Genomic DNA, 72089 nt, shown 5'->3' on the forward strand with positions numbered 1-72089 from the left:
GTGCTGAGCGAGCGAGGTGCTGAACTGAAGTAAAGTGCTGAATTTAAGATAAGTGCATAGTTTCAACACAATTACATAGTGGTGATAACGTAATTGTTGAATTTCATTAGGGAATTGTGTGTCTGTTTGTGATTCTGTGAAAAGGGGGAAAAAAAAAAAAGTTAGTCTTGTGATCTAATTAGTAGGATTAGTCACACCTGTTTCTAGAAGCTTCTAGCAGCTTCTGATAGTCATTGTACATCTATATAAACCACCCAGCACAAGCGAGGTGCTGAGCGAGCGAGGTGCTGAACTGAAGTAAAGTGCTGAATTTAAGATAAGTGCATAGTTTCAACACAATTACATAGTGGTGATAACTGTAATTGTTGAATTTCATTAGGGAATTGTGTGTCTGTTTGTGATTCTGTGAAAAGGGAAAAAAAAAAAAGTTAGTGTTGTGATTTAATTAGTAGGATTAGTCACACCTGTTTCTAGAAGCTTCTAGCAGCTTCTGATAGTCATTTTACATCTATATAAACCAGCCAGCACAAGCGAGGTGCTGAGCGAGGGAGGTGCTGAACTGAAGTAAAGTGCTGAATTTAAGATAGGTGCATAGTTTCAACACAATTACATAGTGGTGATAACTGTAATTGTTGAATTTCATTAGGGAATTGTGTGTCTGTTTGTGATTCTGTGAAAAGGGAAAAAAAAAAGTTAGTCTTGTGATTTAATTAGTAGGATTAGTCACACCTGTTTCTAGAAGCTTCTAGCAGCTTCTGATAGTCATTGTACATCTATATAAACCACCCAGCACAAGGGAGGTGCTGAGCGAGCGAGGTGCTGAACTGAAGTAAAGTGCTGAATTTAAGATAAGTGCATTAGTTTCAACACAATTACATAGTGGTGATAACTGTAATTGTTGAATTTCATTAGGGAATTGTGTGTCTGTTTGTGATTCTGTGAAAAGGGAAAAAAAAAAAAAAAAGTTAGTCTTGTGATTTAATTAGTAGGATTAGTCACACCTGTTTCTAGAAGCTTCTAGCAGCTTCTGATAGTCATTGTACATCTATATAAACCACCCAGCACAAGCGAGGTGCTGAGCGAGCGAGGTGCTGAACTGAAGTAAAGTGCTGAATTTAAGATAAGTGCATTAGTTTCAACACAATTACATAGTGGTGATAACTGTAATTGTTGAATTTCAATAGGGAATTGTGTGTCTGTTTGTGATTCTGTGAAAAGGGAAAAAAAAAAAAGTTAGTCTTGTGATTTAATTAGTAGGATTAGTCACACCTGTTTCTAGAAGCTTCTAGCAGCTTCTGATAGTCATTGTACATCTATATAAACCACCCAGCACAAGCGAGGTGCTGAGCGAGCGAGGTGCTGAACTGAAGAAAAGTGCTGAGTTTAAGATAAGTGCATAGTTTCAACACAATTACATAGTGGTGATAACTGTAATTGTTGAATTTCATTAGGGAATTGTGTGTCTGTGATTCTGTGAAAAGGGAAAAAAAAAAAAAATTAGTCTTGTGATTTAATTAGTAGGATTAGTCACACCTGTTTCTAGAAGCTTCTAGCAGCTTCTGATAGTCATTGTACATCTATATAAACCACCCAGCACAAGCGAGGTGCTGAGCGAGCGAGGTGCTGAACTGAAGTAAAGTGCTGAATTTAAGATAGGTACATAGTTTCAACACAATTACATAGTGGTGATAACTGTAATTGTTGAATTTCATTAGGGAATTGTGTGTCTGTTTGTGATTCTGTGAAAAGGGGAAAAAAAAGTTAGTCTTGTGATTTAATTAGTAGGATTAGTCACACCTGTTTCTAGAAGCTTCTAGCAGCTTCTGATAGTCATTGTACATCTATATAAACCACCCAGCACAAGCGAGGTGCTGAGCGAGCGAGGTGCTGAACTGAAGTAAAGTGCTGAATTTAAGATAAGTGCATAGTTTCAACACAATTACATAGTGGTGATAACTGTAATTGTTGAATTTCATTAGGGAATTGTGTGTCTGTTTGTGATTCTGTGAAAAGGGAAAAAAAAAAAAAAGTTAGTCTTGTGATTTAATTAGTAGGATTAGTCACACCTGTTTCTAGAAGCTTCTAGCAGCTTCTGATAGTCATTGTACATCTATATAAACCACCCAGCACAAGCGAGGTGCTGAGCGAGCGAGGTGCTGAACTGAAGTAAAGTGCTGAATTTAAGATAAGTGCATAGTTTCAACACAATTACATAGTGGTGATAACTGTAATTGTTGAATTTTATTAGGGAATTGTGTATCTGTTTGTGATTCTGTGAAAAGGGGAAGAAAAAAAAAAGTTAGTCTTGTGGTCTAATTAGTAGGATTAGTCACACCTGTTTCTAGAAGCTTCTAGCAGCTTCTGATAGTCATTGTACATCTATATAAACCACCCAGCACAAGCGAGGTGCTGAGCGAGCGAGGTGCTGAACTGAAGTAAAGTGCTGAATTTAAGATAAGTGCATAGTTTCAACACAATTACATAGTGGTGATAACGTAATTGTTGAATTTCATTAGGGAATTGTGTGTCTGTTTGTGATTCTGTGAAAAGGGAAAAAAAAAAAGTTAGTCTTGTGATTTAATTAGTAGGATTAGTCACACCTGTTTCTAGAAGCTTCTAGCAGCTTCTGATAGTCATTGTACATCTATATAAACCACCCAGCACAAGCGAGGTGCTGAGCGAGTGAGGTGCTGAACTTAAGTAAAGTGCTGAATTTAAGATAAGTGCATAGTTTCAACACAATTACATAGTGGTGATAACTGTAATTGTTGAATTTCATTAGGGAATTGTGTGTCTGTTTGTGATTCTGTGAAAAGGGAAAAAAAAAAAAAAAAAAGTTAGTCTTGTGATTTAATTAGTAGGATTAGTCACACCTGTTTCTAGAAGCTTCTAGCAGCTTCTGATAGTCATTGTACATCTATATAAACCACCCAGCACAAGCGAGGTGCTGAGCGAGCGAGGTGCTGAACTTAAGTAAAGTGCTGAATTTAAGATAAGTGCATAGTTTCAACACAATTACATAGTGGTGATAACTGTAATTGTTGAATTTCATTAGGGAATTGTGTGTCTGTTTGTGATTCTGTGAAAAGGGAAAAAAAAAAAAGTTAGTCTTGTGATTTAATTAGTAGGATTAGTCACACCTGTTTCTAGAAGCTTCTAGCAGCTTCTGATAGTCATTGTACATCTATATAAACCAGCCAGCACAAGCGAGGTGCTGAGCGAGCGAGGTGCTGAACTGAAGTAAAGTGCTGAATTTAAGATAAGTGCATAGTTTCAACACAATTACATAGTGGTGATAACTGTAATTGTTGAATTTCATTAGGGAATTGTGTGTCTGTTTGTGATTCTGTGAAAAGGGAAAAAAAAAAAAAAGTTAGTCTTGTGATTTAATTAGTAGGATTAGTCACACCTGTTTCTAGAAGCTTCTAGCAGCTTCTGATAGTCATTGTACATCTATATAAACCACCCAGCACAAGCGAGGTGCTGAGCGAGCGAGGTGCTGAACTGAAGTAGAGTGCTGAATTTAAGATAAGTGCATAGTTTCAACACAATTACATAGTGGTGATAACTGTAATTGTTGAATTTCATTAGGGAATTGTGTGTCTGTTTGTGATTCTGTGAAAAGGGAAAAAAAAAAAAAGTTAGTCTTGTGATTTAATTAGTAGGATTAGTCACACCTGTTTCTAGAAGCTTCTAGCAGCTTCTGATAGTCATTGTACATCTATATAAACCACCCAGCACAAGCGAGGTGCTGAGCGAGCGAGGTGCTGAACTGAAGTAAAGTGCTAAATTTAAGATAGGTGCATAGTTTCAACACAATTACATAGTGGTGATAACTGTAATTGTTGAATTTCATTAGGGAATTGTGTGTCTGTTTGTGATTCTGTGAAAAGAGAAAAAAAAAAAAAAGTTAGTCTTGTGATTTAATTAGTAGGATTAGTCACACCTGTTTCTAGAAGCTTCTAGCAGCTTCTGATAGTCATTGTACATCTATATAAACCACCCAGCACAAGCGAGGTGCTGAGCGAGCGAGGTGCTGAACTGAAGTAAAGTGCTGAATTTAAGATAGGTACATAGTTTCAACACAATTACATAGTGGTGATAACTGTAATTGTTGAATTTCATTAGGGAATTGTGTGTCTGTTTGTGATTCTGTGAAAAGGGGAAAAAAAAAGTTAGTCTTGTGATTTAATTAGTAGGATTAGTCACACCTGTTTCTAGAAGCTTCTAGCAGCTTCTGATAGTCATTGTACATCTATATAAACCACCCAGCACAAGCGAGGTGCTGAGCGAGCGAGGTGCTGAACTGAAGTAAAGTGCTGAATTTAAGATAAGTGCATAGTTTCAACACAATTACATAGTGGTGATAACTGTAATTGTTGAATTTCATTAGGGAATTGTGTGTCTGTTTGTGATTCTGTGAAAAGGGAAAAAAAAAAAAAGTTAGTCTTGTGATTTAATTAGTAGGATTAGTCACACCTGTTTCTAGAAGCTTCTAGCAGCTTCTGATAGTCATTGTACATCTATATAAACCACCCAGCACAAGCGAGGTGCTGAGCGAGCGAGGTGCTGAACTGAAGTAAAGTGCTGAATTTAAGATAAGTGCATAGTTTCAACACAATTACATAGTGGTGATAACTGTAATTGTTGAATTTTATTAGGGAATTGTGTATCTGTTTGTGATTCTGTGAAAAGGGGAAGAAAAAAAAAAGTTAGTCTTGTGGTCTAATTAGTAGGATTAGTCACACCTGTTTCTAGAAGCTTCTAGCAGCTTCTGATAGTCATTGTACATCTATATAAACCACCCAGCACAAGCGAGGTGCTGAGCGAGCGAGGTGCTGAACTGAAGTAAAGTGCTGAATTTAAGATAAGTGCATAGTTTCAACACAATTACATAGTGGTGATAACGTAATTGTTGAATTTCATTAGGGAATTGTGTGTCTGTTTGTGATTCTGTGAAAAGGGAAAAAAAAAAAAAGTTAGTCTTGTGATTTAATTAGTAGGATTAGTCACACCTGTTTCTAGAAGCTTCTAGCAGCTTCTGATAGTCATTGTACATCTATATAAACCACCCAGCACAAGCGAGGTGCTGAGCGAGTGAGGTGCTGAACTTAAGTAAAGTGCTGAATTTAAGATAAGTGCATAGTTTCAACACAATTACATAGTGGTGATAACTGTAATTGTTGAATTTCATTAGGGAATTGTGTGTCTGTTTGTGATTCTGTGAAAAGGGAAAAAAAAAAAAAAAAGTTAGTCTTGTGATTTAATTAGTAGGATTAGTCACACCTGTTTCTAGAAGCTTCTAGCAGCTTCTGATAGTCATTGTACATCTATATAAACCACCCAGCACAAGCGAGGTGCTGAGCGAGCGAGGTGCTGAACTTAAGTAAAGTGCTGAATTTAAGATAAGTGCATAGTTTCAACACAATTACATAGTGGTGATAACTGTAATTGTTGAATTTCATTAGGGAATTGTGTGTCTGTTTGTGATTCTGTGAAAAGGGAAAAAAAAAAAAGTTAGTCTTGTGATTTAATTAGTAGGATTAGTCACACCTGTTTCTAGAAGCTTCTAGCAGCTTCTGATAGTCATTGTACATCTATATAAACCAGCCAGCACAAGCGAGGTGCTGAGCGAGCGAGGTGCTGAACTGAAGTAAAGTGCTGAATTTAAGATAAGTGCATAGTTTCAACACAATTACATAGTGGTGATAACTGTAATTGTTGAATTTCATTAGGGAATTGTGTGTCTGTTTGTGATTCTGTGAAAAGGGAAAAAAAAAAAAAAAGTTAGTCTTGTGATTTAATTAGTAGGATTAGTCACACCTGTTTCTAGAAGCTTCTAGCAGCTTCTGATAGTCATTGTACATCTATATAAACCACCCAGCACAAGCGAGGTGCTGAGCGAGCGAGGTGCTGAACTGAAGTAGAGTGCTGAATTTAAGATAAGTGCATAGTTTCAACACAATTACATAGTGGTGATAACTGTAATTGTTGAATTTCATTAGGGAATTGTGTGTCTGTTTGTGATTCTGTGAAAAGGGAAAAAAAAAAAAGTTAGTCTTGTGATTTAATTAGTAGGATTAGTCACACCTGTTTCTAGAAGCTTCTAGCAGCTTCTGATAGTCATTGTACATCTATATAAACCACCCAGCACAAGCGAGGTGCTGAGCGAGCGAGGTGCTGAACTGAAGTAAAGTGCTGAATTTAAGATAGGTGCATAGTTTCAACACAATTACATAGTGGTGATAACTGTAATTGTTGAATTTCATTAGGGAATTGTGTGTCTGTTTGTGATTCTGTGAAAAGAGAAAAAAAAAAAAAGTTAGTCTTGTGATTTAATTAGTAGGATTAGTCACACCTGTTTCTAGAAGCTTCTAGCAGCTTCTGATAGTCATTGTACATCTATATAAACCACCCAGCACAAGCGAGGTGCTGAGCGAGCGAGGTGCTGAACTTAAGTAAAGTGCTGAATTTAAGATAAGTGCATAGTTTCAACACAATTACATAGTGGTGATAACTGTAATTGTTGAATTTCATTAGGGAATTGTGTGTCTGTTTGTGATTCTGTGAAAAGGGAAAAAAAAAAAAAGTTAGTCTTGTGATTTAATTAGTAGGATTAGTCACACCTGTTTCTAGAAGCTTCTAGCAGCTTCTGATAGTCATTGTACATCTATATAAACCACCCAGCACAAGCGAGGTGCTGAGCGAGCGAGGTGCTGAACTGAAGTAAAGTGCTGAATTTAAGATAGGTGCATAGTTTCAACACAATTACATAGTGGTGATAACTGTAATTGTTGAATTTCATTAGGGAATTGTGTGTCTGTTTGTGATTCTGTGAAAAGAGAAAAAAAAAAAAAGTTAGTCTTGTAATTTAATTAGTAGGATTAGTCACACCTGTTTCTAGAAGCTTCTAGCAGCTTCTGATAGTCATTGTACATCTATATAAACCACCCAGCACAAGCGAGGTGCTGAGCGAGCGAGGTGCTGAACTGAAGTAAAGTGCTGAATTTAAGATAAGTGCATTAGTTTCAACACAATTACATAGTGGTGATAACTGTAATTGTTGAATTTCATTAGGGAATTGTGTGTCTGTTTGTGATTCTGTGAAAAGGGAAAAAAAAAAAAAGTTAGTCTTGTGATTTAATTAGTAGGATTAGTCACACCTGTTTCTAGAAGCTTCTAGCAGCTTCTGATAGTCATTGTACATCTATATAAACCACCCAGCACAAGCGAGGTGCTGAGCGAGCGAGGTGCTGAACTGAAGTAAAGTGCTGAATTTAAGATAAGTGCATAGTTTCAACACAATTACATAGCGGTGATAACTGTAATTGTTGAATTTCATTAGGTAATTGTGTATCTGTTTGTGATTCTGTGAAAAGGGGAAAAAAAAAAGTTAGTCTTGTGATCTAATTAGTAGGATTAGTCACACCTGTTTCTAGAAGCTTCTAGCAGCTTCTGATAGTCATTGTACATCTATATAAACCACCCAGCACAAGCGAGGTGCTGAGCGAGCGAGGTGCTGAACTGAAGTAAAGTGCTGAATTTAAGATAAGTGCATAGTTTCAACACAATTACATAGTGGTGATAACGTAATTGTTGAATTTCATTAGGGAATTGTGTGTCTGTTTGTGATTCTGTGAAAAGGGAAAAAAAAAAAAGTTAGTCTTGTGATTTAATTAGTAGGATTAGTCACACCTGTTTCTAGAAGCTCCTAGCAGCTTCTGATAGTCATTGTACATCTATATAAGCCAGCCAGCACAAGCGAGGTGCTGAGCGAGCGAGGTGTTGAACTGAAGTAAAGTGCTGAATTTAAGATAGGTGCATAGTTTCAACACAATTACATAGTGGTGATAACTGTAATTGTTGAATTTCATTAGGGAATTGTGTGTCTGTTTGTGATTCTGTGAAAAGGGAAAAAAAAAGTTAGTCTTGTGATTTAATTAGTAGGATTAGTCACACCTGTTTCTAGAAGCTTCTAGCAGCTTCTGATAGTCATTGTACATCTATATAAACCACCCAGCACAAGCGAGGTGCTGAGCGAGCGAGGTGCTGAACTGAAGTAAAGTGCTGAATTTAAGATAAGTGCATTAGTTTCAACACAATTACATAGTGGTGATAACTGTAATTGTTGAATTTCATTAGGGAATTGTGTGTCTGTTTGTGATTCTGTGAAAAGGGAAAAAAAAAAAAAAAGTTAGTCTTGTGATTTAATTAGTAGGATTATTCACACCTTTTTCTAGAAGCTTCTAGCAGCTTCTGATAGTCATTGTACATCGATATAAACCACCCAGCACAAGCGAGGTGCTGAGCGAGCGAGGTGCTGAACTGAAGTAAAGTGCTGAATTTAAGATAAGTGCATAGTTTCAACACAATTACATAGTGGTGATAACTGTAATTGTTGAATTTCATTAGGGAATTGTGTGTCTGTTTGTGATTCTGTGAAAAGGGAAAAAAAAAAGTTAGTCTTGTGATTTAATTAGTAGGATTAGTCACACCTGTTTCTAGAAGCTTCTAGCAGCTTCTGATAGTCATTGTACATCTATATAAACCACCCAGCACAAGCGAGGTGCTGAGCGAGCGAGGTGCTGAACTGAAGTAAAGTGCTGAATTTAAGATAAGTGCATTAGTTTCAACACAATTACATAGTGGTGATAACTGTAATTGTTGAATTTCATTAGGGAATTGTGTGTCTGTTTGTGATTCTGTGAAAAGGGAAAAAAAAAAAAAAGTTAGTCTTGTGATTTAATTAGTAGGATTATTCACACCTTTTTCTAGAAGCTTCTAGCAGCTTCTGATAGTCATTGTACATCGATATAAACCACCCAGCACAAGCGAGGTGCTGAGCGAGCGAGGTGCTGAACTGAAGTAAAGTGCTGAATTTAAGATAAGTGCATAGTTTCAACACAATTACATAGTGGTGATAACTGTAATTGTTGAATTTCATTAGGGAATTGTGTGTCTGTTTGTGATTCTGTGAAAAGGGAAAAAAAAAAAAAAGTTAGTCTTGTGATTTAATTAGTAGGATTAGTCACACCTGTTTCTAGAAGCTTCTAGCAGCTTCTTATAGTCATTGTACATCTATATAAACCACCCAGCACAAGCGAGGTGCTGAGCGAGCGAGGTGCTGAACTGAAGTAAAGTGCTGAATTTAAGATAAGTGCATTAGTTTCAATACAATTACATAGTGGTGATAACTGTAATTGTTGAATTTCATTAGGGAATTGTGTGTCTGTTTGTGATTCTGTGAAAAGGGAAAAAAAAAAAAAAGTTAGTCTTGTGATTTAATTAGTAGGATTAGTCACACCTGTTTCTAGAAGCTCCTAGCAGCTTCTGATAGTCATTGTACATCTATATAAGCCAGCCAGCACAAGCGAGGTGCTGAGCGAGCGAGGTGTTGAACTGAAGTAAAGTGCTGAATTTAAGATAGGTGCATAGTTTCAACACAATTACATAGTGGTGATAACTGTAATTGTTGAATTTCATTAGGGAATTGTGTGTCTGTTTGTGATTCTGTGAAAAGGGAAAAAAAAAAGTTAGTCTTGTGATTTAATTAGTAGGATTAGTCACACCTGTTTCTAGAAGCTTCTAGCAGCTTCTGATAGTCATTGTACATCTATATAAACCACCCAGCACAAGCGAGGTGCTGAGCGAGCGAGGTGCTGAACTGAAGTAAAGTGCTGAATTTAAGATAAGTGCATTAGTTTCAACACAATTACATAGTGGTGATAACTGTAATTGTTGAATTTCATTAGGGAATTGTGTGTCTGTTTGTGATTCTGTGAAAAGGGAAAAAAAAAAAAAAAAAAAGTTAGTCTTGTGATTTAATTAGTAGGATTATTCACACCTTTTTCTAGAAGCTTCTAGCAGCTTCTGATAGTCATTGTACATCTATATAAACCACCCAGCACAAGCGAGGTGCTGAGCGAGCGAGGTGCTGAACTGAAGTAAAGTGCTGAATTTAAGATAGGTGCATAGTTTCAACACAATTACATAGTGGTGATAACTGTAATTGTTGAATTTCATTAGGGAATTGTGTGTCTGTTTGTGATTCTGTGAAAAGGGAAAAAAAAAAAAGTTAGTCTTGTGATTTAATTAGTAGGATTAGTCACACCTGTTTCTAGAAGCTTCTAGCAGCTTCTGATAGTCATTGTACATCTATATAAACCACCCAGCACAAGCGAGGTGCTGAGCGAGCGAGGTGCTGAACTGAAGTAAAGTGCTGAATTTAAGATAAGTGCATAGTTTCAACACAATTACATAGTGGTGATAACTGTAATTGTTGAATTTCATTAGGGAATTGTGTGTCTGTTTGTGATTCTGTGAAAAGGGAAAAAAAAAAAAAAGTTAGTCTTGTGATTTAATTAGTAGGATTAGTCACACCTGTTTCTAGAAGCTTCTAGCAGCTTCTGATAGTCATTGTACATCTATATAAACCACCCAGCACAAGCGAGGTGCTGAGCGAGAGAGGTGCTGAACTGAAGTAAAGTGCTGAATTTAAGATAAGTGCATAGTTTCAACACAATTACATAGTTTGACACAAGAACATAGTTTGAATTTATCCTTATACGTTTCCCATTGGATTTTTTTCGTTTTTTTTCTCTTTGTTTTTCTACTTTACTGTTTATCCCAATTTGATAGGTGCTCCATGGACAATGCTACCAGGTGTGCATCTTGTCAGATGTATGCATGCCTTGAGCAGCCGTTCGAGGGTGACTATGTCTGCACTCGATGCAAGCATGTTGCGTATTTGGAAGCCAAGGTAACTGATCTAAATAAGCAGCTTGCAACACTAAGGGGCATTGCAAACCTGGAGAGGAGTTTAGAGCTCACTGAGCTTTCTCTGGCTGGGGCCAGTGATATGGAGGAGGGTGGAAGTGGGGAAGATCAGGACCCAGAGGTAGGTAGCTGGGTAACAGTTAGAAGAAGAGGTAGGGGGAAAAGTGTCAGGGAGCCTAGTCCTGACCTGGCACAACCTAGTAAATATGCCTGTTTGGCTTATATTAGGAATGAAGGGCCTGGACTAGGGTCACTACAGCAGGATGTTGCTCCTAGCAACCAGGAAAACAACTGCTGTAGGAAGGAGGGAAATAGGAGTGCAGCAAAGCCCATACAGATGTTGGTGGTAGGGGACTCTATAATTAGGCGGACAGACAGGGTCATCTGTCGCCGAGACCGTGAATGCCGAACAGTGTATTGTCTGCCGGGTGCTCGGGTTCGGCATATTGTGGATCGGATAGACAGATTGCTGGGTGGGGCTGGGGAAAACCCAGCGGTCATGGTGCACATTGGTACTAATGACAAAGTTAGAGGCAAGTGGAAGGTCCTTAAAAATGTTTACAGGGAACTAGGAGAGAAGCTGAAGTCCAGGACCTCCAAGGTGGTGTTTTCAGAAATACTACCGGTGCCACGAGCGTCACTAGAAAGACAGTGGGAGCTTAGGGAGATAAATATGTGGCTTAGAAATTGGTGCAGGAAGAAAGGGTTCGGGTTCATGGAGAACTGGGCCGACTTCTCAGTCGGCTACAGGCTCTACGGTAGGGACGGGCTGCACCTCAATTGGGAAGGTGCAGCTGTGCTGGGGGAGAAAATGGTCAGACGGATGGAGGAGCTTTTAAACTAGGATCGGGGGGGGGAGGGAGGGTAGTGGAGCAAATAAGGGGATAGATAGAGCAGATAGAGACAGGGAGATGGTAGGGGTCAATGAAGGATTAGGGGGGATGGGACATACAAGGAACGTAGGGAGGCTAGGAGTAATAAAGGTGATAATAGGATTAAATGTCTACTGGCAAATGCAAGAAGTCTTGCAAACAAAATGAATGAATTGGAGACTCTTATGTCAACCATGGATTATGATGTGGTGGGCATTACGGAAACCTGGCTGGATGAAAGCCATGACTGGGTGACAAACATACAGGGTTATAGTACATTTAGGAAGGACAGGAAAGGCCAAAAAGGTGGTGGGGTGTGTATATTTATTAAATCTAACCTAAAACCTGTTTTGTATGATGACATTGAGGGGAACAGCAACAATGTAGAGTGAGTATGGGTAAATGTACATGGGGAGGGGAATAATGGAAAAATGCTAATTGGAGTTTGCTATAAGCCTCCTAACATACCTGAACAAATAGAGGGTGAAATGCTGGAACAAATTGAAAAGGCAGCTAATAATAATAATCGGGTTCTTATTATGGGGGATTTCAACTATCCAGACATTCAGTGGGACATAGAATCTTCTGGTTCTGCTAAAAGCTGTAAGTTCTTATCTACCATTCAAGACCATTTCCTCTCTCAGATGGTAGGTGAACCGACCAGGGGAGATAATTTGCTAGATCTGGTCCTGTCAAATAGACCGGATACAATTTCAGATCTACAGGTCCGGGAGCACTTGGGCACCAGCGATCATAATATGGTAAGCTTCAACATAATATTCAATAGAACATTTCAAAGGGGGAATGCTAAAACCTGGAATTTTAGGAAAGCTGATTTCAACAAATTAAGGGAAGAGCTTAAATGTGTAGATTGGGACAAAGTCATGGTAACTGGGGATACCGAACATAAATGGGGTAAGTTTAAAGATATACTACTAGAGTCCTATAAAAAACGTATACCCTCTGGTAATAAAATGTCCAGGAATAAAAAGAAACCACTATGGATAAATAAGACTGTACAAAGTATAATAAAACAAAAACAAAGGGCGTTTAAAATCTTAAAGGCTGAGAATACAGAAATAGCATTGCAGGAGTATAAAGATATCAATAGGAAATGTAAAAAAGAAATCAAACAAGCAAAATTAGCTACTGAAACAAAAATCGCCAATGACATTAAAATAAATCCCAAAATCTTTTATAAATACATTAATGCCAAAAGGAAAACAAAGGATAGTATCGGCCCCTTAAAATATAATAACAAGTTAGTTATAGAGGACAAACAAAAGACTGAGATATTAAATAGGCATTTCTCATCTGTATTCACCAAGGAACTGACTGTACCAGGGATCATTCAACAAGTGAAAAATCAAAGTCCACCACCCGATATAATTAATTTAACACAAGATGAAGTACGCCTACGTCTGAGTAAATTAAACATAGACCATACCCCAGGGCCAGATGGCATTCATCCACGAATATTGAGGGAATTGAGCTCCGTAATCGACAGACCGCTGTATCTCATCTTTTTAGACTCACTTGTAACAGGGTTGGTGCCTCAGGATTGGAGGATTGCTGATGTGGTACCGATATTTAAGAAAGGTAAGAGGGTAGATCCAGGCAACTACCGTCCAGTAAGCCTGACATCAGTAGTATGCAAAGTTTTTGAGGGCATTTTAAGGGATGACATGCAAAAATATATTGCAGAAAATAATATGATAACTGACAAACAGCATGGATTCATGAAAGATAAGTCGTGTCTAACCAACCTGTTGGGGTTCTATGAGGGGGTAAGTTCAAACCTGGATATTGGTAATGCAGCTGATGTGATTTATTTGGACTTTGCAAAGGCATTTGATACTGTACCACATAATAGCCTTATACTAAAGCTCCAGAAGCAAGGACTAGGGGACACAATATGCAACTGGGTAAGGAATTGGCTAAAAGATAGGAAACAAAGAGTAGTCATAAATGGTACATTCTCTAAATGGGCTATAGTCAGCAGTGGGGTGCCGCAGGGATCTGTGCTTGGACCGATTCTTTTTACTCTCTTTATTAATGACCTTGTGGATGGGATTGATAGTACAGTGTCAGTCTTTGCCGATGACACCAAACTATGTAGGATATTAAAAACTGACCTGGATAGTACAATATTACAAAAAGATCTGGATGAGATGTCAGAATGGGCAGATACTTGGCAAATGAGATTTAATGTTGATAAATGTAAAGTAATGCACCTAGGACGGAGTAATCCTATAGCTGCGTATACATTAAATGGAAGTAAACTCAGGACTACAGAACAGGAGAAGGACTTGGGTATTCTCATTACAAATAAGCTAAGCAGCAGCACTCAATGTCAAGCAGCAGCTGCTAAAGCAAACAAGATTTTAGGGTGTATAAAAAGAGAGATTAGATCCCGTGATCCCAACGTATTGTTACCCCTCTATAAATCACTTGTAAGGCCACATCTGGAATACGGGATCCAGTTTTGGGCTCCACATTTAAAAAAGGACATTCAGAAGTTAGAGTCAGTTCAAAGGCGGGCAACTAGACTATTACAAGGAATGGAAGGCCTCCCATATGATGACAGGTTGAAAAAGTTAGATATGTTTAGCTTAGAAAAAAGACGTCTCAGAGGAGATCTCATTTATATGTATAAATACATGTGTGGTCAATATAAAGGACTGGCACATGACTTATTTCTTCCAAAGACAGTACTAAGGACCAGGGGGCACTCACTGTGAGTGGAAGAAAAGCGATTCCGACACCTAAATAGGAAAGGGTTCTTTACAGTTAGAGCGGTCAGACTGTGGAATACACTACCACAAGAGGTAGTAATGGCAGATACTATAACAGCTTTTAAAAAAGGGCTGGATGATTTCCTCAGTACACAAAACATTGTTGGTTATAAATGACTTAGTGACTAAATGTAGAACTGGTGGAGGAAGGTTGAACTCGATGGACCTAGGTCTTTTTTCAACCTAAGTAACTATGTAACTATGTAACTTATGCTTCATTTTAAGTCTTGTATTTGGTGTGATCCCCAGTATGCAGCAAAACTACGCAACATGAAAAGCACTGTATGCAGTTGGGTTCATAAATGATTGTTTCACTTTCTGAAAACAAACAATAAGAACCATGCATTAAATTGAAATAATAGAACAATCTATTCAGTTGCCTACTGCTTGGTAAGCCCTCTGCGTAGCAGCAGTATTTGTGTGTTTGTGTGTGTGTGTGTGTGTGTATGTGTGTGCGCGCGAAGACAACTTACTAGTGGCGCATCACAAGATCTTCACAGTTATCTACCTAAACATAGACAAAACACATCACCCACCCTGAATACCCTTGTTAGCTGAAGCCTCACAGATAAGGCAGATGATAACAGTGTGAATGCAAACCACACAGCTCTGCAACACAGTCATGCAAATCTTGTAAAGCAACATTCAATGCAAACATGTGTCGCTGTCCCTCTATAATTTAAACTGTACGTGACAATTTGACAGTGCAGAGGCAGCAAGTGTGATTGTCTATATAGTCGTCCTACCCAGAATAGATATGTGTTTTCATAATAAAACAAAGTGTTGCGTGCACGCATTACTGTCTGGGCACAGCCTACCGTACCCGGTTAATGTGATGTCCAGTTGCCATAAATACAGACTTTACACTCCTATCATGGTTAACAGTATAGACAGCACCGGAAGAATGTTGGTCTGTGGCACAGTATGCTGCTCACTGGCGTTACGGTACTCCTCACCAAACTCCACAATGACTCCCCTCACAATTGAACGAAGTGTTTCCGCAGTTGCTCCTTCCTGTGTGCCGATTTACCCCAGCCGCAGCCTAACTCCAGTGTTTCGCCTACTGAGCATGCTCTGCCTGACTGTGTCATTCCTGAGGCAAAGTCTTAATTTTGGGCTACAGCGCATGCTTGTTTGGACTGTGCCTGAGTCATTCTGCGACCTGCGGCTCAGCACACTTACACAGGGCCCTTGGGTTTGACTCACTCTCGGGAGGCCACTAAAACTAACTGCACCCAACATCAGCCCCAGGTGTCCCCTTACACTGCAGTGGCGGTGTTACGGTTGCTGCGAGCACTGGAGACTATGTCCAGATTTCTTGCTACTGCACATGTGCGAGCGCTGGAGACTAAGTCCAGATTTCTTGCTACTGCACATGTGCGAGCGCTGGAGACTAAGTCCAGATTTCTTGCTACTGCACATGTGCGAGCGCCGGAGACTAAGTCCAATCTTGGAGCCATTGCACATGTGCGGGTGACATCATCGCTGACACGAGGTCACATGTAACTGACACCTTCTATGCCGATTGGTCGCTGGTCATGTGCTTGTGACGTCTTGCTCGGTGATAGGCCAGCATGACGTCACTCCTGTCGTTCTGGCAGCGGATTGGCTCTGGTGTCCTCCATCTTGGATGAGGCACAGAGTCTATATAAGACCCTGACACACGCCGCATGGTGCTCAGTCCTCTTGGTTCATGCATATGAGTAGACGCTCTGTGCGCGTTCCTCTAGGCATTCCTCTGTCTATGCTAGGTGAGCGCTACCGGCAGGGTAGCGTTCTTATACCTTACAGCTTCGGCTGCTGTCCGTATCCTTACCTCTTAGGGGAGCGGACATAGGCAGGTGCCTGAGGCACATGGTCTGGCTGGGCCTTGTGATTCTACTCGTAGGTGGACGTTGCCGCTAGGGTAACGTTCCTTATACTGCGTCTGGCAGTTGTTCGTATCCTCGCACACTAGGGGAGCGAACAGAGGTAGGAGCTTTGTGCGGCTTACGCTGCTGTTCGTCTCTTTTGCACCACTAGAAGAGCGGACCTAGGCAGGTGCCATATCTAGTGGTTCGTGTCCTCGCACACTAGTGGAGCGAACGCAGGTAGGAGCTTTGTGCGGCTTATGCTGCTGTTCGTCTCTTTTGCACCACTAGAAGAGCGGACCTAGGTAGGTGCCATTTCGCACACATTGCCTTTGTCTCTGTGATTATTAACAGAGATCATTCCACACACCCTCCAAGTAAGGGAGGAATTGCTTTACTTACTTATTATATCCTTCTGTGAGTTAACAGAGGTATTGCACTCTGCCATAGTCTGCAGCAAAGTCTTTGCACGGTGGACCCTGACTGTCTGATACTCCTTTCGGTTATTATCAGACAGCCCCCCGTAACATTAGGACTGAGCCAAGGGTCTGGCAGTTATGGCAGAATATCAGCAGTTACACCGTTACATACAAGTACTTGAGTCACGGCTCAAGAGTATAGAGGATAAACCTCAGACCATGGTGACATCTGCACATGATCCTCGACTTGCTCTGCCAAACAGATATTCTGGCGATGCCAGATCATGTCGTGGTTTCATTAGTCAGTGTCAGATACACCTAGAGGTCAACTCTTCTCGCTTCTCTACGGAGAGGTCCAGAGTAGGCTTTATCATCTCCTTACTTCAGGACAAAGCCTTAGAATGGGCGACTCCCCTATGGGAGCGCTCTGATGTGGTTACTCTGAGACATCAAGACTTTCTTGATGCTCTTAAGGCGGTATTCATGGGTCCGCAGGTTACCCATGATGCGGCCCTGAGACTGTTAGATCTATCTCAGGCTTCGTTATCCACTAGTTCTTATGCCATTGCTTTTAGAACTCTGGTGGCAGAACTAGATTGGCCAGAGAAGGTGTTGATTCCTATCTTCTGGAGAGGGTTGGCAGGCTATGTCAAGGATGCCCTTGCTACTCGTGAGGTCCCTGCTTCTCTGGAGGACTTGATCACAGTAGCAACGAGGATCGATGTACGCCATAAGGAACGTAGACTCGAGGTCTCTTCCTCACGCCCTAAGCATCGGGCTATTCCAGTTGTTGAGGGTCCACTACCATCTTCCTCAGCATCTGAAACATCTCCCACTCCTATGGAGTTAGGTCATACGTTCTCCAGACTACGCAAGTCTGGTCCTCCTATATGTTACGTATATCGTCAGGCTGGGCACTATGCCAACAAGTGTCCTAGTCGTCAGGGAAACTCCCTGGCCTAGTAACCATTAGAGGGGGGTTACTAGAGACGTCTTCTGCACCCTCTAAGTGTTGTATCCCAGGTCAGCTCTCGTTATCTGAGAATACATGGCCTATTATGGCTTTTGTGGATTCCGGAGCTGACGGGATTTTTGTGTCCTCAGGATTTGTAAAGGGACACAATATTCCCTCTATCATGTTAGAGGCGCCTATTCCTGTCCGTGTTGTTAATGGAACTATGTTGTTTGACTCCATTACATTGAGGACAGTTCCCTTGCGCCTTTCCCTGTCTCAGGGTCACATAGAGGAGATTTCTTTTCTTGTTTTGCCTGAGGGTATAGACGACGTCCTTCTGGGTCTTCCATGGCTTCGGACTCATGCTCCTCACATTGACTGGGAGTCTGACAGCATTATTAGTTGGGGTTCGAAATGTCAGTCCCGATGTCTTCCCTTACCACCTAAGGTCGTTGCGGTTGCATCAACTGATCTCTCTCCCATACCTACACCCTATTTGGATTTCGCTGACGTGTTCTCCAAACAGGGTGCTGAGGTTCTTCCACCCCATAGGCCGTATGACTGTGCCATAGACCTTATCCCAGGTTCGGTTCCACCTAAAGGCAGGGTTTACCCCCTGTCGATACCTGAGTCGGAGGCCATGTCGACCTATATAAGAGAGAGTTTAGAGAAGGGGTTCATTCGTAAGTCTGTCTCTCCCGCGGGAGCTGGGTTTTTCTTTGTTCGGAAGAAAGAGGGTGATTTGCGTCCCTGCATAGATTACAGGGGTCTCAACGCAATCACAATAAAGAACAAATACCCATTACCTTTAATTTCGGAGCTCTTTGACAGACTGAGAGGAGCTCAAGTTTTTACGAAGTTGGATCTGCGGGGTGCGTATAACTTGGTACGAATTCGAAAGGGTGACGAATGGAAGACCGCTTTTAACACCCGAGACGGTCACTATGAATACCTCGTCATGCCTTTTGGGTTATGTAATGCACCCGCAGTATTTCAGGACTTCGTAAACGATGTGTTCAGGGATTTACTGTTATCCTCAGTAGTGGTGTATCTGGACGACATCCTGATTTTTTCTCCTGATCTGGAGACTCATCGTCAGGATGTCGTTCGTGTCCTTTCCCGTTTAAGGGAGCACTCATTGTTTGCTAAACTCGAGAAATGTGTATTCGAGCAGTCCTCATTGCCTTTTTTGGGTTACATTATCTCACAAGAGGGTCTGGCTATGGATCCTGCGAAGCTCTCTGCTGTCCTGCAATGGTCCGAACCTCATTCCTTGAAGGCGGTGCAACGCTTCTTAGGATTCATAAATTATTACAGGCAGTTCATACCCCATTTTTCTACTTTGGTGGCCCCTTTGGTGGCCTTGACTAAGAAAGGTGCTAATCCCAAAGCCTGGTCTACTGAGACATCTCAGGCTTTTGAGGCAGTAAAAAGACACTTTTCAACTGCTCCCGTTCTTCAAAGACCCGATGAGAATAAGCCCTTCCTCTTAGAGGTTGATGCCTCTTCAGCGGGTGCTGGTGCGGTCTTGTATCAAAAGAACAGTGCAGGTAGAAAAAGGCCGTGTTTCTTCTTTGCTAAAACCTTTTCACCGGCAGAGAGAAACTATACCATTGGGGATAGGGAACTGCTCGCCTTGAGATTAGCCTTGGAGGAGTGGCGTCACTTGCTGGAAGGAGCGAAACATCCTTTCCAGGTCTATACAGACCATAAGAATCTGACGTACTTACAAACCGCTCAGCGTCTGAATCCTCGCCAAGCCCGCTGGTCCTTGTTTTTCTCCCGCTTTCACTTCTCCATCAACTATCTGTCTGGGAGTAAGAATAACAAGGCAGACGCCCTGTCTCGCTCTATGCTTTCTACCCAGGAAGAGATTGACGAACCTCGTCTTATCCTTCCCTCCAGGGTTTTTCATACGCTCTCCCCTGTGACGTTAGACCAAATCCCACCGGGCAAGACCTTTGTTCCGCCTGATCGACAGAATGATATACTGTCATGGGCCCACACCTCAAAGGTGGGTGGGCATTTTGGTATTAGGCGGACACGAGAGTTACTGGAGAGGTGGTATTGGTGGCCACACTTAGCCAGCCACGTCAAGAGATATGTCGGTTCCTGCTACTCGTGTGCTCGCAACCGTCCATTACGGCAGAGACCGGCTGGGCTCTTGCATCCTTTACCAGTGCCAGATAGACCATGGGAGGTGGTAGGCATGGACTTTGTGGGTGATCTTCCATGTTCACAGGGACATAGATTTGTGTGGGTCATTACGGACCATTTCTCCCGGATGGTTCATCTCGTACCGTTATCGAGAATCCCATCTTCCAGGGTACTAGCCAAACTATTCCTCAAGCATGTCTTTAGGCTTCACGGGATGCCAGATCGTATCATTTGTGATAGAGGCCCGCAATTTACTTCCCGTTTCTGGCGATATCTTTGTAGCCTTCTGCAAATTGAGTTGAATCTCTCTTCGGCATACCATCCGGAGACTAATGGTTTGGTTGAACGTACCAATCAATCTATGATTATATACCTTCGACACTTTGTTGCTGAGAACCACGATAACTGGTCCTCCCTCCTACCCTGGGCAGAATTTGCCCTTAACAATTCGCTGGCTGAGGCCACTGGGCAGACACCGTTCGTACTCAATAATGGGCAACACCCTAGGGTACCGGTACCGTTTCCCGCTGCTGCACCTCCTCCTCTTGTGGCCGACTGGGCAACTAATGCCAGAGAGGTTTGGGATCGGACTCAAGAGTCGATCCAAGCAGCTAAGGACCGTATGAAGACGGTGTCCGATCGGTTTCGTCGCCCGGCTCCTGTCTTTTCTCCAGGGGACTTTGTGTGGCTCTCTGCAAAACACGTGAGACTTAGAGTGAGCTCTGTCAAATTTGCTCCTCGCTTCCTGGGTCCTTATGAGGTTCTTCGACAGGTAAATCCTGTAGTCTATCAATTGAAGTTACCTGTCCATCTTAGGATTCATGACAAATTCCATGTCTCACTGCTAAAGCCGGCTATTTTACCTCACGCTCGTGAAGTGCACTCTCCTGCCTCTGATTCCTCTCGCTCTAGCTATGAGGTACGAGCCATAGTTGGTTCTAAGTTGGTTAGAGGGCGCAGGTTCTTCTTGATAGATTGGGAGGGCTATGGCCCGGAACATCGCTCTTGGGAGCCTGAGGAGGCTGTCCATGCTCCCGACTTAGTTGCTGATTACCTGCGTCGCCGGGAGGGGGGCCCTTGAGGGGGAGGTACTGTTACGGTTGCTGCGAGCACTGGAGACTATGTCCAGATTTCTTGCTACTGCACATGTGCGAGCGCTGGAGACTAAGTCCAGATTTCTTGCTACTGCACATGTGCGAGCGCTGGAGACTAAGTCCAGATTTCTTGCTACTGCACATGTGCGAGCGCCGGAGACTAAGTCCAATCTTGGAGCCATTGCACATGTGCGGGTGACATCATCGCTGACACGAGGTCACATGTCTCTGACACCTTCTATGCCGATTGGTCGCTGGTCATGTGCTTGTGACGTCTTGCTCGGTGATAGGCCAGCATGACGTCACTCCTGTCCTTCTGGCAGCGGATTGGCTCTGGTGTCCTCCATCTTGGATGAGGCACAGAGTCTATATAAGACCCTGACACACGCCGCATGGTGCTCAGTCCTCTTGGTTCATGCATATGAGTAGACGCTCTGTGCGCGTTCCTCTAGGCATTCCTCTGTCTATGCTAGGTGAGCGCTACCGGCAGGGTAGCGTTCTTATACCTTACAGCTTCGGCTGCTGTCCGTATCCTTACCTCTTAGGGGAGCGGACATAGGCAGGTGCCTGAGGCACATGGTCTGGCTGGGCCTTGTGATTCTACTCGTAGGTGGACGTTGCCGCTAGGGTAACGTTCCTTATACTGCGTCTGGCAGTTGTTCGTATCCTCGCACACTAGGGGAGCGAACAGAGGTAGGAGCTTTGTGCGGCTTACGCTGCTGTTCGTCTCTTTTGCACCACTAGAAGAGCGGACCTAGGCAGGTGCCATATCTAGTGGTTCGTGTCCTCGCACACTAGTGGAGCGAACGCAGGTAGGAGCTTTGTGCGGCTTATGCTGCTGTTCGTCTCTTTTGCACCACTAGAAGAGCGGACCTAGGTAGGTGCCATTTCGCAGACATTGCCTTTGTCTCTGTGATTATTAACAGAGATCATTCCACACACCCTCCAAGTAAGGGAGGAATTGCTTTACTTACTTATTATATCCTTCTGTGAGTTAACAGAGGTATTGCACTCTGCCATAGTCTGCAGCAAAGTCTTTGCACGGTGGACCCTGACTGTCTGATACTCCTTTCGGTTATTATCAGGCGGTCCCCACTGACCGCAATACTGAGAGTGGCATCACGAAAATACATATAAAGAAGCAACCTAAGTGTGACCAGACTCTTCCTCCACGTGGAGTCCCTGAAGGTAATGCACCAACACAACACCTGTGAGGCTTCACACTGACTGAGAAAAGCCTCTTTGCACAGGTACTTGCACTCCGTGCCGGGTCTAAGTCCTGTGTTGTGCCTAGACAGCATGCTGAAGCAGATATTCTTTTTTTCAGAAACTGTATTTCATGCTACTGAGCATGCTCAGGCACTTACTGAATCAGAGGCTAGGTCGGGTAATGAACTCTTTGGCCCTGCCCCTGATGTGGGGAGCCCATATAGACCACAGGGAATCAGGTGTCCTGACAATTTGGCCAGGCTACTCCCAACAGGCTTGCAGAGGGCCGCCCCTATGACTTGTCACCTCATTGTTGTTGGAAAGACGATGACTGTTGAGGTGTTTTGGTTGTGGCAGCCATGAGGTCATCATTCAAGTGGCGGTTCAAAAGAGGATGCTAGTTATGCCACTCATGACGTGTCACTCTGCTTTTGTCTCCAGGAGGTGCATTGTGGTCCACCCTGGTTTGGGACGGACCCAGGTTATAAAAGGGGCTGGAGCCAAGAAGAAGGTGCCCAGTCTTCTATTATGCTCCGAAAGAGCACACCTCCATGTGTTGAACCCATTGCGGCTTTAGGCCAGAGGTAGGCAGGGATAGGTCATCGATGCAGGCCGCCACCACAGTTGGTAACGCAGAACGTTTAAGAACAGCTCCTGTCCTACCAGTCCTGCTAGTGCAGCCCAGTGGAATAAACAGGCCTGCTGCTGCTGATGCGCCTGCTGTCCACAGGTGTGTCCCCTACGCACACGGACTGCCTAACCAATGGCCCCTGTGTTGTTAACAGGGAGTTCCGGGGCTGGGTGGTCGTGTGGACCCTGTCACGCTAACAGGGCTCCAAGTCTCCAGATCCGAGTTGCGTCTAACTCGGTTCAGGCTACTATTTGTTTGAGAGTCAACCTGCTCTGTATCCTCCACCTAACCTTCAAGTTGCCAACCTCTCCTTTTCCATCTATGAGCACGGTGGACACCGAATGGCGATTGGGATATCTACCTTTCTCTTTCTTTTCTTCTTAATATTTTTGATATAGCGGTAACATAGTATGTACCACCTTATCCAAATCTGCCAGTCCCACCATACCAGATGTTGTTTCTTCAGCAAGTGTTAATGTTGCTTAACCACCAAACTCACGGACACTAACTTTTTTACCCTTTTCGAACAGACCTGTTCCCCTTTCTACCAGCATCTGTCCTTTTTCAACTCAGTTTGTATATGACCAAAAATGCAACTCTGCAGAGACACCGTACTCAACGCCATCTCAGCACAGCAGCCAGCCCTCGGTCCCTCAGATGTGGACAAGTAAGACCATTTCCTCCTATCGATGAAAAAGCGTTGAGATTCACTCTGTGCACCACTGGTGTTTAGTTGAAAAGCAGATGTAAGATTGCATACCACCTTCTGCTGATACTCCTGCATACGTGCGTCCCTTTCTATATCAGGAGTTATTTTGCAAAATTTTGTGTTGTACCGGGAATCTAACAGTGTGGCAACCCAGTAGTCAGCATGACTTGTAATTCTTACAATCCGAGCGTCTTGTTGTAGGTAGTGCAGCAAGAAGGCGCTCATGTGTCTTGAGCATCCAGGAGGACAAAGTCCTTGGTGTCTTGGTGGCGAAGAGGTGAGAATCGTGCCTCTTTCCTCTGCCCTCTCCCCACAACCTCGCACAACCAAAATGTGAGCAAGCTCTCACTAATCTGCTGAGTCTTCCATGCCCATCGCCAGTTCGTCCTCCATTTTCTTCCTGGGCTCCTGCACCTTCCTCAACTGTTTTGTTGATACTATGCTCCCTTGATAATCCCTCTCCCCCACCGTACTATGACTGCTCACAAGGTGCCGCTGAACGTCTGGACCTTGTAGATCTTGTTATCCCTTCTGCATATGACTCCTCCAGTACTTCCTCCCTTCCTCTTGGACCAACACCTGACTCCGAATAATACTTTCAGTGTGTTCCATCATGTAGATGACCAAAATTGTCATGCTGAGAATGTCATCGCCAGTGTTAAACATCTGCGTCGACATTTGTAAACTGTGTAGAACGGTGCATATGTCCTTGATCTGACACCACTCCAGCAGCGTGATCTGCATCACCTCTGGATCAAGTTAGCCCGGGGTATACGTCATAATAACGTATTTCAGCTGGGCTCTGCGGTGCTGCCACAGACGCTGCAACATGTGCAAATTAAAATTCCTGCATGTCGGAACATCGCATTTCTGACGTTTAACCGCCAGACCTTAAGACTTCAGGAGTGATGAAAGTTGTTGAGCTACTGGGTGCGAACGATGGAAGTGAGCACATAGCGAGCGTGCCCGCTGTACAAGGCCATGTAGGCCGGAATGTTGTTTTAAAAATTGCTGGAGAATCAGATTAAACACGTGAGCCATACAAGTCACGTGTGTCACATGGGCCTGACGAAGGCACGCTGCCATGTTTGCATCATTGCCGCACACAACTGTTAAGTCACCACCATAGTCCGCTACATCAATTTGTACTCCTGTCGCAAGGTGACATAGTGCTGATGATGGGAGAGGAGTCGACGCCAGCGGTGCAGGTGGACACAGGTTATGCTCACCCACTGGGATGCGTTACCTTGACAGATGCAGAACCACAGGCTGAATGCAGGTGGTGGGTATCTCCACAGATGAAGTACCATCATTCAGCTACAACCAATGGGAAGACACACCACCCTTTTTTAGACCCCTCCTGTCTGAAGACCACTGCCAGACATAGCTATGAACCTCTGGTTACTGTTACCCCCAGTTTAGTTTTATGAGTTTGTGTGCTTGTTACTAGTGTTGAGCGAGTATGCTTGTCACTACTCGGTACTCACACGAGTATCACTGTACTTGGGCTACTCGGCGGGGACCGAGTAATCTCGCGATACTCGTGCTGTACTCGTGGTCTTCAACCCAGCATGTTGGCGCTCTTTTGAGAGCCAGCCCTCATGCAGGGATTGGCTGGCAGACCACTGCAATGCCACAGCCCTGTTAGTTGTGGAATTGCAGTGATTGGCTGGCCTGCACAGCGTGACCGAGCCTTTATACCGGCGGGCGCGCTGTGCTCTGCACACAGCCATCCAGACAGTCAGTGCAGGGAGAGTGTTGCTGCTTCAGGGAAAGGTTTGCGGCCCTAGTTATTTCCGTAGCAGGGCTGCAAACAGTGTGACCAGAAGTCCTTCTCAGGACTATTGTAGTTGTATACAGGCAGGCAGGGTATAGCCAGGTCGGAGTACAGGAGCAGAGTCCTTCTCAGGACTATTGTTGCTGTATACAGGCAGGGCAGGCAGGGTATAGCCAGGTCGGAATACAGGCTAGCGACCAGAAGAGTCCTTCTCAGGACTATTGTAGCTGTATACAGGCAGGCAGGCAGGGTATATAGCCATTCCTAGTGGTGACCATATACCAGACTTCATCATATCTGGGGCTGGTGTACACAGTCTAAAACAGTCCTGATAGTGTCAGACTTCTCAGTAATTGTCGCTCCTAAAAACCTGTTAGGTTCTTATTGCGTCCGTGCTTGCATTTAAAAACCGCACGTGTGTGGCAGTCGGTGGCAGCGTCAGGCTCCACATTGTCCCTGGATAGAGACGTGCATGATGGCCTGTAAACCTGAAGTGCCCATTGTAAGGAAGTGGGTCTATTGTAGTATAGCCCTTAGGCAGGGCAGCCACAAATTTGGAGGCTCCACATTGTCTCTGGATAGAGACATGCATGAGGGCCTGTAAACCTGAAGTGCCCATTGTAAGGAAGTGGGTCTATTGTAGTATAGCCCTTTGGCAGGGCAGCCAAAAATTGGGAGGCTCCACATTGTCCCTGGATAGAGACGTGCATGAGGGCCTCAAAACATTGTTCCCATTGCAAAGGAGCAGGTCTCCTGTCGTTGTAATGCCCATTCTGAAAGAATGGGCGAAAAAATTTGCCACTGGGGGTATACCTGAAACAACGGCCTAACTATTGTAACGGTCATCATGGTGGCGCATGAGGAGAAGGAGGAGCAGTCCAGCGATTAGCCAAAGTCCAGAAGTGTGTACCCATGAGTGAGTGGAGGTACATGGCAAATTCCCGTTACAAACTTTAAATTCCGCTGTCATTTGCTGGTGAAGTCTGGCTCAATCCAACCCTTGTTCATCTTGATCAGAGTCAGCCTGTCAGCATTTTCAGTTGACAGGCGGGTGCGTTTATCTGTAATGATTCCACCTGCGGCACTAAAAACTTGCTCTGACAAAACGCTAGCAGCAGGGCAGGCCAGTACTTCCAAGGCGTAGAGAGCCAATTCATGCCACGTGTCCAGCTTGGATACCCAATAATTGTAAGGCACAGAGGAATGTCGGAGTACAGTTGTTCGATCTGCAAGGTACTCCTTGAGCATCTGGGCAAACTTAGAATTTCTTGTGGCACTACCCTGCACCTCAGGGGCTGTGGTATGTGAGGGGCTGAGAAAACTGTCCCACATCTTAAAGACTGTTCCCCTACCTCTGGCGGATTGGACTTGTGCCCCTCTTGGCTGTACGCCTTGGTTGTCCACTGATTCCTGACCTATGCCGCTAGCGTTTTGTGAGGGGAATGCTTTGCCTACTTCCGTGACTATGGCCTTCTGGAACTGCTGCATTTTGCCTGACCTCTCCGCTTCGGGAATAAGAGACATAAAGTTCTCCTTTTAGCATGGGTCTAACAGTGTTACCAACCACTAATGATTGTCAGCCAAGATGTTCTTAACGCGAGGGTCACGAGACAGGCAGCTTACCATAAAGTCAGCCATGTGCGCCAGACTCTTAACAGCCATCACTTCAGTATCCTGACCAACACGATGACTGAACATGCTGTCCTCCTCCTCCTCCTCCTCCTCATCATCTACCCTGTCCTCTGGCCAGCCACGCTGAACCGAGGATATGACTGCATGTCATATCCTCAATTTGGCCGGAGAGTTGCTCCATGTCTTCATCCTCCTCCTCGTCATAGTCCTCCACTGCATGTTGTGATGAGACGAGGCTGGGCTGTGTGTTAACACCCACACCCACTACTGTTTCTTGCTCCAACTCATCGCGCTCCGCCTGCAATGCATCATGTTTGTTTTTGAGCAGAGACCATTTTAGAAGGCAGAGAAGCAGTATGGTGACGCTAATAATGTCGTCATCACCGCTCACCATCTTGGTGGAGTCCTCAAAGTTTTGGCGGATGGTACATAGGTCGGACATCCATCTCCACTCCTCAGGTGTTATGTGTGGAGTTTGACCCATTTCCCGACGGCTTAGGTGATGCAGGTACTCAACAACTGCCCTCTTCTGCTCACATATCCTGACCAACATGTGCAGAATTGAATTCCAACGCGTGGGGACATCACACACCAGTCTGTGAGCCGGAAGATGCAAACAGCGCTGAAAGCCAGCAAGGCCGGCTGAAGCAGTAGGTGACTTTCGAAAATGTGAAGACAGGTGGCGAACTTTTACCAGCAGATCAGACAGCTCTGGGTATGACTTTAGAAACCGCTGAACCACGAGGTTGAGCACATGGGCCACGCATGGAACATGTGTCAGCTGGCCTCGCCTCAAAGCCGCCACCAGGTTCCGGCCATTGTCACACACGACCTTTCCTGGCTTTAGGTTCAGAGGTGTGAGCCAGTGATCTGCCTGCTGTTTCAGAGCTGTCCACACCTCTTCTGCATTGTGGGGTTTGTCACCTATGCAGATTAGCTTCAGCACAGCCTGTTGCCGCTTCGCCGAGGCAGTGCTGCAGTTCTTCCAGCTTGGGACTGGTGTGGAGGCTAAAGTGGATGAGGATGCGCAGGAGGAGGGGGAGGCTGAGGAGCATGACATTCCGGAGCTGTAGAGTGTAGGTGAAACCCTGACTGAGGTAGGGCCTGCAAACCTTGGTGTGGGAAGGACGTGTTCCGTCCCTTGCTCAGACTGGGTCCCAGCTTCCACAATATTAACCCAGTGTGCCGTCAACGAGATGTAGCGGCCTTGCCCACAAGCACTTGTCCACGTGTCTGTGGTTAGGTGGACTTTGGCTGAAACAGCATTGTTCAGGGCACGTGTGATGTTTTGTGACACGCGGTTATGCAATGCGGGGACGGCACACCGGGAGAAATAGTGGCGGCTGGGGACCGAGTAACGTGGGACAGCTGCCGCCATCAGGTCGCGGAATGCTTCTGTCTCCACCAGCCTAAAAGGCAACATTTCCAGTGCAAGCAGTCGCGAAATGTTAGCATTTAGAAGTGTGGCATGTGGGGCGTTGGCAGTGTATTTGCGCCTGCGTTCAAAGGTTTGCTGAATGGATAACTGAACGCTGCGCTGGGACAAGGACGTGCTTGATGATGGTGTTATATCTGTGTGGGCAACTGCAGGTGCAGGGCCGGAGGAGGCTTGTTCGCGGGCAGCATGGACGGGGGATTAGCTTGCATGCACAACAAGCGAAGACACAGCAGTGACATCACCAAGCACTGCTCCTCGACTCTGTTGTACATCCCACAAAGTCGGGTGCTTGGCTGACATGTGCCTGATCATGCTGGTGGTGGTCAGGCTGCTAGTTTTGGTACCCCTGCTGATGCTGGCACGGCAGGTGTTGCAAATGGCCTTTTTAGAATCAACTGGAGCCAACTTAAAAAACTGCCAGACTCGGGAAGACCTAACATTTGTACAGGCACCTTGTGTCGTGTTGTTGTTCCGGGGAACGGTTGCCTGACTTCTGCCTGGGGCCACCACCCTGCTTCTTACTGCCTGTTGGGATGCTACGCCTCCCTCCCCCTGTACACTGCTGTCCTCGCTCTGCATATCCTCCTGCCAGGTTGGGTCAGTTACTGGATCATCCACCACGTCGTCTTCCTCTTCCGCACCCTGCTCCTCCTCCTGACTTCCTGACAATTGTGTCTCATCACCGTCCACCCCTTGTTGAGACACATTGCCAACTTCGTGAGAACGTGTCTGCTCAAATATTTGGGCATCTGTACATACAATCTCGTCATGACTCACTTCAACAGGAGCTGACGAGAGGTCAGAATGTGTGAATGGAAACGTGAACAGCTCTTCCGAGTGTCCGTGGATGTGTACTCGGCCTGGTGGTAGGAAGGAGGATCAGGTTCTGAAATGTGCGGTGCAGTATCACGGCTACTGACACTTGACCGTGTGGAAGACAGAGTGTTTGTGGTGGTGCCAATATGACTGGAAGCATTATCCGCTATCCAACTAACAACCTGTTGACACTGGTCTTGGTTCAAGAGCGGTGTACTGCTGCGGTCCCCAAGAATTTGGGACAGGATGTGCGAGCGAGTAGATGTGGCCCTTTGTTGTGGCGAAATTAGAGCTTGCACACGACCTCGGTCTTTGCCTGCACCACCATCACGTCCACTTCCTTGTTCGTTGCCAACGCCCTTGCGCATTTTGCAATGCTGTGCTGATGTGTGTTCACTAGACTTGTGCGTTATATCCAAGTTTGTGCAAAACGCACACAAGTGCACCTGAACGCTGCCACCAACAGGCACACATGTGCGGTTTTTAAATGCAAGCACGGACGCACTAAGAACCTAACAGGTCTCTATCCAGGGACAATGTGGAGCCTCCGAATTTTTGGCTGCCCTGCCAAAGGGCTATACTACAATAGTCCCACTTCCTTACAATGGGCACTTCTGGTTTACAGGCCATCATGCACGTCTCTATCCAGGGACAATGTGGAGCCTCCGAATTTTTGGCTGCCCTGCCAAAGGGCTATACTACAATAGTCCCACTTCCTTACAATGGGCACTTCTGGTTTACAGGCCATCATGCACGTCTCTATCCAGGGACAATGTGGAGCCTCCCAATTTTTGGCTGCCCTGCCAAAGGGCTATACTACAATAGACCCACTTCCTTACAATGGGCACTTCTGGTTTACAGGCCATCATGCACGTCTCTATCCAGGGACAATGTGGAGCCTCCCAATTTTTGGCTGCCCTGCCTAAGGGCTATACTACAATAGACCCACTTCCTTACAATGGGCACCTCAGGTTTACAGGCCCTCATGCACGTCTCTATCCAGGGACAATGTGGAGTCTCCCAATTTTTGGCTGCCCTGCCTAAGGGCTATACTACAATAGACCCACTTCCTTACAATGGGCACTTCAGGTTTACAGGTCCTCATGCACGTCTGTATGCAGGGGCATTGGTGAACCTCACAATTTTGGACTGCCCTGGCAAAGGAAAATACTACAAAGACTCACTTCCTCAAAATGGACACAGACTCAAGAGGCCTTCATGTACGTCTCTTCTCAGGAACATCGGAGTGCCACACAATGTTTTCATGTAAAATCTTTCATATAATCTCCAAAAGTAACATACACCAGCTCTATCTCACTATTGGGTATGTGCCCTTAACATTTCCGCTATGAAAATTCATTTTGGTGTCATTTTTGAAGGTTTTCTGGTGAAATTGTTCACAGCTGTGACTTTTGAGTGATAAATGCGTCAAGGGGTCTTCCCCATGCTGTTGCCATGTCATTTGAGCACTCTTCTGAGACTTTTGTGACATTTTTAGGGTTCCTACATGCTGCCGGGGGGTCATTTCATAAAAATACTCGGGTCTCCCATAGGATAACATTGGGCTCGGGCCGAGTACACGAGTATCTTGGGATGCTCGGCCCGAGCCTCGAGCACCCGAGCTTTTTAGTACTTGCTCATCACTACTTGTTACCTGACTACTTTTCCTGCTTGCTGTTTAGGTACCTCGTTGGCCGATTTGCATTTCACCTCTGCTTGTTTTCTGATTAAGTCCTGTCCCTCCCATTCTGCTCCTCTTCCTCAATTAATGTTTTGACCCTGCATGACTACTATTCTCTGGAACTGCAGCCTTCCAAAGGTATTGATCAACTTGGGCCCTGTGTCATTCAACATCACTGTATAGGGATTAAAGGGTTTCAGGGTTCTGGGGGTCCAGCTTGGTGAGTGGGTTCCCTCTAGCCTATCCTTTACAGCCCGTCTGAGTGTGTCAATCCAGGCAGGCGTTACACCGTGCCCTCGACAGAAGGACATGTAAGCCGGGATAGTGTTTTAAAAATTGCTGGAGATTCAGATTCAACACGTGAGCCATACAAGGCACGTGTGTCACATCGCCCTGAAGAAGGGCCGCAGACTGTTTAGCATCATTGTCGCACCCGGCATTCCCTGGCTGCTGGTTGAGTGGAGACAACCATTGATGAAACTCGGTCTCACTCTACAGAGCTAACCGTCCACAGTTCCTCAGCGGTGTCTCACATTTCCCCTACATTTCAAAGTAAACATTTGACTGCCTGATGGCCTTGAGCTCTGCTGCCAGCATAGTAAGGAGGTGTGTGGGATTCCTTGGGCGCAGTTACAAGGAAGGGTGGCCTGACCACACAGGGTTTGGGCTGAGGTGCAGGAACAACACGAGGTTGATGAGGCAGAAGCAGTGGAGGAACTTGTACATACAGAGGAAGGATTGAAACACACAACTCGTGGGGACAGAGAGACTTGTACAGAAGACACTTCTCCATCTATCACCATAGTTACCCAGTGCCCAGTCAGCGACATGTAACGCCCCTGTCCATGCTTACTGTTCCAAGTATCTGTGGTGAAATGCACCCTGTCACACAGAGTTTCTCAAAGAAGCGGTGATATTTGGTGCAACATGCTGGTGTAGTGCGGGAACGCCTTTGTTGGAGAAGGAGTGGCGCCTGGGCATCGGCTCTTGGGGCACTGCGATGGGCATAAGGTCTCGAAAATCCTCGGTTAAAAAGGTTGGAAAGGCAGCATTTTGGTAGCCAACAGTTTGCAGATGCAGAAAGTCAACCTCTAAGCCATGTCATGCCCTTCTAAAAGCATGTAAATCACAGCAAGGGGACTCCAACCACAGTCTCCCTCGTTTCCACTAATTGGGCCACACACACCCCACTTGACTGGCATCAGTTGACCCCCCTTTTGAAAAAGAAAAAGATGCTTTGCATGAAGCACTCTTAAAAATACGCATGCCTTTGGCCTCCCCTGGCTGACCCAGGGGAAGAAAAGTCCTCTGAGAGCCATAACTTGTTCATCTTGGTTCTTTTAGAAACACAGCGAGGGGACTCCAACCACAGTCTCCCTCATTTCCACTAATTGGGCCACACACACCCCACTTGACTGGCATCAGTTGATCCCCCTTTTCAAAATGAAACAGATGCTTTGCATGAAGCACTCTCAAAAATACACGTGCCTTTCGCCTCCCCTAGCTGACCCAGGGGAAGAAAAGTCCTCTGAGAGCCATGACTTGTTCATCTTGGTTCTTTTAGAAACACAGCGAGGGGACTCCAACCATAGTCTCCCTCATTTCCACTAATTGGGCCACACACACCCCACTTGACTGGCATCAGTTGATCCCCCTTTTCAAAATGAAACAGATGCTTTGCATGAAGCACTCTCAAAAATACACGTGCCTTTCGCCTCCCCTGGCTGACCCAGGGGAAGAAAAGTCCTCTGAGAGCCATGACTTGTTCATCTTGGTTCTTTTTTCAAAAGCGAGGGGACTCCAACCACAGTCTCCCTCGTTTCCACTAATTGGGCCACACACACCCCACTTGACTGGCATCAGTTGACCCCCCTTTTGAAAAAGAAAAAGATGCTTTGCATGAAGCACTCTCAAAAATACGCGTGCCTTTCGCCTCCCCTGGCTGACCCAGGGGAAAAAAGTCCTCTGAGAGCCATGTCCACATTTTAGTGGACAGACACGTGTGCTTATCTGCCAGCAGACCCCCAGCAGCACTGAAGACAGGTTCCAAGAGAACGCTGGCTACAGGACACGACAAGATCCCCAAGGCGTACGTGGCAAGCTCAGGCAATTTATCCAGATTGGAAGCCTAAAATGAGCAGGGCTCAAGTTGCAAAGTAATGGCATCGATATTTCCTTGCATATACTCATATATCTGTGTCTCCTCCTCTTTTGTTTTCGCATGAGTATATGTCCTTGTCACTTTCCCATGTGTTTGTGTTGTTTACAAAAAGAGGGGGAGGAAGGGCACCGCCTACTGGGATCTCCGGGTATACAATTAAATATGCCAAGAAAGAAAAAGAATATACCCACAGAGGGATCACCAAAAAACAATTGTAAAAATAGAAAATCTTTATTACAAATAGGAAGACATATGGAACTCCATACTGGGAGTGAACACACAATGAACAATTAAAAACATTTAAAACATACACAGATCCCCTAAGCCAAAGCACATATGGGATAAATACTAGATAGATAAATATTGTACCACACGCTTAACAACCAACAATCTTATGGCTTGCTATATCATATACATAATGATGTTAGTCATGAAAAAATGATATACCTTATATCAGCAACACAATAATCAAGGTTGACAGCACTTATAGGCACAAAAAAACAAAAAAAAACAAACTTCATAGACATGTGAAGGAATTGTATAGCATCTATAATACAAAGGCAATTCCTATGGATCTTTCAGACCATAGGGACATATAGACAGGAACCCTGAATAAGGCTTGGCTGTATTCGATAAGATGTGTAAGCGAGGTTCAGCATACCACTCCTGCACCGAAAATGATAGTAATAGAGCAAATATGATATATTTGACCAGTACAAAATGCTAAAATAGGACAGAACCCCGCTTAAACAATCATTCCTAAAGGCTAATGCATCTAGTTGGAGCATACACACAGCACATAAGGCATAAGGTAACTAGCACATGCAGAAAATGCACAATGAATACATGCTGTTTGCTGTGTGGGCCGATCAAAAAAAAAAAAAAAAAAAAAATTTGCCAAACAGCCTCTTCAGCCGCCCAGGTATAATAAGGTCCCAACTCACTGTCCTAGTTTACCACAGAGCAAAAGCCAGGTTGCAAGGAAGGGTGGGATGCTTTGGCAAAGTTACCCCACGCGTATCGCCCCCAAACAGGAGGCTTCCTCAGGGGAAGAAAAATAGACAATGTGCAGTCCAGAGTGTGTCCTATTTAAGTCACAGAGCAAATTAGATAATCACTCACCAGCCTGCAGCTTTGGGAGGTGCAGTGTTATGGTATACAGCGTTTTTTTTTCTCCTTTCTTTCCTTTCCTTGCATGGCGGCCGCCATTTTGGCCGAATCACATGATTCGGCTGCAAATCCCCTCCAAGTCTCTACGGCGCATGCGTCCTCCGGACGGTACTAATCTTAATCAAAACTTATCTTACTTAAGTGTGCAGGTCCTTATAAGTAGAACATAACTGTATATGAATAGAAAATACAGTTTTTTGCAGAGTAAAATAGTTTACATATAAGTATGATGAATCAAATTCGGCGGCGCATGCGCACTAGCAATTTATTGGGACTTAGTGCATAGCTTGTAATGTCACGGCACATCTTCACATCAAGTGCCGGTAGCCACCACCAACAGGACCCCAATAATATAGGGTGTTTGTTAATACTTATTTGGCGGCCCCAATATGCAATAGAGTATTAAACATCAAACCCCACGATATATAGGTAAAGTTAATCCAATTCTGGCCGAGTCACATGATTCGGTCCAGGACCCTCCCCACAACTATATACAGCATGCGTTTACAAGGACGCTATATTCGCAGTCCAGACTCATAATGCTCAAATATACAAGTCCTTGCAGATAGAGCGCAGTGATATACGGATGGAACAATACATTTATTGGGTAAAATGACTTTACAGAGATAAGACATATCACACTCGATGGTGCATGCGTACTAGCAGTATATTCAAACTTAGAATGTGGCTTAAAATGTCACAGTACCCTTGTACTGGAACTGCTAATAGCCATCACCAGGAATCCCTAATGGTACATAAAGCTTGTTAATGCTCATTTTCCAGCCCTACTCCAAGTGTACAGAATATTGTAGGTAACTTCCAAAAATTTGTAAATAGAGTTAATATATTTTAATAGTAGCTGATAAAGCATATCAAGCTCCATAGCGCATGCATGATAATAGACTATTAAAACTTAGAGCATAAATTAGGATTTCACAGTACAACTGTATAAAAGATACCGGTGACCACCACCATAAATCCCCAGTAATGCAAAATACTTATTGATGTTCATTTTACAGCCCCATATCAAATGTATAGGGTATTGGACATAGCGCCCAATAATATATAGATAAAGTTGGTATAGTTCTGCTCCAAAAAGGTGCAGTTTATCATCTTGCAACACCGCATGCCGTATACAGGGGGTGCCAGTTGCCAATCCTGCAAGGACCTAGTCAGAAGGGAGGCTTGTTGTATTGCCCCATTGTACCCCTCAAATAGAACAAATATTTTATGACTCAGTTGCATTCCGATATTGCTCAGAGTATGTTCTAATACAGCACTAGCCATGGCAAAAAAAAAACAAAAAAAACAAAACAAAAAAAAAAACAGGAAATGTTACGCAGTCCACAATGCTAATCTTACATGATTAATAGAGCATCCAAGGCTCAAGAACACAAGAAATATTGTCAGCTAACCCTGACACAGGCACACAAATGAATATAGCCAAGAGGGAATTCAATTATAATGTCCAGAATAGTATCCCATTGCTGAGGTTCAAGTTTCGGAGTCTAAAGGACCGTACATTAACATCAAGTTGTCCAGAATACACAGGGGCGTGTCCTCTGAAATGCTATTCCCCATTCGAGGCTCCAAGGTCCACACTCCTATGACAGGTCCTTCTGTTCCAGCTGTCCTCATTCAGTCCAGAATGCTGGAAAAAGTTCATCTTCACCCTTTCCATGGACAGGAACTAGCTTCTATAGGTATAGATACACGATCAATAGAGTGCTTCCAGGGCCACCAGGTTATTTAGAAGACCTCAGTTACTAAACGGTAAAGAACAAAAAAATTAAGAATTAATATATGGTCCTGGATCACAGATCTTTATAGAAACCAGTATATAACAACTCCTCATTTAGTCCATGTGGAGCCAGACTTCTGAGGTTGTAGATCCATTTGGACTCCTTCTGTAATAGTTCTTTAGCGGGGTTTCCTCCCCTAATGCCTGTTTTGACTGAATCGACAACCATCACCTTCGCGTTGGTATAACGACCCTCATGATGTGTCAAAAAATGCGAGGCCACTGAGGTAAGTGTCTTCCTTTTCTTTAAATCTACATTAGCTGTATTTATATTGGAGAAATGTTGTTGGATTCTCTTTCTTACCTCTTGGCTTGTCTGGCCTACATACAACTTTGGGCAGTCGCAGATGAGTACATATATCGCATTTCTGGAACGGCAGTTAAAATAGGAGCTGCTGGAAATCCGCCTGGGAAAAATTGATAAAAGAGCATGATCACTTGCTTGCATGTACGGACATACTGAGCATGAGCCACAGGGAAAGGTGCCTCTCAATCTGGTACCCGTTCCCAGGCTCTGTACCGGTCTCTTAAAGTGGCTACTGGAGAGAATGCCTCCCAGATTTCGGGCCCTCCTTGCCACCAGACTCGGTTTTTCTTCCAAGAAAGGGACCAATTTTCTATCACTGCGTAGAATGTCCCAATTAGATTGAAAAAGTCCATACAGGTCCTGCCACTGATTATTAAATGTGGTGATCATACTCACTGTTCCTCCCCTTTGTCGTATTTTTGGTTGTAGTAGAGTCTCACGTGTTAGGGCCCTGCAGTCCTGCAGGGCACCTGAAACCACGTTCTTCGGGTACCCCCTCTTCCGAAATCTATTGGACAGATCAAGAGCATGTGACTCAAAGTCATTAGGCTTGCTGCAATTCCTTTTAACTCGCATAAATTGGCCCTTCGGAATACCATTTTTTACGTGGGCCGGATGGAAACTGTTGTAATGAAGCAGGCTATTTGTAGCCGTAGGCTTGTGGTATAAAGTAGTACAGATTCTGTCTTCCTCTCTGGACACTCGAAGATCCAAGAATTCAATTAAAACCTGTGAGATGCTCGAGGTCAGCTTGATGTTTAGATTGTTATTATTCAGGGTGAGTATAAAATCCTCACATTCTTCCACTGTGCCAGACCAGAGGAACAGTATGTCATCAATGTATCTGTACCATCTAATGACATTGGTTTTGAAATTGTCCATAGTATAAACTTGTGTCCCCTCCCACCACCCTAAAAAGATATTAGCATAAGGGGGCGCACAGCACGCCCCCATTGCTGTGCCGGACGTCTGGCGATAGTAGGTCCTATCAAACAAAAAATAATTCTTATCCAAGACTAGATGGAGTAAGTCTAATAGGAAAGAGTCATGCTTTCTGTTGCCGGTAGTCTTTCGATCCAAAAAGAAGGAGACCGCCTGTAAGCCCAGGGTGTGTCGGATTGAGGTGTAAAGTGACTCTACATCCAAGGTGACCAAAAGGGTATTAGGGGGAACACTAAGACTAGCCATCTGCTCTATCAGGTGTGTGGAATCCCTGACATATCAAGGAGAGGATTGCGCCAATGGTTGTAGGTAGAAATCTATATACATGCAAGGTCTTTCAAATAAACCACCTATTCCTGAGACTATCGGCCTACCAGGAGGTTCCGGTCTACCTTTGTGAATTTTAGGTCGCATGTAAAAGGTTGGTGTGACCGGATACCTTGTGGTGAGGAATTTCCTCTCTTTCAGAGATATAATGCCTTGGCCATGGGCTGCAGAGGTAAGTTTATCCAAACTTTTTTTGAAGGTGACTGTGGGGATCTGTGTATGTTTTAAATGTTTTTAATTGTTCATTGTGTGTTCACTCCCAGTATGGAGTTCCATATGTCTTCCTATTTGTAATAAAGATTTTCTATTTTTACAATTGTTTTTTGGTGATCCCTCTGTGGGTATATTCTTTTTCTTTCTTGGCATGTGTTTGTGTTGTGTTGTGAGTTGTTTGTCACCTTTTGGAGACCTTTGAGGGTGTTTTCTAGGTGTTTTTATGTGTTTGTGATTGCCTGCCATTGTTTCCTATGCGGTTCGAGTTCGGTTCGTTGAACGTTCGCCGAACCGAACTCGAACGATACGCCCGTTCGGTGGACCGAACTCGAGCCGAACCGCGACTGGTTCGCTCATCTCTACTGCGGATGCAGTTTTACCAATGCCGGCAACGGCCCGTGGATAGCATTCGGGACTACGCCTTGCGTCTGCAAACCGCCCTCCGCACACTGAAGCGGGTAGACACCATCAACGATGCGGACAGCAACAAAATGCTAGTGGAGCAGTTTGTACAGGGGATGAGGTCCTCGGAGGACCGCAAGGAACTCCGGCTATTGACCTTAGAACACCCTGATGTGGGCTTTGCCATGTTAAAGGAACGGGCCATTAAAGCCCTGCAGCCTCCAGCATCGGACGTCCCTGAGGCAGCCTCATGGCCAGCTGAGACGGCTCCCGTCATGGTGGCCCCTGTCCTCCCAATACCCCCAGTACCTGCAGCCCCAAGCGGAATGATGGAGGAACTGGCTGCCCAAGTTCGCCGCATGGATGGGGACCTCGCCAAGATCCTCGCCGCACTCCAGCCTCCGACAAGGTCCCAGCCCCCGGGGAAGATGCAGCTCGCCGACAGCCCCGAGGACGTCCCCTGGATGCAGCGGAGAAGGGCCAATGACTCACGGTATGAACCTCCGATTTGTTACAGGTGCAGCAAGCCCGGCCACTACTCCCGATGGTGTCTGTTAAACGAGCAACCCCTGGGGCCACGGGCCAATCCTCAGGAGTAGAACCTAGTGGCCCCCCCGACTGGCGGGACCGGTATATCAAAGCCCGGCCCATCATCCCCATGGCAGTGGACGGTATCCCGCTGATGGCTCTCCTGGACACTGGATTGCAGGTAACCACAATACCATACACACTGTATCAGCGGTATTGGGGAAAGGACGAACTAGCCCCCCCAGATGCCGGTATGACACTAATTGCCGCTGATGGACTCCCGTTGACCCAAGTGGGGTACAAACAAGTGGCCATGACTGTGGGACGAGCTGAACTGCAACACCAGGGTATGATTGTGATAATGAATGAACCTAGTGATCATAACCCGAAGGTGGTGCTGGGGACTAATGTGATGGATCACTGTATGAGTGACGTGCTGACCCTACTGCAGCAGCTGGCCGCCACAGCGGCAGGAAGCCGACAGAGAGCTGTGCAGCGTGAGATCCGGGCCCTGATGTATCGCCAACATGTGAACTCGACAGGAGGAGAGATTGGTGGAGTGAGAGTGATGAATGCTGCCCCTTTGATTTTGCCTCCCAGGAGCGAGATGATGATTTGGTACAGGGCAGCGGTAGGGCCCCAAGGGCGAGACTACCCCGCCATGATAGAGCCCATGTCCTCCGAACACTGGCCCACAGTAATGGCCGCCCGAGGGGTGGTATATGTCAAAAAGGGGAGAGTGCCCGTGCGAGTGCTGAACTGTGGGGAGGAAGAGGTTAGGCTTCCCCGCTACGCTACTCTTGCCAAGTTGCTCACTCTAGATCCCCACACCATCCATGAAGCCGTTCCCCTGATCGCACCGCCTGCTGCCAGTCCCCACCCATTCCTGGGGGAGTTAGACGAATGGTGACGAGAGCTACACATCGGCACTGATGATACCCCACACACCACAAGGAAGGGGTATACCGGGTGGTACAGGAATATGAGCGAGTTTTTAGCAAGCACCCCCTAGATTTTGGGCAGATTAAAGGGGTCCAACACCACATCCCTACCGGTACCCACCCCCCTATCAAGGAGAGATACAGGCCTATTCCCCCTGCGCACTACCAATGCGCCAAAGACATGTTGAGGAACATGAAGGAGGCAGGGGTTATTAGGGACAGTTGTAGTCCCTGGGCCGCCCCTTTGGTGCTGGTTAAGAAGAAGGATGGCACCATGCGGATCTGTGTGGATTACCGGAAGATTAACCAGATAACGCATAAGGATGCTTACCCTCTGCCCCCGCATTGAAGAGTCCCTGGCTGCGCAGAGAACCGCTAACTATTTCTTCACCCTTGACCTCCCCAGCGGGTACTGGCAGGTGGCCGTGGCGCCAGAAGACCGAGAGAAGACTGCCTTCGCCACTCCTATGGGACTCTGCGAGGTCAACAGCATGCCGTTCGGGCTGTGCAATGCCCCCGGAACCTTCCAACGGCAGATGGAATGCTGTCTGGGACACCTAAATTTCGAGACCGTCTTGCTGTACTTGGATGATGTGATTGTGTACTCACAGACGTATGAAGCCCACCTGGAGCACCTATCCGAGGTGTTCGCGTCCCTTGCTAAGTATGGGATGAAGTTGAAGCCCTCCAAGTGTCATCTGCTGAAGCCCAGAGTGCAGTACCTTGGACATGTGGTGGGTGCGCAGGGTGTCGCCCCCGACCCCGAGAAGATCACCGCCATCCAAGACTGGCCGAGACCGACCACGTTGAGGGAAGTGAGGCAGTTCCTGGGCCTGATGGGGTATTACCGTCGCTTCATCAAGGGGTACACGAAGATGGCTGCCCCCATGCAGGACCTTCTCGTGGGACAGACCAAGGGTGATAGACCCCTAGGAGCCCCACTGGTGTAGGAACAAAAGCATGAGGAATCCTTCCGCCAGCTGAGAGCGGCCTTGACCGGAGAGGAAATCCTAGTGTACCCTGATTACAGCCACCCATTCATCCTCTACACCGATGCCAGCAATGTGGGCTTGGGGGCTGTCCTATCCCAGGTCCAAGACGGAAGAGAGAAGGTGATTGCTTATGCTAGCCGAAAACTCCGACCAACTGAGAGGAACCCTGAGAACTACAGCTCTTTCAAGCTTGAGCTCCTAGCACTGGTGTGGGCTATCACTGAGCGGTTCCGCCATTAATTGGCAGCAGCCAAGTTCACCGCTTTCACGGACAATAACCCGCTGACCCACCTGGACACAGCCAAGCTGGGCGCATTGGAGCAGCGGTGGGTGGCCAGGCTAGCCAACTACGATTTCACCATCAAGTACCGGGCCGGCCGTGCCAACGTTAATGCCGATGCACTCTCTCGGATGCCCCACCTGTCGGAAGAAGGGCCCGAGGATGACGTCCAGAACCAATTTTCCCGAGCGGGTACAGTCTCTTTCAGGGGACCCGCGTCCATGGGGAACCCCTGAACCCCCGGAGGATCGCCACTGGTTACGGTAGAGGCGGGCCTGGGCCATCCCTTTCCTCCAGGCCCATCCTCCCAAATCAGCCTCTCCGGAGGCGGTTACGGAATCAAGCCAACACATTTTTATTTACATTCCACTAAGTTTGTGGTTGCCCTGCAAGTTCTCGGGCTTGTCCGTAAGCAGTTCCTTACGCAAGGATCAAAGACAGTCCCTACGGGGACAACAGTTGCCGGCAACTGCCGGTTTAATCACGGTTCAATCAGGTAAACTTCTTCGGTTGATTATTCTTCGCTTATCATTCACAAACTTTTAAAGTGTACTCTCAATACATGAAGCCCCCCTTTTTTAAAGTGTAGTTTCCCTATACCTAAGTGGGGGTCTACCTAGGTTGGGTCGAGTGGACCTCCGGGGTCTGGTGTCAGTGGTGACAGGCAGTGGGACAGAGGGAACAATCAGTTCCTCTTCCCTGCTATCGTGTGGGGCAGGCGGAGGCATAGGGGAGCTGGGTACAGGTACATCCCTGGGCACTGGCTCATGGTTGACCACTTCCATCACTTCCTCATCCATGGGTTGTGGGAACAGTATCACTGGAAGAATCCCTGCGCCGTTTTGTGTAGGCCAGTCTGCTGGAAAATCACCCATCATGGTGTGGATTACCTCTTTTTCTTTCTCCGCCGGTCTAGGAACTAGAGCTTCATCCGCTACCCTCAATGCTGGTGGGCACCTCTTTAGATGGTCTCGGGAAACCGTGGCCAGGGTCCCTCCTTGGTCACGGTTGATCTGGTAAGCCTTCCCATTCTCCCATCCTGTGGGCTGTATTACATACGGGGTTTGTTCCCATTGATCATCCAGCTTGTGGGTCCTTCTTTTTCGCTTCAGCACTACATCCCCAGGCTGGAAGGGACCGGCAGACGCCTTCTTGTTGAAGCACTGCTCCTGTTGTCCCCAACTCCGGCACAAGTTCTTTTCAACATATTCCTGGACCTGTCGGTACTGCACCCTCCACCGGGTGTCCCATTCAGCTGTCGAAGGGAGCGCTTCAGGGGCTTCCAACCCCATTTCTAAATCCACTGGTACCCAGCCGGGGCGAGCCCTCATCAGGTATGCTGGAGTGCATTTCGTCGAGCTGGAAGGGATGTTGTTATACATATCGACCAGGTCAGGTAGCTTCTCCGGCCACAGGTTCCGCTCTTCTAACGGCAACGTCTTAAGGAGGCCCAGGACCAGGTGGTTCATCTTTTCACACATGCCGTTGGTTTGGGCATGGTAAGGCATGGTCCGGATTTTCTTGCAGCCGTACAACTGGCAGAATTCTTGGAACACCTCCACTTCAAAGGCCGGACCTTGGTCGGTAAGCACCTTCTCAGGGTACCCATGTGGTCGGCAGAAATAAGCCTGGAACGCTCTAGCGGCGGTACGGCCGGTTAGGTCTTTAACTGGGACAACCACCATGAACCTTGAATAGTGGTCTACAATGGTTAGAGCGTAGGTGTACCCACTTCGGCTGGGGGTGAGCTTTACATGGTCAAGGGCAACCAGCTCCAGCAGTTGATGCGTAATGATCGGGTGTAGGGGTGCCTTCTGGCTGGCCTCGTCCTTCCTTCTTAACGCGCAGGGGCCACATTTTGCATTCATCATTGGCTGAGTGAGTACCACCGTGCCGTGCGGCACAGCGCTGCCCCTGCGACCCTGCACCTCACCAGACCCCGTAACCCGCCTGCCATCCATCCCTACCCCTCACCGGACAACCAACCCCCTACCCATGGAGGGGAGAACCAACATCCAAGCTGCTCCCTGTCATCGCTCCCGGGATCCCCGTCCAGAGCAGCGGTGGTGTCACAACCTCACCACAACCGTGGGTGGTGTCACGGACAATATCCCTAAACCAAACCACCACCCCCCTTTCACTCACGGGCGAGGAACGCCGCTCAAGTCCCCGGGATCCGGCCCACTGCTCGAGCCACCACCGAGCAGCAGCAGTAGCCAGACCCGAGCAGTGGGTGAGCGCAGCGTCCCCTCCTCCGCCCGCGACACATTTATTATTAGATCTAATGTCCAGTTCCAGTAGCTCCTTTTCGATGAGATCCTGGAACTGGTCCAAAATTACAGGTCTTGATTTTAACGGGTAAAAACTGGGATTAGGTTTAGGAAAAAATTTATTTAATGTAACTTTACAATCAAAATTTTCTGACTCTAGCTGTCTCAGAGAAGATAGGTGCAACAACTCTTGGAAGCCATATACACTTTCTTTTACAGTAGCAACAAAATCATTAGTAATTTGTGTAGTGTTGCAGGAAGCAGAATCAACCATGACATTACTTTCTTCATCAATAGCATGTGAAATAATATCGGAAGCAGAATTAGACATAACATTATTTTCATCACCATTATCATCATTTTGGTTGAAGTGACACCTGAGGGTGAAGTTTCTCGCAAGTTTGTTTATATCCAATATGGTTTGAAAAACATCAAATTTTTTAACAGGCGAGAAACCTAACCCTCTAGATAAAACCTCAATTTGTTCCTGGGTTAGAATATGACTGGACAAATTAATCACTGGACAGGTTAGGTGTTCTTCTTTAGTCGCAGCGAGCTTCTTATTCCTCCTATACTTCCTCCCCGTCCTCCTCTTGCGTTTTTTGTGCGATAGTTCTGTGCAAGAGATGGGAAGTTGTTGTCATAGGACGCATCTCTGGAATCTGTACTTTCCTCAGCGGATTCTCCTGAAGTGGTTAAAGACATTTCTGAAAAACTAACTCTTCTTTTTCCTTGCCCATGATATTTTAAAATCGACCTCTTAGGGAGTATTAATTTCCACGAATAGACATTATTGCTCTCATAGTCTTTTAAATCTCTTTCAAATTTCCGTTTTTTGATCTCTACTATTTTTTCTTCTAGTTTTTTTATATTAATGTCCATTTTTTCTTTTAGCTTGTTAATTTCTTCAGTAGATCCAAATTTTTCTATTTTATCTTTAGTTTCAGAGATATCTTTATAAACTTTATCCATTTCAGCTCTATCATAGCGTATTAAAAGTTCCATTAATTTTATAGAGCATGCTGACAACAAACAATTCCATTCAGTTGTAAAAGTTTCAGGGTAAGATGAGGTAGCAGTTTTGTTCAATCTCAATCCTCTGGGGATCATGCTTTTATCCACATAAGATTGTAATGTGGTAGTATTCCACCATAGCTTCATTTCTCTATTTTTTAGTAATTCAAGTGATTTAAATAGTGAAGAGATATTGTCATTACCTTGTTCAGTGGTACTTGTGCTGTCTTCCTGAGTATCACGATTAAAAATCCTGGCCAAAAGGCCCAGCCTGTTAGAGTGGTCATCCATCACAACGAATAGTATACTCCTTGTAAGGCTGGAAACATATCTATGCAAGTAAAATCGGTCCGACTGGGCTGAAAAAAACTCGGCTGATTTTAGATCACGTTAGGTGCGAGTGCAACGCAAGTGCGATGCTATTTCTGAATAAATTAATAATTTGGCTAGCGTGTGTAATGCCTGTGTAATGCGCGTGAATTCCTTTTTTTTTCTCAGCAGCTGTCATCTGCCATTGAGCTCTGCTACATGGCCGCTGACAGCAGACACAGCCAGAGCGATGTAGCAGAGCTGAATAGCCGCTGACAGCAGACACAGACAGAGCCGCACGATCAGAATGAAGTCGGATGAACGTCACCCGACTTCATTGTCATCCTGCGGCTCTGTCTGTGTGGCATGCCCTGATTTTTGGTCACCGGTGAAGATCTCACCGGTGACCGCAAATCCCCTGAGTGACCACAGTGAGCCGCGCTATCAGCGGTGCCGTCACTGAGGTTACCCGGGGCCACAGCAGAAGTCCTCACGCGGAGAGCAGTGGCCGCGAGTGACCTGAGTGACAGCTCTGCTGATAGCGCGACTCACTTCAGTCGCTGCGGGGAGCTCACAGCGAGCGGTCGTCGTCCGTGACCACTCTCTGTCAGCTTCCGATGTAGCAGAGCTGACAGCGTCGAGGGACCTTCGTGGATTACGCCGGACATGGATGGGTTATTTGAGGACTTATCAAAGTGGTGAACGATGGTCTTTGTTTTATTTTATTATTTCAAATAAAGTTTTTTTTAACTCTGTTTGTTTATTAACTTTAATTTACAGGTTAATCATTGGGGGTGTCTCATAGACGCCTGCAATGATTAATCTAGGATTTAGTGGCAGCTATGGGCTGCCTTTAACTCCTTATTACCCCGATTGCCAACGCACCAGGGCAAATCGGGAAGAGCCGAGTACAGTCCCAGAACTGTCGCATATAATGCATGCGGCAATTCTGGGCGGCTGCTGGCTGATATTGTTAGGCTGGGGGCTCCCCATAACATGGAGCTCCCCATCCTGAGAATACCAGCCTTCAGCCATATGGCTTTATCTGGCTGGTATTAAAATTGGCGGGAACCGCACGCCGTTTTTTTTAATTATTTGTATATTTATTTTACTGCACAGCATAGACACGCCCACTGGCTGCTGTGATTGGTTGCAGTGAGACAGCTGTCACTCAGCTTGGGGGCGTGTCTGACTGCAACCAATCATAGGTGCCGGTGGGCGGGTAAAGCAGGGAATACGAGATTGAATAATGGGCGGCCGGCATTTTCAAAAGAGGAGAAGCCGCCGGAGCAGTGTGAATGCCGTGCAGCGCCACGCCTGTGATCGGGGATCGGTGAGTATGAGAGAGGGGGGGAGAGGGATAGACTGACATGGACAGAGAGTGAGGGACATAGATAGTGACCGACCGACAGAGAGAGAATAGAGACCGAGAGGGAGAGACCGACTGACAGAGAATAGAGATTACAGAGAGAAATTGTGGAACGGGGCTTTCATAAACCGCGCCAAAGATCACTGATGAATTCTTGGATTAATGTAAACTTTTATTTTTGCACAGGTCTACGCATTTCAGGAGGCTCAGCTCCCTTCCTCAGGACCAACAGGCATAAGATACATCAAATCTGCCGAAGTGTATGTGTACAGAACATATATACACAGTGTGATGTCAAAGAACCTCCCACAGAAAGAAAAAAATCGGTGGGAAAAACGTCTGAAATTGCATGGTGTGACGTAGTGCAATCAAAAACAAGAAAAATAACATGTATCCATCAAAAACATTATTAATGCCCTTAAGGTTAAATAAACAGAGCAATGAAAAAATAAAAATAAAAAGCATATAATAATGAAATAATGTGTCATTATTGAGTAAAATATATATATATATTTTATATATATATAAAATGTATCACTGAATGTTTAAGATACTATGACTGTGGTGAGAAGGTCTAGAACTTGTATCACCCATAGACTCCATGGGTGACACGAGGACAAGTGAGATCAGTCCACACACCCAGACAGGTGTTCGGTGAAAGTTTGTGTAAAAGTATGGGAGAGAAGAAAAAGAGTGGAGAAAACGGGGAATGAAGAAAAACGTAAGCGTATATTTCAAATCAAAATTAATAGGAGTAATCCTGTGAAAACAGTGTGGATTTGTTGCAAAAGAGGCAAACGAGAGGTGACATGAGTTCAAGAGCGTGGGAAAAAACAAAGAGCGCATGCATCAGTCAAAGCAGTAGCAAGTGCAATGCGAAGGCTGAAAGGCTGGGGATGGGGTGAACAAAGTTCAACAGCGTAGGAAATAAGGAGAAGGCATATCTTTCTGAGGGAAAACGTGTGTAGAAATGAAATTAAGTGATTGTGTGAACAAAAAGACAAACATATATACATATAAATATGTAGAAAAATAATATAATTCCGTATATCTTAAGGGGATGTAAAAAATGTGTATATATAGTGTGGCGCCCTGGACTAGCCAGGTCGTCACAGGTACTACAACATACACCCCCACCCTGAGACAGGCACATCAGCCAGACACAAAATCCTTGTTGCCTCCCTCCAGGGGCTGATGTCCACACCAGGTGGGGTGGAGCCAGGCGGTTGGCCCCACCCACTGAGGAGTTCACAGTCCTGGAGGCGGGAAAAGGAAGCAGTAGATAGTGTTGAGCAGTGGAAGTGAGAGGAGCTACTGCTGGTGTCCGAGTGTGTGGCCCGGGCACTAAGAGCAAGGTTGGCAGGCGATGGTGGCCATCTGCAGGAGAGGCAAATCAATGCGGAACCGTAGGACCGGGACGGGCTGTGGCCCGCCGGTACTGAACCGGGGAGCGAAGTGAAGCCAGCACACACAGGCAGGGCCTACGGACCCCGACCAGGCTTGGAGTCGCCATTAGAGGTCAAATCCATCAGTGACCGGAACCCCAAAGGTTTCCTAACAGCCAAGACCCGATTGAAGGCAACCGTCCGACCAGTAGGAGGAAATACAGCTACCGCCACAGCTAGAGTTCCAAGGGCCAGAGCCTGCGGGCAAAGGGGCTCCTCCGGCACATATACACGCTGGGGAGCGGGTTACCGGTGGGAATCCATCGGGACCGAACATACACACAGGTGCAGGGAAAGGCAGACACCACCAACCGTCCGGGAGACACTACAGCAGCCGGCTGCGGGACCCGTCCATCCAGCCGTTTGGTTTACCAGAGACTTGCGTATATTTGTGGCTGAGTGAGTACACCCGTGCCGTACCGCGCTGCGCAGCCCAAGCAACCCTGCACCTTCCCGACCCTGCCTCCTGTCACCTCGCCGGGCCCCGGGGCCACTAACCCCTACCCACAGAGGGGGAAAGAAACATCCCAGCTGCTCCCTACCATCGTTCCCGGGATCCCCGTCACCAGCAGCGGTGGTGCCCCAACCTCACCACAACCCGTGGGTGGCGTCACGGACTAAATCCCCAAACCCAAACTACCCCTTTCACTCACGGGTGAGGAGCGCCACTCAAGTCCCCGAATCTGGCCCACCGCTCGAGCCACCGAGCAGCAGCAGCAGCGCCGAACCCGAGCGTTGGCGAGCGCAGCGCCGCCTGCAACAATAGAAATTTGTCTAACCCTCTACACTATAAAGTAGCCAATATCACATCATATAACCAAGCCATCCGAGAATATCAGGCTTTGATACAGGGGGTTAATGATCTAGGGGTCCTAAATAAGGATGAGAGTAAATTCTTAGAAACTAAAAACCCCAAGATAGCTTTCTACTACCATTTATCCAAGATCCACAAATGTCTCCACAATCCCCCTGGCAGACCTATCATTTCTAGGATCGGGTCCCTGACTGAGAATCTGGCCACTTATATCGATCAAATTATGAGGTCGCATGTTATCAACCTCAAAAGCTATCTGAGAGATTCCACCCAGCTGATAAATATCATTAGAGACGTGAAATGTATGGACACTTTTTGTTTTGTTACACTTGACATTGCCGCTCTATACACCAATATCTCACATGATTTGGGCTTGGAATATTTCAAGCAATTCCTGGAGAGTGATGATCGGTTACCTATTCCACAAAAAAAAATTCTCTTTGAGGGTATGAAATTTATTCTTACAAATAATTTCTTTTCATTCCAGGAGACACTGTACCACCAATGCTGCGGCACAGCGATGGGCTCGAGGGTAGCACCTACTTTCGCTAACCTGGTTATGGGTCTATTTGAGGTACTATACATCTATTCCTCTAGTCTCATCAAGCATGTTGTCGGATATAAAAGATACATCGACGACTTGTTCTTCATATGGGATGATTCAGAGAATAATCTACAGGACTTCTTGGGACACATAGAAAATAATGATTGGGGCTTAAAATTTGTACCCACCATAGAGAGAGGATCAATTGATTTTCTAGACCTCACTATTTCACATAATGAAGGGGTGATTTATACTAAAACGTTTTTTTAAGAAGGTCGATAGTAATGGCTACATTGATTTTACCAGCAACCACTACAATAAATGGCTCATGAATGTTCCCAAGAATCAGTTCCAAAGAATAAGAAAAAACTGTACCCTTGATAAAGATTACAGGGAACAGGCTGTCGTCCTTAAGGAAAGGTTTTTAAATAAGAAATATCCCCTAACGTTAATCAAGAGGGCCTATCAGATGAACAAGAATCTCAAACAAACTGATCTTATTGCACAAAAAAGTGCTCTTAGTACCAGAGACAACACCACCCATCAGAGTAGTTTTTCCTCCCATTTTCTAACTACATATAGTAGGGATAGTGATCTGATTAAAAACATCATCCGCAGGCACTGGAACATTCTCCAGAATGATCCTTTTCTGAGAGGGGTTCTACCAACAACTCCTGGGATCATCTACCGCAGAGCTTCTACACTAAAAAAACCTATTAGCTCCTAGCAGACTAAAGGAGGAATCATCTACTCCTCTCTCTAACAAACCCATGGGAGTATATAGATGTGGTGTTAAGAAATGCCTATGTTTTAATTCCATACAACACAATAGAGTAAATTTTGGCCTTAGTCCAGGGGGGTTGAATTCACCATCAAGAGCCACCTCACTTGCCAGTCAGATTATGTCATTTATTTAATTGAGTGTGACTGCGACAAAAGATATGTTGGCAGGACGGTACAAGCTCTTCATAATCGGATCAATTCACACAGGCACAATATAAAGATCGGTTTCATGTTGCATGGTTTATCCAGACATGTCACCTTGTGCCATAACAAAAAATCCAGGTTAAGAGTGACTCCAATTGAACAAATTCCCCCCTATACCCCTAATCGTATGGAAGTTCTTAATAGAAAAGAAACCTTTTGGATTTACAAACTCGATACCCTTAAACCACGAGGTCTTAATGAGATTACCGATCTGTTTCATTAGTAGCTATTTATGGTTTTATTATACTTTTAATCCTTTATTATATATATTCCTGTTTAGCTTCATTTGGAAGTTTTTTATTTATGTATTAATTATTGTTATCGACATAACATTATTTATACTGAACTATTTATTCAAGTTACTAAATAAGTTTTACTACTAGTTTTTAATGCCAGGTCTTATTCGTGTTTCATGGTATATGTTTTTTTATAGTCCAAAGAATACCCCCCCTCTTTGAGGGTATGAAATTTATTCTTACAAATAATTTCTTTTCATTCCAGGAGACACTGTACCACCAATGCTGCGGCACAGCGATGGGCTCGAGGGTAGCACCTACTTTCGCTAACCTGGTTATGGGTCTATTTGAGGTACTATACATCTATTCCTCTAGTCTCATCAAGCATGTTGTCGGATATAAAAGATACATCGACGACTTGTTCTTCATATGGGATGATTCAGAGAATAATCTACAGGACTTCTTGGGACACATAGAAAATAATGATTGGGGCTTAAAATTTGTACCCACCATAGAGAGAGGATCAATTGATTTTCTACCTCACTATTTCACATAATGAAGGGGTGATTTATACTAAAACGTTTTTTTAAGAAGGTCGATAGTAATGGCTACATTGATTTTACCAGCAACCACTACAATAAATGGCTCATGAATGTTCCCAAGAATCAGTTCCAAAGAATAAGAAAAAACTGTACCCTTGATAAAGATTACAGGGAACAGGCTGTCGTCCTTAAGGAAAGGTTTTTAAATAAGAAATATCCCCTAACGTTAATCAAGAGGGCCTATCAGATGAACAAGAATCTCAAACAAACTGATCTTATTGCACAAAAAAGTGCTCTTAGTACCAGAGACAACACCACCCATCAGAGTAGTTTTTCCTCCCATTTTCTAACTACATATAGTAGGGATAGTGATCTGATTAAAAACATCATCCGCAGGCACTGGAACATTCTCCAGAATGATCCTTTTCTGAGAGGGGTTCTACCAACAACTCCTGGGATCATCTACCGCAGAGCTTCTACACTAAAAAAACCTATTAGCTCCTAGCAGACTAAAGGAGGAATCATCTACTCCTCTCTCTAACAAACCCATGGGAGTATATAGATGTGGTGTTAAGAAATGCCTATGTTGTAATTCCATACAACACAATAGAGTAAATTTTGGCCTTAGTCCAGGGGGGTTGAATTCACCATCAAGAGCCACCTCACTTGCCAGTCAGATTATGTCATTTATTTAATTGAGTGTGACTGCGACAAAAGATATGTTGGCAGGACGGTACAAGCTCTTCATAATCGGATCAATTCACACAGGCACAATATAAAGATCGGTTTCATGTTGCATGGTTTATCCAGACATGTCACCTTGTGCCATAACAAAAAATCCAGGTTAAGAGTGACTCCAATTGAACAAATTCCCCCCTATACCCCTAATCGTATGGAAGTTCTTAATAGAAAAGAAACCTTTTGGATTTACAAACTCGATACCCTTAAACCACGAGGTCTTAATGAGATTACCGATCTGTTTCATTAGTAGCTATTTATGGTTTTATTATACTTTTAATCCTTTATTATATATATTCCTGTTTAGCTTCATTTGGAAGTTTTTTATTTATGTATTAATTATTGTTATCGACATAACATTATTTATACTGAACTATTTATTCAAGTTACTAAATAAGTTTTACTACTAGTTTTTAATGCCAGGTCTTATTCGTGTTTCATGGTATATGTTTTTTTATAGTCCAAAGAATACCCCCCCTCTTTGAGGGTATGAAATTTATTCTTACAAATAATTTCTTTTCATTCCAGGAGACACTGTACCACCAATGCTGCGGCACAGCGATGGGCTCGAGGGTAGCACCTACTTTCGCTAACCTGGTTATGGGTCTATTTGAGGTACTATACATCTATTCCTCTAGTCTCATCAAGCATGTTGTCGGATATAAAAGATACATCGACGACTTGTTCTTCATATGGGATGATTCAGAGAATAATCTACAGGACTTCTTGGGACACATAGAAAATAATGATTGGGGCTTAAAATTTGTACCCACCATAGAGAGAGGATCAATTGATTTTCTAGACCTCACTATTTCACATAATGAAGGGGTGATTTATACTAAAACGTTTTTTTAAGAAGGTCGATAGTAATGGCTACATTGATTTTACCAGCAACCACTACAATAAATGGCTCATGAATGTTCCCAAGAATCAGTTCCAAAGAATAAGAAAAAACTGTACCCTTGATAAAGATTACAGGGAACAGGCTGTCGTCCTTAAGGAAAGGTTTTTAAATAAGAAATATCCCCTAACGTTAATCAAGAGGGCCTATCAGATGAACAAGAATCTCAAACAAACTGATCTTATTGCACAAAAAAGTGCTCTTAGTACCAGAGACAACACCACCCATCAGAGTAGTTTTTCCTCCCATTTTCTAACTACATATAGTAGGGATAGTGATCTGATTAAAAACATCATCCGCAGGCACTGGAACATTCTCCAGAATGATCCTTTTCTGAGAGGGGTTCTACCAACAACTCCTGGGATCATCTACCGCAGAGCTTCTACACTAAAAAAACCTATTAGCTCCTAGCAGACTAAAGGAGGAATCATCTACTCCTCTCTCTAACAAACCCATGGGAGTATATAGATGTGGTGTTAAGAAATGCCTATGTTGTAATTCCATACAACACAATAGAGTAAATTTTGGCCTTAGTCCAGGGGGGTTGAATTCACCATCAAGAGCCACCTCACTTGCCAGTCAGATTATGTCATTTATTTAATTGAGTGTGACTGCGACAAAAGATATGTTGGCAGGACGGTACAAGCTCTTCCAAATCGGATCAATTCACACAGGCACAATATAAAGATCGGTTTCATGTTGCATGGTTTATCCAGACATGTCACCTTGTGCCATAACAAAAAATCCAGGTTAAGAGTGACTCCAATTGAACAAATTCCCCCCTACACCCCTAATCGTATGGAAGTTCTTAATAGAAAAGAAACCTTTTGGATTTACAAACTCGATACCCTTAAACCACGAGGTCTTAATGAGATTACCGATCTGTTTCATTAGTAGCTATTTATGGTTTTATTATACTTTTAATCCTTTATTATATATATTCCTGTTTAGCTTCATTTGGAAGTTTTTTATTTATGTATTAATTATTGTTATCGACATAACATTATTTATACTGAACTATTTATTCAAGTTACTAAATAAGTTTTACTACTAGTTTTTAATGCCAGGTCTTATTCGTGTTTCATGGTATATGTTTTTTTATAGTCCAAAGAATACCCCCCTTTCCTTTTTTATATATATTTATATTTTTTTATTTATTTATATTTATTCTATTTATTTAATTTCATTTTGCATTCTTATGGATTTATTATATATATATATATATATATATATATATATATATATATGTATATTTTTGATATATACATTTATAGATATATATGATTTGTATGTGTGATGATTTTTTGCCTTTAGACCGGTTTTTAGAAAATATATATACACATTTTTTACATCCCCTTAAGATATACGGAATTATATTATTTTTCTACATATATATATGTTTGTCTTTTTGTTCACACAATCACTTAATTTCATTTCTACACACGTTTTCCCTCAGAAAGATATGCCTTCTCCTTTTTTCCCACGCTGTTGAACTTTGTTCACCCCGTCCCCAGCCTTTCAGCCTTCGCATTGCAGTTGCTTACTGCTTTGACTGACGCATGCGCTCTGTTTTTTTCCCATGCTCTTGAACTCATGTCACCTCTCGTTTGCCTCATTTGCAACAAATCCACACTGTTTTCACAGGATTACTCCTATTAATTTTGATTTGAAATATATGCTTACTTTTTTCTTCATTCCCCGTTCTCTCCACTCTTTTTCTTCTCTCCCATACTTTTACACAAACTTTCACCGAACACCTGTCTGGGTGTGTGGACTGATCTCACTTGTCCTCGTGTCACCCATGGAGTTTATGGGTGATACAAGTTCTAGACCTTCTCACCACAGTCATAGTATCTTAAACATTCATTGATATATATATATATATTTATATATATTTTTTTTTACTCAATAATGACACATTATTTCATTATTATATGCTTTTTATTTTTTCATTGCTCTGTTTATTTAACCTTAAGGGCATTAATAATGTTTTTGATGGATACATGTTATTTTTCTTGTTTTTGATTGCACTACGTCACACCATGCTATTTCAGACGTTTTTCCCGCCGATTTTTTTCTTTCTGTGGTAGGTTCTTTGACATCACACGGCAGATTTGATGTATCTTATGCCTGTTGGTCCTGAGGAAGGGGCTGAGCCTCCTGAAATGCGTAGACTTGGGCAAAAATAAAAGTTTACATTAATCCAAGAATTCATCAGTAATCTTTGGCGCGGTTTATGAAAGCCCCATTCCACAATTTCTCTCTGTTATCAGCCGTTTGGGGTACTGCTGCCGTTGATCCAGATCTATGCTGTTACAGGAGTTTGTGTCTGTCACAACCCTGCTTGGTGAGTAGGATTACCCTTTCTTTCACCCCTTGTCTGTCAGGGTAAGACCCTATTGCGCTTATCTTTCCACAGGTTTCTTTTTGTTTTCCTCTGAGAGAATAGAGATTGACAGACATTGTGACACATCACTCGTTTCCAGTGTTTTAGGAAACATGCGAGAAATGTATTTAGAAAATCGGATGTCACTAGGATGGTGTGAGTGCTGTCCCGTGACATCTTTACAGGCTCCCATAGACTTGCAATGGAGAGGCTCGCAGTAGAAACTCGCAAAAAAGCAGCATGCTGCGATTTTTTTCTCAGTCCGATTTGGACTGAGAAAAAAATCGCAAATGCGAGCTGAATCATTCACTAACATGTGTCCGATTTCAATGCGAGTTTTTCTCGCATTGCTCTACTGCGAGAAACTCGCAAGTGAGAAGCAGCCCTTAGTATTTTTATTTTTCCATCAAAGAGTCCATACAACAGCAGGAGCACAGAAGAGCCCAGCAGATACCAAGAGAAAAGTATTCCAGCTCACCGCTATGATGTGTAAATCTAAGGAGTGGACCACCTGATCCTGCACGGAAATCCCAGGCACAGGGAAACAAATTCAGAAGAAGTGAAATCCAGCGGATCACAGGCAAATGGATTAAAACCTTTTCTTTATTTTCTTCTCATTAAAAATGGACAGACAGTATCTACAAGGTACAGTTATCCAACGCGTTTCGACATAACGCCGTGTCGTAAGTTCTGTAAGAAAAAAATAAGGGGGTCCCACAATGACTCTGGACCGTCTAGAATGTGGGGGGGAGACACTCAGGGAACGTATCCCCCATTTTCTAGGAGTGCAGACCCTCCATGTGAGGAGTGTGGGTGCAATGAATCTGCACCCACTCTCCCGGGGTCCACAGCAGCAAAGTCCATGTCATAACGGTTGCTACCAAAGCTGCAATGCCCTGCTCATGAGGTAAGGGCATGCCTAATCAGGAGAACTATTCTACATTTCCAAATATTGGTATTTGCTGATATTATTGCTATTCCACCTACTATATATTGGGGATAGGATCTTGGAGATGGAATACCCCTTTAAGTCCAGTTATCCAGCTGAATGAATACTAAACAACAGAGCTCGCTATTTAGATGTGTTTTCTTGTGGCGTATAATGGACTCTCATGTTTGGTAGTCGTTCAGCAGCGCACCTATAAAATCAAATACCTCCATTTGGAAATGTAGTATATAGCTCTCCTGATCAACTATGTTCCTTACCTCATGAGCAGGGCATTGCAGTAATAATAATAATGTATTCATTTAAATAGCACTATTAATTCCATAGCGCTTTGCATACATTGGGAACACTGTCCCCATTGGGGCTCACAATCTAAATTCCCTATCTGTATGTCTTTGGAGTGTGGGAGGAAACCAGAGTACCCGGAGAAAACCCACACAAACACGGGGAGAACATACAAACTCCTTGCAGATGGGGTCCTTGGTGGGAATTGAACCCAGGACCTCAGCGCTGCAAGACTGCAGTGCTAACCACTGAGCCACCGTGCCGCCTATTTAGCTTACAGATGCATAACCACCACTCACTGTGTCTGAACACAGGAAGCTGAGCTGACAGCCGCTCTGTGCATGCGGCAGCGTCTATTGTGAAGGAGAGGGCCGCGGGGGATCAACGCTGCACAGGTACCGTGGGACACCGGGGAACACCGGTGGGGTTATAGGGGGTGACCTGGCAGGGCCTGGGGAGGAGTTTTCTGTCGCATGTGTCATGGCACATGCGACAGAAATCAGAGGAGTAGGGTGAATGCGGCCGGCGTGCTGCTGTGCGCGCGGCCATCTTGGATTTCCGGGAGGGGGTCAGGGGGGGCACTTTGACGACACCGGGGGACCGGGGAGGAGATTTATCATGTTTGTTCATGCCAGATGGGAGATAAATAATTTTTTACCGACGCTGTCATTTACTGTAACGTGATCATCGGTATACGGTGTATACCGGTGATCACGTGAGCGGGGACCGGAAAAACCGGCCTAAATCATGATCTCCAGGGTCTCAGCTACCCCCTGAAACTCCAAAGATTTTCTGACGCTGGGGGGCGCTATTCACTTATTTCTGCCTGCTGTTTATAAACGGCAGATCAGAATAAGGCTACATTCACACGACCGATCCATTTTTGCAGTCCGCAAAAAACGGTTCTTTTTTTTTTACGGGTACATCCGTGTGGCATCCGTTTCTGTTCCATATACGGTCCGTATGTCATCCGTGTGCCTTCCGTTTGTTTGCGTACTGCAAAAAAACTGAAGGAGGGAAAATACATAAATTTACCCAGGATCTGTGATACCCTGGACCCCCAGGGGTCACTGGTAACAACACACAACACCACACACACCCCCACCCCAGTGAGGCACCAGCAGCCAACAAGTCCTGACCGCCTCCCTCAGGTCTAGCAAGGCACACCAGGTGGGCGGAGTCAGGGGGATAGGCACTCCCTCCGAGGAGTCTGCTGGTCTGAGGCAGGGAAAGGACAAGTGAGTCGAGCGGGGAGAGGAGTAGTGAGAGGAGTAAAAGTGGCGAGCTGAGAGTCAGGGGCCGCTGCTGATAACGGGGATCCCAGGAGACATGGTAGGGAGCAGCCAGGGTGTTGTCCCCTCCGTAGGTAGGGGGGTTGGTGATCCCGGGGCCCAGTGGTGTAACTGGATGTCTGGATGGCTGGGGTGCAGGGACTGCGCTGCGTGGTGCCGGACAGCACTGGTGTACTCACTCAGACAATCACTGACAGAGTCACTGGTAAACCAAAATGGCCGGATGGATGGGTCCCGCAGCCGGCTGCAGTGTTATTGTTGTGCTTTCCCCGGATGGCTGATGGTGGCTGTTTTTCCCTGCACCTGTTAGAATGTTCTTGCCTCCTGTGGTTGCCCACCGGTAGTCCGCTCCCCGGCGTATAGGTGCCGTAGGAGCCCGTTTTGCCCGCAGGCACTGGCCCTTGGATCTCTAGCCTGTGGCGATGGCTGTATATCCTCACGGTGTGGACTATTGCCTTCTGTCGGGACTTGGTTGTTGGGAAACCCCTGGGGTTCCTGTCACATTCGGATTTGGCTATTGACGGCGGCTCCAAGCCTGGTTGGGGTCCGATGGCCCTGCTTGTGTGCTTAGCTTCACTCCGCTCCCCGGTCCGGTACCGGCGGGCCGATGCCCGACCCAGGTCCTTATGGCTTTGCAGAGTTCCACCAACTCCTGCAGATGGCCACCACCATCTGCCAACCTTGCTGTCAGTGCCTGGGCTCCGACCCAGACACTTGAAGTGTTTACTCCTCTCACTTTCACCTCCAAAACTAAACTGACACTTTTCCCGCCTCCAGGCCTGTGAACTCCTCGGTGGGTGGGGCCAACCGCCTGGCTCCGCCTCACCTGGTGTGGACATCAGACCCTGGAGGGAGGCAACAAGGGTTTTTGGTTGACTGTTGTAACTGTCTAGGGTGGGGGTGTGTGTATGTTGTTATGTATGTGACTACCTGGCTATTCCAGGGCGTCACACTAACAAGTCAACCGGAGCACCAGGCAGGTTACTCAGACCCCATTCTAGCCCAGAAGCAACCAGGCTCAGAAAAATCTACTGATTGCGGTCTGGACCTCAGGGGTTCATTCCCACCCAAAGTCCCGATAGACGGCAACAGCCCACCAATTCTGGATAAGAGCCACTGCCAAGGGCCAGAGATCCAAAGGGCCAGCGCCTGCAGGCAAAAGGGCTCCTCCAGTACCCAAAAGCCGGGGAGCAGACTACCGTTGCTGAAGAATAGGAGTCACTATAGCAAATTTAAAGGTGCAGGAGAAAGGCGACATCACCAACCTCACTGGGGACACAAACAGCCGGCTGCGGGCACCGATCTACACCGAACTTGGTTTACCATTGACTCTGTGTGGTTTAATCGTGAGTACACCAGTGCCATCAGGCACCGCGCTGCAAGCGAGCCCCTGCGTCCTGCAACCCCCCGCTCCTGCCACCTGGCCTCGGGACCAACAAACCCCCTACCCACGGAGGGGTCAACACCTAGCTGCGACCCACCACCGATCCCGGATGAGCCCCCGCACCCTCACCGCAGCGGTGGTGCCCATCACCTCACTACGAGCCGTGGGTGGAGTCACGAACTGTTACCGGTCACCGTGGCTCCGGCTGTGAAACCAGTCCACCCCAAACCAAACAAACAAACCCCCCCCCCCTTTCTAGAGCGACGTGGCCCCCGGTCCGGAGGTGCTCGAGCCACCGACAACCCGAGCCTGGATCCGAGTGGCTTGGCGGAGAGTAGCCGAGCCCCCAGGGCGGTACAGATCCATAGCTTCAACCTACATGAGGCGGTCACATGTTCACTCCAGTGCCATTTTCTACTGCATTTCACAGCGTAGAGCGCTCTGGTGATTTTTTTGTGCTTGTACACTTCATATCAGTCTTTTCTGTTATTATAATGGCAGAAAGACACATAATGTCCCACTCTCCTGCATTTTGTAATTTTGCACCCTTTGGTGCCTTTCATGTGGCACTAAGGGGTGCTTAGCCTTGTATTTAGCCAAAAAAAATGAAAAAAAATGACGTGGGGTTCCCCCTATTTTTGTAGCCAGCTAGGGTAAAGCAGACGGCTGCAGCCTGCAGACTACAGCTGGCAGCTTCACCTTCGCTGGTAATCCAAAACTGAGGGCACCCCACACTGTTATTTTAAATTAAATAATTAAAAAAAAAACACGTGGGGGTCCCCCTAAAATTGGATCACCAGCCAAGGTAAAGCGGACAGCTGGGGTCTGATATGCTCAGACTAGGGAGGTCCATGGTTATTGGACTCTCCCCAGCCTAAAAATAGCAGGCCGCAGCCGCCCCAGAAGTGGCGCATCCATTAGATGCGCCAATCCTGGTGCTTTGCCCCAGCTCATCCCGTGCCCTGGTGCGGTGGCAAACGGGGTAATATATGGGGTTAATACCAGATGTGTAATGTCACCTGGCATCAAGCCCTGGGGTTGGTGAGGTCAGGCATCTATCAGATACCCGACATCACCAACCCAGTCAGTAATAAAAAAAAATAGACGACAAACACATTTTTATTTGAAAAAACACTGCCCAACACATTGCCTCTTTCACCAATTTATTAGAAAGAAAAACAAATCCAGGTCTGCTGTAATCCAAGGCATTCCCATGACGAGCCACACTGTCCCAGTCAATGAAGAGTAGGATGTTCCCCATTGGCTGGGAGAGCAATGCAGTGACCTGAGCTAACATAAATAGGTCAGCCCAGGTCACTGCAGGGGATGACAAGTGCTACTGTCAGCGAGGTACATTACCTGCGCTGATCTCCTGCACTGCTGACAGCACCTGTCACTGAGTTCAATTATCTTCACAGCCAAGTATCACGAGCGGCCCGTAACGTCACCGCTAGTGACAGTCTCGGGCCGCAGCGAGAAAAGGTGATGTGACAAGCGACGGCCATGGAGAACAGTGACAGCGCTGAGGTCGGGAGGGCGGGACTTCATCATCGCAGGTAAGCCGAGCAGGGCCATGTGTGCCGAGTGTAAGGTGGGCGGAGCCTAGCGGGGTAATGTGTGCAAAGTGCCAGGTGGGCGGAGCCTAGCGGGGCCATAAGCAGAGTGCCAGGTGGGCGGAGCCTAGCGGGGTAATGTGTGCAGAGTGAAAGGTGGGTGGAGCCTAGCGGGGCCATGTGTGCAGAGTGCCAGGTGGGCGGAGCCCATCGGGGCCATGTGTGCTGAGTGCGAGGTGGGCGGAGCCCAGTGGGGCCATGTGTGCCGAGTGTGAGGTGGGCGGAGCCTAGCGGGACCATGTGTGCACAGTGTCAGGTGGGCGGAGCCTAGCGGGACCATGTGTGCAGAGTGCCAGGTGGGCGGAGCCTAGCGGGACCATGTGTGCAGAGTGCCAGGTGGGCGGAGGCTAGCGGGACCATGTGTGTAGTGTGCCAGGTGGTCGGAGCCTAGCGGGACCATGTGTGCAGAGTGCCAGGTGGGTGGAGCCTAGCGGGACCATGTGTGCAGAGTGCCAGGTGGTCGGAGCCTAGCGGGACCATGTGTGCAGAGTGCCAGGTGGTCGGAGCCTAGCGGGACCATGTGTGCAGCGTGTCAGGTGGGTGGAGCCTAGCGGGACCATGTGTGCAGAGTGCCAGGTGGGCGGAGCATAACGGGGAAATGTGTGCAGAGTGCCAGGTGGGCGGAGCCTAGCTTGACTATGTGTGCAGAGTGCCAGGTGGGTGGAGCCTAGCGGGGCCATGTGTGCAGAGTTCCAGGTGGGCGGAGCCTAGCGGGGCCATGTGTGCGGGCGGCGGAATGCGATGTGGGTGGAGCCTAGTGGGGACATGTGGTGCTGAGGACGTCAGTGTCCTGGACTGCATGGCTGGGGATAGTTGAGTGTGAGTGTGTGTGTGTAGGTGCCGCGTGCAGGAGGGGGCGGAGCGAGCTGAGCGGGGAAGTGTCGGCTCCCTGCACACATAACTAGGATAAATATCGGGTTACTAACCAAAGCGCTTTGCTTGGATACCCGATGTTTATCTTGGTTACCAGTAGAGTTGAGCGCAGTTCGCGGTTCGAGGTTCTCCAGTTCGCGGCTCGAGTGATTTTGGGGGCTGTTCTAGATAGAACTAGAACTCGAGCTTTTTGCTAAAGCTCGATAGTTCTAGATACGTTCGAGAACGGTTCTAGCAGCAAAAAGACCAGCTAATTACTAGCTGGCTTTCCGCTGTAATAGTGTAAGTCACTCTGTGACTCACACTATTATGAAATTTCAGTGTATAGTGTGCGGGAACAGTGCATTCAGATCACTGCTGTATGGATAATTTTTTCCCTTGTCTTCCTTCCCTAAGCGCGCGCGTGTAGTGGGGCGGACCAGCATGTCAGCCAATCCCAGACACACACACAGCTAAGTGGACTTTTAGCCAAAGAAGCAACGGCATGTGTGATAGGATGTCCATGTCACATGTCCCTGCATTATAAAAACGAGTATCTGCCCGTCCGGACGCCATTATCTCTTCTGCGTCCTTGGTGTCAGTCACCGATGGCGCAGCGTCTATCTCCAATACTGCTGTGTACGCTCTATACACAGCGCTGTACAGCATAGGGATAGCACTTTCTATCAGTCCTTTTAAGGGCTAATACCGGCAGGGTCAGAGCCATAGGTGACAGGTCCGTGAAAACAGAGTTTAACAGCTACACAAGATGACAGCGTCTGTGTAGCTAAGGTCAGGGATTTCCTCGCTGCATTTCCCCATTAGGAGGGATAGAAAGGCAGGTTTCCTTTCCTCTACCCGGAGACCCACAACCCTGGCACTGTACCCTCCTGCCCTTTGCACACTCAAACTCATTGTTACTAAGCCATTATACTAGCAAACACTGAATGAACTTAGTGGCATCCTAAATGTGGCTATTGGACTTCTGTATTGTCCCACTAGTGCAAAGATATTTGCAGCACGTCTGCCTGCATTGCACACTCAAACTCATTGTTACTAAGCCATTATACTAGCAAACACTGAGTGAACTTAGTGGCTTCCTAAATGTGGCTATTGGACTTCTGTATTGTCCCACTAGTGCAAAGATATTTTCAGCACGTCTGCCTGCATTGCACACTCAAACTCATTGTTACTAAGCCATTATACTAGCAAACAATGAGTAAACTTAGTGGCATCCTAAGCGTGGCTGTTGGACTTCTGTATTGTCCCACTAGGGCCAATATATTTGCAGCACGTCTGCCTGCATTGCACACTCAAATTCATTGTTACTAAGCCATTATACTAGCAAACACTGAGTGAACGTAGTTGCATCCTAAGCGTGGCTGTTGGACTTCTGTATTGTCCCACTAGTGCAAAGATATTTGCAGCACGTCTGCCTGCATTGCACACTCAAACTCATTGTTACTAAGCCATTATACTAGCAAACACTGAGTGAACTTAGTGGCATCCTAAACGTGGCTGTTAGGCTTCTGTATTGTCCCACTAGTGCAAAGATATTTGCAGCAGGTCTGCCTGCATTGCACACTCAAACTCATTGTTACTAAGCCATTATACTAGCAAACACTGAGTGAACTTAGTGGCATCCTAAACGTGGCTGTTGGACTTCTGTATTGTCCCACTAGTGCAAAGATATTTGGAGCACGTCTGCCTGCATTGCACACTCAAACTCATTGTTACTAAGCCATTACACTAGCAAACACTGAGTGAACTTAGTGGCATCCTAAGCGTGGCTGTTGGACTTCTGTATTGTCCCACTAGTGCAAAGATATTTGCAGCACGTCTGCCTACATTGCACATTCAAACTCATTGTTACTAAGCCATTATACTAGCAAACACTGAGTGAACTTAGTGGCATCCTAAACGTGGCTGTTGGACTTCTGTATTGTCCCACTAGTGCAAAGAGATTTGCAGCACGTCTGCCTGCATTGCACACTTAAACTCATTGTTACTAAGCCATTATACTAGCAAACACTGAGTAAACTTAGTGGCATCCAAACGTGGCTGTTGGACTTCTGTAATTTCCCACTAGTGCAAAGATATTTGCAGCACGTCTGCCTGCATTGCACACTCAAACTCATTGTTACTAAGCCATTATACTAGCAAACACTGAGTGAACTTAGTGGCAACCTAAAAGTGGCTGTTGGACTTCTGTATTGTCCCACTAGTGCAAAGATATTTGCAGCACGTCTGCCTGCTTTGCAGACTCAAACTCATTGTTACTAAGCCATTATACTAGCAAACACTGAGTGAACTTAGTGGCATCCTAAAAGTGGCTGTTGGACTTCTGTAATTTCCCACAAGTGCAAAGATAGTTGCAGCACGTCTGCCTGCATTGCACACTCAAACTCATCATTGTTACTAAGCCATTATACTAGCAAACACTGAGTGAACTTAGTGGCATCCTAAACGTGGCTGTTGGACTTCTGTATTGTCCCACTAGTGCAAAGATATTTGCAGCACGTCTGCCTGCATTGCACACTCAAACTCATTGTTACTAAGCCATTATACTAGCAAACACTGAGTGAACTTAGTGGCATCCTAAACGTGGCTGTTGGACTTCTGTATTGTCCCACAAGTGCAAAGATATTTGCAGCACGTCTGCCTGCATTGCACACTCAAACTCATTGTTACTAAGCCATTATACTAGCAAACACTGAGTGAACTTAGTGGCATCCTAAAAGTGGCTGTTGAACTTCTGTATTGTCCCACTAGTGCAAAGATATTTGCAGCACGTCTGCCTGCTTTGCAGACTCAAACTCATTGTTACTAAGCCATTATACTAGCAAACACTGAGTGAACTTAGTGGCATCCTAAAAGTGGCTGTTGTACTTCTGTATTGTCCCACTAGGGCCAAGATATTTGCACCACGTCTGCCTGCATTGCACACTCAAACTCATTGTTACTAAGCCATTATACTAGCAAACACTGAGTGAACTTAGTGGCATCCTAAACGTGGCTGTTGGACTTCTGTATTGTCCAACTAGAGCAAAGATATTTGCACCACGTCTGCCTGCATTGCACACTCAAACTCATTGTTACTAAGCCATTATACTAGCAAACACTGAGTGAACTTAGTGGCATCCTAAACGTGGCTGTTGGACTTCTGTATTGTCTCACTAGTGCAAAGATAGTTGCAGCATGTCTGCCTGCATTGCACACTCAAACTCATTGTTACTAAGCCATTATACTAGCAAACACTGAGTGAACTTAGTGGCATCCTAAAAGTGGCTGTTGGACTTCTGTATTGTCCCACTAGTGCAAAGATATTTGCAGCACGTCTGCCTGCATTGCACACTCAAACTCATTGTTACTAAGCCATTATACTAGCAAACACTGAGTGAACTTAGTGGCATCCTGAAAGTGGCTGTTAGACTTCTGTATTGTCCCACTAGTGCAAAGATATTTGCAGCACGTCTGCCTGCATTGCACACTCAAACTCATTGTTACTAAGCCATTATACTAGCAAACACTAAGTGAACTTAGTGGCATCCTAAACGTGGCTGTTGGAATTCTGTACTTCTGTATTGTCCCACTAGTGCAAAGATATTTGCAGCACGTCTGCCTACATTGCACACTCAAACTCATTGTTACTAAGCCATTATACTAGCAAACACTGAGTGAACTTAGTGGCATCCTAAACGTGGCTGTTGGACTTCTGTATTGTCCCACTAGGGCCAAGATATTTGCACCACGTCTGCCTGCATTGCACACTCAAACTCATTGTTACTAAGCCATTATACTAGCAAACACTGAGTGAACTTAGTGGCATCCTAAACGTGGCTGTTGGACTTCTGTGTTGTCCCACTAGTGCAAAGATATTTGCAGTACGTCTGCCTGCATTGCACACTCAAACTCATTGTTTCTAAGCCATTATACAAGCAAACACTGAGTGAACTTAGTGGCATCCTAAAAGTGGCTGTTGGACTTCTGTATTGTCCCACTAGGGCCAAGATATTTGCAGCACGTCTGCCTGCATTGCACACTCAAACTCATTGTTACTAAGCCATTATACTTGCAAACACTGAGTGAACTTAGTGGTATCCTAAACGTGGCTGTTAGGCTTCTGTATTGTCCCACTAGTGCAAAGATATTTGCAGCACGTCTGCCTGCATTGCACACTCAAACTCATTGTTACTAAGCCATTATACTAGCAAACACTGAGTGAACTTAGTGGCATCCTAAACGTGGCTGTTGGACTTCTGTATTGTCCCACAAGTGCAAAGATATTTGCACCACGTCTGCCTGCATTGCACACTCAAACTCATTGTTACTAAGCCATTATACTAGCAAACACTGAGTGAACTTAGTGGCATCCTAAATGTGGCTGTTGGACTTCTGTATTGTCCCACTAGTGCAAAGATATTTGCAGCACGTCTGCCTGCATTGCACGCTCAAACTCTTTGTTACTAAGCCATTATACTAGCAAACACTGGGTGAACTTAGTGGCATCCTAAACGTGGCTGTTGGACTTCTGTATTGTCCCACAAGTGCAAAGATATTTGCAGCACGTCTGCCTGCATTGCACGCTCAAACTCATTGTTACTAAGCCATTATACTAGCAAACACTGAGTGAACTTAGTGGCATCCTAAACGTGGCTGTTGGACTTCTGTATTGCCCCACAAGTGCAAAGATATTTGCAGCACGTCTGCCTGCATTGCACACTCAAACTCATTGTTACTAAGCCATTATACTTGCAAACACTGAGTGAACTTAGTGGTATCCTAAACGTGGCTGTTAGGCTTCTGTATTGTCCCACTAGTGCAAAGATATTTGCAGCATGTCTGCCTGCATTGCACACTCAAACTCATTGTTACTAAGCCATTATACTAGCAAACACTGAGTGAACTTAGTGGCATCCTAAACGTGGCTGTTGGACTTCTGTATTGTCTCACTAGTGCAAAGATAGTTGCAGCATGTCTGCCTGCATTGCACACTCAAACTCATTGTTACTAAGCCATTATACTAGCAAACACTGAGTGAACTTAGTGGCATCCTAAAAGTGGCTGTTGGACTTCTGTATTGTCCCACTAGTGCAAAGATATTTGCAGCACGTCTGCCTGCATTGCACACTCAAACTCATTGTTACTAAGCCATTATACTAGCAAACACTGAGTGAACTTAGTGGCATCCTAAAAGTGGCTGATGGACTTCTGTATTGTCCCACTAGTGCAAAGATATTTGCAGCACGTCTGCCTGCATTGCACACTCAAACTCATTGTTACTAAGCCATTATACTAGCAAACACTAAGTGAACTTAGTGGCATCCTAAACGTGGCTGTTGGACTTCTGTACTTCTGTATTGTCCCACTAGTGCAAAGATATTTGCAGCACGTCTGCCTACATTGCACACTAAAACTCATTGTTACTAAGCCATTATACTAGCAAACACTGAGTGAACTTAGTGGCATCCTAAAAGTGGCTGTTGGACTTCTGTATTGTCCCACTAGGGCCAAGATATTTGCAGCACGTCTGCCTGCATTGCAAACTCAAACTCATTGTTACTAAGCCATTATACTAGCAAACACTGAGTGAACTTAGTGGCATCCTAAACGTGGCTGTTGGACTTCTGTATTGTCCCACTAGTGCAAAGATATTTGCAGCACGTCTGCCTGCATTGCACACTCAAACTCATTGTTACTAAGCCATTATACTAGCAAACACTGAGTGAACTTAGTGGCATCCTAAACGTGGCTGTTGGACTTCTGTATTGTCCCACTAGTGCAAAGATATTTGCAGTACGTCTGCCTGCATTGCACACTCAAACTCATTGTTACTAAGCCATTATACTAGCAAACACTGAGTGAACTTAGTGGCATCCTAAAAGTGGCTGTTGGACTTCTGTATTGTCCCACTAGGGCCAAGATATTTGCAGCACGTCTGCCTGCATTGCACACTCAAACTCATTGTTACTAAGCCATTATACTTGCAAACACTGAGTGAACTTAGTGGTATCCTAAACGTGGATGTTAGGCTTCTGTATTGTCCCACTAGTGCAAATATATTTGCAGCACGTCTGCCTGCATTGCACACTCAAACTCATTGTTCCTAAGCCATTATACTAGAAAACACTGAGTGAACTTAGTGGCATCCTAAACGTGGCTGCTGGACTTCTGTATTGTCCCACTAGTGCAAAGATATTTGCACCACGTCTGCCTGCATTGCACACTCAAACACATTGTTACTAAGCCATTATACTAGCAAACACTGAGTGAACTTAGTGGCATCCTAAACGTGGCTGTTGGACTTCTGTATTGTCCCACTAGTGCAAAGATATTTGTAACACATCTGCCTGCATTGCACACTCAAACTAATTGTTACTAAGCCATTACACTAGCAAACACTGAGTGAACTTAGTGGCATCCTAAACTTGGCTGTTGGACTTCTGTATTGTCCCACAAGTGCAAAGATATTTGCAGCACGTCTGCCTGCATTGCACACTCAAACTCATAGTTACTAAGCCATTATACTAGCAAACACTGGGTGAACTTAGTGGCATCCTAAACGTGGCTGTTGGACTTCTGTATTGTCCCACAAGTGCAAAGATATTTGCAGCACGTCTGCCTGCATTGCACACTCAAACTCATTGTTACTAAGCCATTATACTAGCAAACACTGAGTGAACTTAGTGGCATCCTAAAAGTGGCTGTTGGACTTCTGTATTGTCCCACTAGGGCCAAGATATTTGCAGCACGTCTGCCTGCATTGCACACTCAAACTCATTGTTTCTAAGCCATTATACTAGCAAACACTGAGTGAACTTAGTGGCATCCCAAAAGTGGCTCTTGGACTTCTGTATTGTCCCACAAGTGCAAAGATATTTGCAGCACGTCTGCCTGCATTGCACACCCAAACTCATTGTTACTAAGCCATTATACTAGCAAACACTGAGTGAACTTAGTGGCATCCTAAACGTGGCTGTTTGACTTCTGTATAATCCCACTAGTGCAAAGATATTTGCACCACGTCTGCCTGCATTGCACACTCAAACTCATTGTTACTAAGCCATTATACTAGCAAACACTGAGTGAACTTAGTGGCATCCTAAAAGTGGCTGTTGGACTTTTGTATTGTCCCACTAGTGCAAAGATATTTCCAGCACGTCTGCCTGCATTGCACACTCAAACTCATTTTTACTAAGCCATTATAGTAGCAAACACTGAGTTAACTTAGTGGCATCCTAAACGTGGCTGTTGGACTTCTGTATTGTCCCACTAGTGCAAAGATATTTGCAGCACGTCTGCCTGCATTGCACACTCAAACTCATTGTTACTAAGCCATTATACTAGCAAACACTGAGTGAACTTAGTGGCATCCTAAAAAAGGCTGTTGGACTTCTGTATTGTCCCACTAGTGCAGAGATGTTTGCAGCCCGTCTGCCTGCATTGCACACTCAAACTCATTGTTACTAAGCCATTATAGTAGCAAACACTGAGTGAACTTAGTGGCATCCTAAACATGGCTGTTGGACTTTTGTATTGTCCCACTAGTGCAAAGATATTTGCAGCACGTCTGCCTGCATTGCACACTCAAACTCATTGTTACTAAGCCATTATACTAGCAAACACTGAGTGAACTTAGTGGCATCCTAAACGTGGCTGTTGGACTTCTGTATTGTCCCTCTAGTGCAAAGATATTTGCAGCACTTCTGCCTGCATTGCACACTCAAACTCATTGTTACTAAGCCATTATACTAGCAAACACTGAGTGAACTTAGTGGCATCCTAAACGTGGCTGTTGGACTTCTGTATTGTTCCACTAGTGCAAAGATATTTGCAGCACGTCTGCCTGCATTGCACACTCAAACTCATTGTTACTAAGCCATTATACTAGCAAACACTGAGTGAACTTAGTGGCATCCTAAACGTGGCTGTTGGACTTCTGTATTGTCCCACTAGTGCAAAGATATTTGCAGCACGTCTGCCTGCATTGCACACTCAAACTCATTGTTACTAAGCCATTATACTAGCAAACAATGAGTGATCTTAGTGGCATCCTAAACGTGGCTGTTGGACTTCTGTATTGTCCCACAAGTGCAAAGATATTTGCAGCAAGTCTGCCTGCATTGCACGCTCAAACTCATTGTTACTAAGCCATTATACTAGCAAACACTGAGTGAACTTAGTGGCATCCTAAACGTGGCTGTTGGACTTCTGTATTGTCCCACTAGTGCAAAGATATTTGCAGCACGTCTGCCTGCATTGCACACTCAAACTCATTGTTACTAAGCCATTATACTAGCAAACACTGTGTGAACTTAGTGGCATCCTAAACGTGGCTGTTGGACTTCTGTATTGTCCCACAAGTGCAAAGATATTTGCAGCACGTCTGCCTGCATTGCACACTCAAACTTATTGTTACTAAGCCATTATAGTAGCAAATACTGAGTGAACTTAATGGCATCCTAAAAGTGGCTGTTGGACTTCTGTATTGTCCCACTAGTGCCAAGATATTTGCAGCACGTCTGCCTGCATTGCACACTCAAACTCATTGTTACTAAGCCATTATACTAGCAAACACTGAGTGAACTTAGTGGAATCCTAAACGTGGCTGTTGGACTTCTGTATTTAACCACTGGTGCAAAGATATTTGCAGCACGTCTGCCTGCATTGCACACTCAAACTCATTGTTACTAAGCCATTTTACTAGCAAACACTGAGTGAACTTAGTGGCATCCTAAACGTGGCTGTTGGACTTCTGTATTGTCCCACTAGTGCAAAGATATTTCCAGCACGTCTGCCTGTATTGCACACTCAAACTCATTGTTACTAAGCCATTATAGTAGCAAACACTGAGTTAACTTAGTGGCATCCTAAACGTGGCTGTTGGACTTCTGTATTGTCCCACTAGTGCAGAGATATTTGCAGCACGTCTGCCTGCATTGCACGCTCAAACTCATTGTTACTAAGCCATTATACTAGCAAACACTGAGTGAACTTAGTGGCATCCTAAACGTGGCTGTTGGAATTCTGTATTGTCCCACAAGTGCAAAGATATTTGCAGCACGTCTGCCTGCATTGCACACTCAAACTCATTGTTACTAAGCCATTATACTAGCAAACACTGAGTGAACTTAGTGGCATCCTAAAAGTGGCTGTTTGACTTCTGTATAATCCCACTAGAGCAAAGATATTTGCACCACGTCTGCCTGCATTGCACACTCAAACTCATTGTTACTAAGCCATTATACTAGCAAACACTGAGTGAACTTAGTGGCATCCTAAAAGTGGCTGTTGGACTTCTGTATTGTCCCACTAGTGCAGAGATGTTTGCAGCCCGTCTGCCTGCATTGCACACTCAAACTCATTGTTACTAAGCCATTATAGTAGCAAACACTGAGTGAACTTAGTGGCATCCTAAACATGGCTGTTGGACTTTTGTATTGTCCCACTAGTGCAAAGATATTTGCAGCACGTCTGCCTGCATTGCACACTCAAACTTATTGTTACTAAGCCATTATAGTAGCAAATACTGAGTGAACTTAATGGCATCCTAAAAGTGGCTGTTGGACTTCTGTATTGTCCCACTAGTGCCAAGATATTTGCAGCACGTCTGCCTGCATTGCACATTCAAACTCATTGTTACTAAGCCATTATACTAGCAAACACTGAGTGAACTTAGTGGCATCCTAAAAGTGGCTGTTGAACTTCTGTATTGTCCCACTAGTGCAAAGATATTTGCAGCACGTCTGCCTGCTTTGCAGACTCAAACTCATTGTTACTAAGCCATTATACTAGCAAACACTGAGTGAACTTAGTGGCATCCTAAAAGTGGCTGTTGTACTTCTGTATTGTCCCACTAGGGCCAAGATATTTGCACCACGTCTGCCTGCATTGCACACTCAAACTCATTGTTACTAAGCCATTATACTAGCAAACACTGAGTGAACTTAGTGGCATCCTAAACGTGGCTGTTGGACTTCTGTATTGTCTCACTAGTGCAAAGATAGTTGCAGCATGTCTGCCTGCATTGCACACTCAAACTCATTGTTACTAAGCCATTATACTAGCAAACACTGAGTGAACTTAGTGGCATCCTAAAAGTGGCTGTTGGTCTTCTGTATTGTCCCACTAGTGCAAAGATATTTGTAGCACGTCTGCCTGCATTGCACACTCAAACTCATTGTTACTAAGCCATTATACTAGCAAACACTGAGTGAACTTAGTGGCATCCTGAAAGTGGCTATTGGACTTCTGTATTGTCCCACTAGTGCAAAGATATTTGCAGCACGTCTGCCTGCATTGCACACTCAAACTCATTGTTACTAAGCCATTATACTAGCAAACACTAAGTGAACTTAGTGGCATCCTAAACGTGGCTGTTGGAATTCTGTACTTCTGTATTGTCCCACTAGTGCAAAGATATTTGCAGCACGTCTGCCTACATTGCACACTCAAACTCATTGTTACTAAGCCATTATACTAGCAAACACTGAGTGAACTTAGTGGCATCCTAAAAGTGGCTGTTGGACTTCTGTATTGTCCCACTAGGGCCAAGATATTTGCAGCACGTCTGCCTGCATTGCACACTCAAACTCATTGTTACTAAGCCATTATACTAGCAAACACTGAGTGAACTTAGTGGCATCCTAAACGTGGCTGTTGGACTTCTGTGTTGTCCCACTAGTGCAAAGATATTTGCAGTACGTCTGCCTGCATTGCACACTCAAACTCATTGTTTCTAAGCCATTATACTAGCAAACACTGAGTGAACTTAGTGGCATCCTAAAAGTGGCTGTTGGACTTCTGTATTGTCCCACTAGGGCCAAGATATTTGCAGCACGTCTGCCTGCATTGCACACTCAAACTCATTGTTACTAAGCCATTATACTTGCAAACACTGAGTGAACTTAGTGGTATCCTAAACGTGGCTGTTAGGCTTCTGTATTGTCCCACTAGTGCAAAGATATTTGCAGCACGTCTGCCTGCATTGCACACTCAAACTCATTGTTACTAAGCCATTATACTAGCAAACACTGAGTGAACTTAGTGGCATCCTAAACGTGGCTGTTGGACTTCTGTATTGTCCCACAAGTGCAAAGATATTTGCACCACGTCTGCCTGCATTGCACACTCAAACTCATTGTTACTAAGCCATTATACTAGCAAACACTGAGTGAACTTAGTGGCATCCTAAATGTGGCTGTTGGACTTCTGTATTGTCCCACTAGTGCAAAGATATTTGCAGCACGTCTGCCTGCATTGCACACTCAAACTCATTGTTACTAAG

Source organism: Anomaloglossus baeobatrachus, chromosome 8 (genome assembly GCF_048569485.1).
Source record: "Anomaloglossus baeobatrachus isolate aAnoBae1 chromosome 8, aAnoBae1.hap1, whole genome shotgun sequence".
NCBI lineage: Eukaryota > Metazoa > Chordata > Amphibia > Anura > Aromobatidae > Anomaloglossus > Anomaloglossus baeobatrachus.